General features: G+C 40.3%; 1 protein-coding gene and 1 long non-coding RNA gene across 2 annotated transcripts; both read right to left on the reverse strand.

Moving 5' to 3' along the window:
- Nucleotides 1-32298: 32298 nt before the first annotated feature.
- LOC149197779 (uncharacterized) lies at nt 32299-33030 on the reverse strand. The gene is made up of 2 exons (XR_016254787.1): nt 32890-33030; nt 32299-32717 (listed from the first exon to the last, which is right to left on the reverse strand). It is a non-coding gene; the product is annotated as an uncharacterized LOC149197779 (long non-coding RNA).
- A 16-nt stretch (nt 33031-33046) lies between these two features.
- On the reverse strand, nt 33047-34486 carry LOC149197780 (malate dehydrogenase, mitochondrial-like). Its single transcript, XM_089405966.1, has 3 exons — nt 34270-34486; nt 33898-34025; nt 33047-33239 (listed from the first exon to the last, which is right to left on the reverse strand). The coding sequence occupies exons 1-3, from the start codon at nt 34342-34344 to the stop codon at nt 33236-33238; spliced, it is 207 nt and encodes a 68-aa protein (XP_089262092.1). The 5' UTR covers nt 34345-34486; the 3' UTR covers nt 33047-33235.
- Nucleotides 34487-72089: the final 37603 nt, after the last annotated feature.

The following is a 72089-nucleotide window of genomic DNA, read 5'->3' on the forward strand; positions in this document are numbered from 1 at the left end:
GTTTAAGGTTTATTTAATGGCTCCTTCTAGATATAATTTTAGGCCTTCCTGAGACCCCTTTGAGGATCATTGTTGATAACTTATGAGGCCCTTATAAGGACAATACTTGGAAGTGATTTTGAGACTATTCTCTATAATTAAAGGGAACAACTAGAAGCAACAATTGAATGAATTCTTGAGGGCTACATATGCTTCAATTTGTGGGCACAAATAGGCTGATAAAGTTCAATTAACAACATATGCATTTGAGGTATATTTTGACAAAGGTTAAGGGATGATCAGGGCATTTCCAAGGTTAGAAATTTTGGCAAGATATGAAGCAAGTTAGTGACAAAAAAGGTACAAATCATATCAACAAATTGAGGTATGTGATAAATTTTGTAAATTTTTTAGTTCATGATTAATGTTGTTGAGGAAGAGTTGAATAGAAGACCTAAAGAAGTATACACAAAGTAGTACAGGAGTTTGGGAGAGTTTGGCACACCATTACCTGTCTAGGGCATCCATACTGCTATTAGGTTTTGGAAATACAATGATCTTGTTACCATATTGTATTGGTTACTATATGTTATTAGTATAGTATCTCAGAAACTTGCACCAGACTATTCCATGCTGCTAGGGTTTACATGTTTGAGTAGAAGTAGTTACATCTTTTGAGCAGTTAAAATATTGTTGATATGTTAGGGCTTGTCAGTTAGAAGTATTTGTATAATTGCTGCTAACATATGTTAGGAAAAGTCAGTGATTCAAACAGTTGTATGTTGTTATGTGTTGATCAAGAGATTCATTGTCTTGTTGATTGAATGCTTCTTGATAAGCTTTTCCATTGAAGATATAGTAGATCTGGTTGTTGTGAGAGCTTGACATGCTGCTAGGGTTTTATGAGCAACAACTGCTAGGGTTATCATGTAAATGCTGATGCCATTAGGCTCATGACAATGGAATGTGGAGAAGATTTCTTTAGCTTAGGATTGCATTGCGGAAAGGCAATATATTAGGCACATGACAAGCCCATGGTACATCAAACTGGGCATGTGGGCAAGAGAAAGCAATTACTTGGTTTGGATTCATTAGGAAGGGAAGTGTAAGAAGCACCATCTTCTTGATAACAACCGTGACAACATTAGCATTGCCAATAATATTAGGTCAATTATTGTGATAGCAAGAATCAATTACTAGACAAAAGCAAAGGAAGTGGAATACAATGAGTTCTTGATCTATGCTACTCGAGTTTGTCATCAAATATGCATGATGAGTGATAATAAATCTATTCATTGAGCAAAGAGTATTGAGTACTTTTGATGGTTCAACCAAGGTTTGATTTTTGATGAGGTTTTTTTGTTGACAACCGTGTTTTAGTATTGCATATTGAGAGAGTCAACATATTGTTTTAAAATTATATTGAGCACAAGGGTATCTAGTTTGAAAATTGTGAAACATGGTCCGCTATGGTGAATTGAAGGTCAGAGCCTTCAGGGAAAGTGGTGGATTGCTGAGTAGGGTGGCAGGGTGGTGCAAGGAAGATAGTGGAGTCTCGTATAGAGTGGAGGCTAATAACACTTCAGGGTGGCATTGAATAGTATGGTGCAAGTCTAGGCATGTGGTGAACGCGTACTAGTGCTTGCAAACGATGCCAAAGACGAACACCGAGAAGCAACCTTGAAAGAAAACTGAACATCACAATCTTCGGAGTAAAGGGGCTCCCCCCACACTTGGGGAGATGCAAGAAAAGATCACACTGCTGATAAGGAAGACTGATCCACCGGCCACCCCAAAGTAGAAAAAAAGCAAGTACAGGAAGATAGCGGTGGAAAAAAGCACATCCATGAGCAACAAGCTGCAAAACACTCCGTCGGACAATACTGCCACTAGTTTTACCCCGGACACCTTAGTGAGTCTACCACCTCTGGATTACAATATTGTTGATGAAATGAAGAAAACTCGGGAAAACATCAGTTTTTTTCGAGTTGGCTAAGATCCAGATTCAGCAAGATATACTGCTACACACATTGGGATAGACAACGACAGATAGCGCAACCTCTACTAGCAAGGGAGCAAGCACACCTCCCGGATCACTTTCCACTATGTTCAATACACTCCAAATGGAAGAAGCAAGCTCAGTTTGCCCTCCATTCCTGCTTTCATTTGATGTTTTTAACTAGAATGTTCACAACTGCTTGGTTGATTCTGGCGCGATAGCCAACGTCATGCCACTCTCCATTGCTAAGAAGATCAACGCACAATGGAGCAAAACATCCGCGAGAATCATCCAACTTGATCGAACATCGGTACCAGCCATTGGTGAACTATGAGACATGATCATCCGACTATCTCGTGACGGTCGAGTCCACCAATTCATCAACATAGTGGTTATGGACATATCAGAGGCATATGGTCTATTACTCAGCAGAGACTGGTCCAGTAAGTTAGATGGATATTTTTCCACAGATTTGTGTCACATGTGTCTTCCGTACAAGGGCAACTGTAACCAAATCTGGGTAGAATCCGAGAGGAACATGAAATATAATGTCACTCCCCTCAATGGCGAGAATGAATCGTTGGACTTCGTGGAACTCATGTTCGACAACTACCTCCTTGAGACAACATTAGGGTGTTATCCTGCACAGCCAGCTCCAACCCCACCAAACGCGCAGTTGGGACTCCTTCCTTGCCCAACTGATGGTAATGAAACTTGTACATCACATTATACTAATAGTAGTAGTAGTATTGTCACTTCAAGCGGTTCGTGTACATATGAGCTGTGGACCATGTACTTTGATGGATCAAAGACACAGGACGGCTCAAGAGCCGGGTGTGTTCTGATCGACCCTTGCAACATGAAGCATATGGTATCAATTCGTTTGGAGTTTGAGTGCATGAACAATGTAGCAAAATATGAAGCACTCGTGTTGGGCTTGCAGAAAGCCATTAGCCTCAACGTGGTCATACTCAAAGTGGTAAGTGATTCAGAGATAGTGGTACGGTAGGTATGTAACACCATTCACTATTTATCACACATATCAAAAGTTACCAACAAGAGGTATGGCGACTAATCTCAAACTTCCAAGCATTTAATATAATTGCTATACCACGTATGCTTAATGCAGCTTCCAATCCACTGGAAAATGTAGCCTCAAGAATGCCACCAATTAGGGACAGATTTACTATTGAAAATTTGTACAAACCATCTATCCTGGACAACATAAATAACTTACGCGTGTTTAATGATGATCAACAAATACTGCATTTCATGGCCAACACTGACGTCTTCAAAGATGTAGCGATAGATGATGACGAGCACGAGCGCTCTCTACAAGCGAAAGCTAGTAACATGAAAGGCCACATTATCACAAAAGGTGTGGCATCATTGGAAAAGCTATATGAATTGCAAGAACGGTTCCAGGGGCCAAGGAACAACAAGACCCATAGTTCCACCATGAGGCATGAACTGATAAACCTGGGAATAGAACAAGATCCGAAGTTTGTCAATCTTGGTACATGTTGTACACAGCAAGAGCGGTAAGCCTTTATCCGCTTGTTCAAACAGTACCGAGATGTGTTCATGTGGACATATGATGATCTGAAAACTTATGACACACGAATCATCCAACATATCATCCCAATTAAAGAAGGGGTCAAGCCATATCAATAGAAGCTGAGGAAAGTACATCTGTTGCTTCAACCCTTCATACATAAAGAGCTTACTAAGCTATTGGATGCATGGACCATATACAAAGTTAGACATTCCACATGGGTCTCCAACCTTGTTCTTGTATGAAAGAAGTCCGAGGAAATCTACTTGTGTGTCGATTTCCAGAACGTGAACCATGCCTTAGACAAAGACAATTACCCCATGCTGTCCATGGACCATATTTTGAAAACAATATCTGGGGCACATATGTTCTCTTTCCTTGATGGTTTCTCAGGATACAATGATGTTCTGGTAGCAGAACTTGACAGAGTCAAAATTACTTTCTGTACCAAGTGGGGTATGTTCGCTTATAGAAGAATGTCGTTTGGGCTTGTAAACGCGAGCGCTACATTTCAACGCTATAGATATCGCCTTTTGCGGACTCATTGGACAGAGTGTGTTGGTATACCTCGATGATGTGACTGTGTTCTCAAGAAGACGAGAAGACCACATACACCATCTGAAGAAAATATTTGAGCGATGTCGGAGATATGGGATTTCCTTGAATCCCAAAAAGAGCATATTCACAGTGTCAGAGGGGAACCTCCTCGAACACATTGTTTCCAAGAGTGGGATCAAGGTGGATCCAGACTGGGCTGAAGCCATTACACAGATTCCTCACCCAGTCAACAAGAAAGCCATGCAATCCTTCTTGGGCAAGATAAACTTCCTCTAGAAGTTCATCTCGGATTATGTGCCGATAGTTAAGCCCATGTAGGACATAATCAAGAAAGATATAGTTTACATCTGGGGTAAGAAGGAAATGTGTCCATTCGCCTAGATCAACCAAGCCATTGTAAAGGCACTTGCACTCTACAACCCAGATTTCAAGAAAGATTTCCTGCTATACACCTTTGCTTCCGATAACTCACTAGCTACAATACTCACTCAGAAGGACGAAGCTAATGATGAATGTCCCATCTCCTTCATGAGTGCAAGCATGCAAGGACCAAATCTCAACTACCCCGCTATTGACAAGAAAGCTTATGTAGTTTACAAGGCGGTGAAACACTTCAGGCCCTACTTGCTGAAGAACCACTGTATAGTCTTCATCCCCCACCCAACATTCCACACATTGCTTGTACAACAATAATTGGGTGAACGACGTGCGAAATGGATGACAAGATTGCAAGAATATGATCTTGAAATCAAGCCAGTGCACACGATCAAAGGACATGGGCTATGCAGACTTGCAGCTGAAGCAATGCACGCTCTGGAGAATGAAGAAGAGCTCGCCGATTGAGAGCAAGAGATTGAGATGTATGACATAAGCCGAGAAACACCCACTGAAGACATGACATCTTGGTACGTAGATGTGCACTAGTACCTTGAGCACAACACGATACCCTCTCACTTTTCTATCAGATAGAAGAGGGCATTGTGCTTTAAAGCCTTAGCATATTAGTCGGTGCACGGAATGCTGTACAGAAAACACAGTAATGGATTTTTTCTCAGGTGCCTGGAGGGACATGAATTAGAGAAGGTACTTCAAGATCTACATGACGGACCCGCCAGGGGTCACTTTGCAGGAAATACCACTGCACACAAGGTTATGTGAGTCAGTTTTTACTTGCCAACATTAGTGACCTAACCATTCCAACAGTGGGAATTGGACATCATTGGGGAAATTTTCCCTCATTCGTAAAAAAAACACCACTATATCTTAACAACGACTAACTAATTCACGTAGTGGACAGAATCAGTTCCGCTCAAACAAGTGAACGACCAGGAGGTCATCAACTTCCTCTAGCAGAACATCATCTCATGCTTCGGTGTTCTGATATCGCTTGTTTTGATAAAGGAACTTATTTTTCATCTTTGAAACTCTATGACTTTGCATTGCATAGTGGTTTTGTGCTAAAGAATTCATCTAACTACTATCTGCAAGGAAATGGTCTAGCAAAATCCACGAATAAAAACCTCATCCGTATAATCAAGAAGACTGTTTTCTTTGAGCAACATAACTGGCATACCACCCTGATGAGTGCATTATGGGCTGACCAAGTAACACCCAAGCCCTCTTTGAGCACCTCACCATACTTCCTAGTTAATGGTAAAGAAGCCATCCTTTCGCCAAATATCTACTTGCCTGCACTTTAGGTTTCCCAAGAATCCCAAGGCAAGCCTTGCCAGGTAGTTCAGCGTAGGATGGATGCTCCCCATAAGTTTTAGGAAGAAAGGATGAAAGAAAAATAAAAATTCACACTCCACCAGAACCGTATCAAGATATGGTTCGATAAGAAGTCTGTAGGGAAAGCTAACTTCGATGTGGGTGACTTAGTTCTGAAATGGGATAAGCCCCATGAAGACAAAGGAAAACATACGAAGTTCCAGTCCCTGTGGATTGGCCCGTACACAGTCCACGAGAAGCTTGGCCCACACACGTATTGTTTGCGATCACTTGACGGGAGGATTGAAAACCTTCTTGTCAATGACCAAGATCTCAAGCATTATTTTCAGTAGGTTGGGCTGTGCCCGTGCCATGTACATAGTCTGCTTGCTGCTTGTTGTTTTCATCTTGTTTGCTTTGCTTATTATCTTTGTTTTGCTTTGTTTGATTCTGATTACTATTTTTGTTCATGTTTGTTTTGTTTGTTTGATATATTACTATTTTTGTTTACGGAAATAAGTGCTGCCAACTACTACGTTTTGGTTTCTGAATAGAGTATGTGGCTGCAATTTGAAGAAACTTGTGACACTATAGCACTTGGCCAGTCTTGTGTCTGTCTTCTCTGTGCTTGGTTGTAACCTTTAGCTGATGAAGTCTTGACAAAAAATACGAACCATATGCAAGGGAAGTTTTGGTCCAACCATGAACTTGTGTCCACATTAGGAAGCCCCATGCCTGTACTCAACCTTCTGTTCTGTGTGTTCAATCTGATCCAACTAGTAGAAACAGAGAAGGGAAAAATCTAAATGAGAAAATCTATGTCATAGGTCTTACATGCTTCTCCGAAGGAACAACCAATTCTACTCCCAATAATTTGGGATCCCTCTTCCGCCCCAAAAATAAATTAGTTCCTATGCACAGTCCTCTTGAAAAAGACAAAGGCAAAATAAGGGAAAGGCTTCCTAAGTAGAGAGGTGAAGCATGCAACTCCACTGGGGTACTGACCAGGCTCGCTGGCAGTGGAGAAATGTGTGTGTTCCTGCGTGACTCCGCTGGGGTACTGTCTAGGCTTGCTAGCAGCAGAGCAACACCAGAGATGAAAACTTATACTCTAAAAATCTTCAACTTGAAAGCTAAGCTACCCTTCCCGAATTCAAAACATTGAGATCAAGCTAAACTTTTGATTGTGTTTGATTGAGTTGGAAAATGGTAAACCATGTATGTCCATGGGGTAAGTGGGGAAGCTGAAGTAAGCCACACAACGATTCAATACTCCCAAAAAGACCAAGGCCCTGTGCTATCAATGAACCGAAATAGAGAAGCTGGAGTTCTACTAGTGTGTCGCCAAGTGTTATAGCGGCTACAACCACCCTCCAAAATTTTGTCGTGCACCAATTTCGGAGCCTCCCTTGAGAGTTTCACTTGATGACTACACACACTCAGGTTCACTCCGTGAGCTCATGTGAGTCTTTACATCTGCCTTGCTTGTTCATTTCATTCAAGTTTCTGCATGCTGGTGTCTAAGTCATGCTTGCGACCATGTTCTGGTTATGCTCAAAGTCTTCGCTTCGTATGTGCTTGTTGTGTTCTTTATGAAAGCATTTGTTGCACTCACACATGGAGTCACATTCACTGTTGCGCAAGTGTCGTATCGATCAATGAATGGTCCATCACGAGTGTTGCGCTTGTCACTTGCACCATCGGTCAATCATGTTGAACATGTATGTCTGGATGGTTTGATTCGTTTCGTTGTCAAGTCATGTGAGTTTGTGTTTGTATGATCACTTATGTATCTTTTGGTCATTCACACACTTAATCATTTTTGCTGAAGTTTTGATGACCAAACTCCCCTTCGATAGCTAAACCATCACCCCGCCATCGACTCGATCAACTGTCAACCAGAATAGCGCAGAAGCACTAGGATAGTCTTTTCAAGATGCGCTACCTGCAAGCAATTCAATAAAATCTCATGCTGGCCACCCCGACAGTCATACCTGACAGTCACCCTGGGGCTGAATCCCCTAAAAAAGTTGCGTAGAGGCTACTGACCTTACTCGCTCAGCTGACTGAGGAAATTGCACAGACAGGCCAGACAGACACCAAGTGATCATCCCTATCTCACTCAGAAAATTGCGCAGTTTTCCTAGTCAGTAACTCATACAGTCGACCAACTGCTCATTTAAGAAATTGTGCAATTTTCATGAGCAGGCCTTCTGCTGTCCAGTAGTTCGCTTAGCTCAGAAATTGCGCAGAGATGATCAACATGCCGACCTTCCAACCTCATTGCAGTTTCCATAGCCAACAACTCCTAGTAGCAGACTGCCATTTCCCTCCAGGAATTGCGTAGTTTCTGCTGCCAGTGACCAGGTAGCCAACTGCCAGTTCCCTCTGGGAATTGCGCAGTTTTGGTTGCTAGTGTCCCGGGAAGTTCCTCCCAAAAATTGCGCAATCCCTGCCTGCTGACTCTCCTTATAACCTGACTGGTTCCTCCAGAAAATTTCACAAATTTGGCCTTCCAGCCCCTACTGCCTGCTTGTTCTGAAAACTGCTTAGATCCAACCTTCCTTGCCTTCCTATAGCCCGGACTGTCCCTCCAAAAATTTGGGCAATTTTGCCTTCCAGCTGAGCCAGACCTCGCTCACTGTCGACTTAGATTTTCCATCTCCATCACTCAGTGACTCTTGTGCAATTTTCATCAGTAGTGTTTAGAGCCATCATCCTGCTTCACAACCCTACTACCTCTCTCGGTCACCTGCATCCGAAATGATCATGTGTCATGGTAGACTAAGAGGCTTTGGATTTGATGTCGTCTCGTCATGAGTGACTGCAGGTACAGGTACACCAACAAACATGGCAAGACGACAAATCAAATGAACGAAGGGAGCACATGCAAAAGGACAAGTTCACCAACATACGAATGAACGATGCATGCGAATAGATGTGCTCACCAACGGACGAACGAACGAACATGCACCTTCGCGAACAGATGAGCTTGTTAAGCCTTCCAACATGCAAGCAAGGAGCAACATGCCAAAGCTTCATCAAGTGAACCAAAGACCATTGAAGACTCCGCACACTTCGCCATGCAGAGGTGAAGCTATGATACACCATGAAGACATCCATCACCAAGCAGCACTATAGCTCGACATGCATTCCAGCAGCAGCACAAATGTACTAGCACTGTCATGTCGCCCATATCTCTAGTATGAGCTATGTTATCAATCAATGTGATGTAACATGGAAGTCCAAGAGACCCACTTGTTGAACATAGAGTCATGTAAGTCGAAAAGTCGTGGAAGTCAAATGATCATGAGGGTATTTGAATAGCCACAAGGGTCAGTTTCAACTGATCCAGGTGGCTCTAGAGACACATAGGACAAAGACAGCTTGTACATGCTTGAAAATCAAAGTGCTCAGAATGACTTCAACCCAGGACCAGAGCATAGATCTCATTGTCCTGATCGCGGAGGTGAAAACGGTTCGTCAATCGGAGCTCGTATGAGGGAGAACGAGCCAGTCAAAGTTTTGGTCAAAGTTGGGTTGTGGGTCAGGTTTAAGTGTCCTACAATTTGACTGACCCCGAGGCATGAAACCTAGCTCCTGAAATCGGTCAAAATTGCAGCCTCGTTAATTTTCCCAATAACCCTTATTTTCTAAAGTTTTGAAAATCCCCTCTATGTTTAATAAAAACTAAAAAAAAATGTATAAGTGAGGTGGCAAGCCACCACCCCCACCACCCCAAACCACATTACAAAAAAAAAATTGTTATTAAGATTGGGCCGACAGGCCATGACCCCTGTCAGCCCACCCAACCACACCATTAACAAATACAAGGTTTAATTATGGGTCTGCGGCCATGACCCCGGTAGACCCTCCAACCAAACCTCACCCATATTAAACATAATACACGGGGTGGGCACGGGCCACCTCCAGTGGACCTAGCCCACACCCCGAAACCCATTACAAATAGCGTCGATAATTTTGGTAAGGGAGTCGGCGAGGGTCGAACCCGCCCGGCCCACATGGTCGGCCCCATAAATACAACAACCAACCATAAATGCCTGTACCACCACCGAAAAATAATGCACCAAAAAATGAATGCACCTAGTGGGTTTTGTTGTCAATGTGGGAGTTAAGGGGCGGGCCGCCCAATGCGGACCTGACCCCTCCTAAAAGACAAATACATGCAGTTTGTTTCTAATAAAAAAGAGGGGCAGGGTTTGACCACCCCACCCTTCCTCATCAAACTTACCAACTTAACCAATGTACCACAACTACCTGCATTGGTTAATTTGCCAACAAATTTACATAAACCCAGTTTCTTTCAATGCGCCCGGATAGATAGCGGAACCATGATCCTTGCAATTTTCTTGAGGAGGTAATTTTTCTCCATGTCGGAATATAGTCAAGTTTACAGTCGTTTTTCATGGTTTTTCGCAGGGATCGCAATGGCAAGGTTAGATTCACCTTTGGAGTTGCAGATTTCCAGTCCACCCATGGAGCAGAATATTTGAGGAATCTAGGGGGAATCTAAAAGATTCCTTGAGCCCTAGATTCTCAACTTCTTAGAATTCCAAAATTGGACAGTCGATTTTGCACTATTCGACATCACAAATCTGATGGTGCGTTAAGATTTCTCATTCTCTCATTCTATTATTCAGCCACTTTTCTAAGTGGAATGCAGGTGTCAACATACATGTGCAAGCAATCATGCGATTGATGCCGTGGGATCGATGGCCCAAACAGCTTCAACAGTTTGACATCTGCTTATTCAGATGGCCCTTGGTTGTGAGGTATATGCAGTGTTTATCTACTTCTTTTGCTATGCATTGTGCTGCACAGGTCCTTGATTGATGTTTGATGTGGGATCCTATTTCTTACTCATTTTTATGATTCCTGTTTGATGTGATGTGGAATCGCCTGTGTGATGTACTTGTTGTCATGACTCATCATGTTGTGTTTTGAGATCCCTTTGTTGTATGTTGATGGGATACTCATGTGTCACCATGCATGTTTGTTTTGAGATCCCTTTTATGCCATGTTGGTGGGATGCTCATCGTGCATGAGTTTTGTGTCATACTGTTGGCTGGATAAATCGATCTTGCGGACAAGATCGATCTCCCTAGTATCAAAATATATTCTAGCAACAATCAGACAAACAAACCTATCTTTCTCTAGACATATGTGACTTATAAGTAAATACTACAAAGGTGTTAAGATCCTACCTTAGATCTAGTGCTTGTTCGTAGTAGTCATCCTCCAATCATTCGAAAGTGTTACTTTTGAAGACCTGCAATCACAAACAAGAAAACATTAAATAGCACCTGCATTGCAAATATTATAAATCATGTCTATTATGGTGATCAAGGAATCCATAAAATAAACCATGAATTAATAGCTTATTGAGAAAAATAAATATGTTTGTATTAACTTTGAATAGTAGAAAAAATTTACAACCTTTTTAGCCTTGATGTTGAACAAGTTCTTCCTAGGGTCCGAAACAAGAATTTCCTTTACTTTGACAAGTCTTGCACTCTTCCAAATGAGATACATAGAGGTATGTAATCTCTCCTCATAAAAACTCAACTAAAGAAGACTAAGTTCTAGCAGCATTTCACCTCAAAAAATATTAAGCTTCTAACTCCAAGTAACTAGCTCAATGCTTCTTTTTATAGTGCAGAGGAGGAGGTTACTGGTCCACCTATGAAGGGATAGAATCCTCCTTCAAAGGAATAAGCTCCTCACATCAAGGGATTAGCTCCTTAAGGTATGGGTTACATGAACCTTAAAAGAGTGAACTTGCCACCTCAAGATTCCTTCCAGAAGCTTCTAGAAATGACTGAAAGTGAGTTTTTTCAGAGTATACTCACGCCTTTTTAACTTTTATAGGGGTCCGCACCTTTAACACAGAGACAGTGCGGTCAGGTGCGTAGGAGACATGACCATTAGGTGTGGGACCGCAGGTAAGACAAAGAGAAAGTGTGGAACCAGAGTTTTAAAAACTTTTGAGAGATTTTCTCTTATTTTCCAGACTTGATATGAGGAACTGATGTTTTAGACTTGCAGAGGAGGAAAGTATGAGTGGTAATGAACTCACACAGATAGCAGAATGTCAAGGTGACAATTTTTAGTGCAACAGATTGCCCCCTAAAGTGCGAAGTCTGTAATAGATGAAGATAGAGTCTGTCATGTATGAAGAGTGAAGTACTTTATCATTTCAAGGATCATATCGTGGACATCCCAGTCGGAACCTATAAAAACATTCAATGCAAAATATATATATATATATATCTATATATATATATATATATATATATATATATATATATATATATATATATATATATATATATATATATATATATATATATATATATATATATATATATATATATATATATATATATATATAGACATATCATCGCTAAGGTAGGCATTCCCATACTCAAATCAAAACTGACTATAAAACTGACTAAACTGCTCTGATACATGAATGATTTTGTAATACATCAAGAGTATAGACATGTGTAGACACAGTATGGACACAACCATCTGTTTATGAATAGTCCACTGTATAATGAATAACAAAATTCCTCGTAGCCTGGATGACAGAAACTAGATCCAGGGTCTTGATTTCCGCTTCCCGACCTAGTACGATTCTATCCATGTGAATGAATGTGTCGAAGTCGAACATGGTAGAAACCACTTGATTACCAGTGAATGATGTGGACAGTTAACAAGTGTGAGAGAAACCACCAGTAATGTCAATGGCTCTCAAAGTACCCAGTACAATCCATGAAATTTGAATAATGAGCTGAAGTCAAACATGTCATAGAATCATTCTATTGAAGGTCAATGATGCAACCTATCATCGAAAGCGAGAAAGCTACCATTAGAGCATGCAGTTTTCAAGGTACTAACAAATTCTAGATCAACTTCCTAGATAATGAGCTTAAATCGATAGAAAGCGATCCGTCGTAGGCAAGCCCACAACACGAAATCATAGATCAAGTTTTGAAGAAATATATTGGCAAGGACTGACTCAAGGATGGTTAAAATGGATGACAGATATCTCGTAGATGAATGGTTTGTTTGAACTGTTTTCTTGAACACATAATGACATTGCAGATGGCTTGGTGACAATTGACCCAAAGCTAATACCCAGAAATCGGCTGAAGAATTTCAATGTGGTTTGATCAACTGTTGGGCAAAGGATTTTCCCAACCCAGGTGAGCAAAAATTGTCGTGTTCAAGAATGGTTGACGACTTTAAAAAAAAAAAACAAAGTGTAACAAACAGGTTCATTTTTCTCTCTTTTCCCCCACCATTTCTGGTAAGTACCTCTTTATTTTTGACAAACTTGAGGAGGATAACATTTGCTTGTTTATAAGCTCATCCTTCGGATGAGTCCAACTTAGTTTAAAATTCGAACCCTAAGAAGGAGTGGTTCGTTCCTGTTTAAAATTGAACAAGTCCTTTACTGTTAAATTTTAACGAGTCTAGTATAGGAAAAACTCGGTGTTTTTCAATTTTAGGGAGTTAGAAGAAAAACTTAAGAAAACTCTATGGGGGTACTTTTTCGTAAATTAATCCCTCAGGTCCAAAAAAGGATAAAATAATACAGAAGGGATGACATTTCTGTTGGAAATACTGAGAGGGGGGGTGAATCAGTATTTCTTTTTCCCACTATTGTTTTACCAGTTAAAACATATATATTCAGAACACAAGATGAACAACGAGAATAAATGCTTTTATTAATATAAACTATGCAGTAAAATAGATACAATATATAGATTGTCACAAACAGTTGCCAAGCTCCAACTTGGACTTTGGTGAGGCTCCAACCTCCAGAGCACCAACTCTGTTTTGCCAAGACACCAATCTTGGACTTAGGAGCACCAACTCCCAAGGACTTCAATCCTGTTCAGTTCTGAGGCTTCAACCCCAAGGACTCCAATCCTTCTTGCTTCTGAGGCACCGACCCCAAGGACTCCAATCCTGCTTACTTCTGAGGCACCAACCCCAAGGACTCCTATCCTTCTTGCTTTTGAGGCACCAGCCCCAAGGACTCCAATCCTGCTTACTTCTTCTCTCAGAACTCTTTTCTGCTGAGTTTTGTCTATTTACAGCTTCACTGTAGTCTCCAAACTACAGTATCAATGACAACCAGTCTTCTCTTGAAGTAGTCTTCCCAATTCTTCATACTGCCCACACAGAGTGTCCAGTACCCTTCATGACTTCTGATAATGTCTTCACGCAGCTTCAGTCAGTGTACTATTAGCTGAACTAAGCTCTGCATAAAGAACAACTTCTTGTTCAAGCTTATGATCTCAGCTGGCTGCTTCTCCCCTTCGACTATCTGCTGTCTTGTTAGCCCTGCTGCCCTCTTTCTGTTCTGCTGCATCCTCTCGCTGCCTCTGTCTCCTCTAGCTTATTTTCCACAGCGTTCAACAGCCTTCAACAACATTCACTGCTGCTGCTTCTGCTATCTCACACTCTGGTTCTTCACAATACCAACAGCCTCAACAGTCCTCTGTTTTTTCTGCTTTTATGCATTCCCGTGCCTCTGTCCATTCATTTCCTCTTACTCGCTGGCTCTTTGGCTTCCTTTCTCCGCAGGCTCTTCGGCTTCCTCAACGCTCACTTATTCTCTCAGTTACCTCCTCGCTTGCTTGCTTCTTCGGCTTCCCGAACTTCAGTTTCCTCTGTCTATCCAAGCGTTCCAATATTCACAGGACACATACAAGAGGAAGAGAGGCCACATACACAAAGAATACTGATTACAAGTTAAACCTATAACAACGCTCCTTTTATCCATAATTGTTTGACATCCACAGGGCTTTACAATGTTTACGGAGGCTTTCATTCGGAGAGACTATACCATCAGGGCAAGCCCACATGTCACATTACCACCAGCATCATTGGCCCTTCAAACCATGCGTAAGGCAAATATGTAAATACACAGGAAATATGAGTGAAACAGTCGAAACTTATTAAAGAGCCGGACTTCAATTTTAATTCACCCGCATTTAAACTGTATTGGGTCCGCAGCATTCATCGCAATCGGCGCTCGCAACATATCGGCAGTCGCCAATGGCCGATGGCCGATGGACATGATAAGACATTAAGCCAAATCGCAATATAGCATCGGGTCCGCTCTTACAATCGCAATCGGCAGATTTTCATATAACATAGCCAATTCCCCGATACCCGGACGCGATATTATTTTAAATTGTTTTAATAACTCCGTCGGGTCCATACCTCTATCGCAATCGGCGCTTCTGGTCGGACAACCTTCCATGTAGCATTGCGATGGGCGGATGCGATAATAGATTCAACCATAACACAATCCCGCATCGGGTCCACGTACATATCGCAATCGGCTTTTTGTGGTTGACAGCCCCTTATACATCGCGATTACCGCGGATGCGATATAGCATTCAATCAAACTGTGATATGCCATCGGGTCCGCGTATATTATCGCAATCGGAGGCAGGGCCTTTACCGCTCCCGATACATGCTCCCGACGCGATGGACGCGATATTAAATTGCAACGTATTGCAATGGTCCCATGGGTCCGCGCATATTAACTTTGTTTATATGCTCCGCTGTTTTAACTTTGTTTTTATGCTTCTCCGCTTATGTTGCTCCAATAGCTGTTCATGTATATATATATGGGTTTTTCCTCCGATAGCTCCCGATAGTATTATCTATGGATATATGGCTCCTGATAGCTCCCGATAGCTGTGTTTGCTTCCTCTATGGCTCCGCTAGCTGTGTTTGTTGCGTCCCATGGCTCTGTTTGTTCCTCTATTTGGCGCATATATATATATATATATCTATATATATATATATATATATATATATAGATATATATATATATAGATATATATATATATATATATATATATATATATATATATATATATATATATATATATATATATATATATATATATGGCTCCTCTGTTTTCTCCTCTTGGCTCGTCTGCTCCTCTTGGTGGCTCTGTCTCCTCCTCGATAACTCTGTGTGCTCCTCTTCTTTGGCTCTGTTCTACTCGCTTAGTTTGCTCCTGTAGTTCCGCTAATTCTGTTTCCGCATATATATATATATATATGGCTCGTCCTGTAGCTCCTCTTGCAGCTCCTCTAACTCTGTTCGCATATATATATATATATATATATATATATATATATATATATATATATATATATATATATATGTGTGTGGCTCCTCTTGTAGCTCTGTCTGCTCCTCTTGTCTCCATCTGCTCCTCTGGCTTGGTAGTGTCTTCCAAAGACCTCCTTGCATATATGAATGCCTCTCTTGCTACAATATCCTATTATGTGCTTTCATATGCCTCCTTAGGTAGCTTCTCTTTTCTTATGGCTTGGCTATCCTGATGGCCTTGCTCCTGTCTCTTCATGAATCTGCTCTGCATCCCCTTGGCTTCATGTCATCCTTTAGTATCCAGAATATTGCCATTTGACATCAATGACAACCTAGGTCAACAATATCCCCCTTTGTTATTGATGGCAATATTCTTCTTCTCTCCCCCTTTGACATCAATGGCAAAGGAGTGCTTTGGGACTCCCCCTATCAAACTGCTTTTGTTCTTCATGAATGGTAGATCTTCATGGGTCTGTGACTCCCCTTGTCATAGTGCTCTTCTTATTTTACTCAAGATAGAAGGATTGATGTTTTATCATCAATTTGCACATTATTCCCTCTTCATGTCTCTGAACTGCTTTATCATGGCTTCAACAATGCTTAAGGATGCTCTACTTTAATGCTTTCATTTAGATTGCAAAATGGCCATACACCAAGTGTCCAAGTCCAAGCTTTTGTGCTTCAATCCATATCGCTATCTCCACAGGTAACATTGAGAGACCTTCATAGTCTAAATCAAGAGAGACTGCCGCTGAGATTGTCTTTCATGCTGTCTTTCTTCAGATCTGAGTTTATTTGTGTCTCTATGCTTCTTCTTAACTCACTGCCATCCTTTCCTTGTGCTTTTGTACATATCTCAGCTAGTTATTTCCTCTTAGCAGATTTAGATATCCAAGCTGTGACTGTCTTTTAAATACAATTGCTGATCTACATCTTTATGCAATGCTTTAGTTTTGTTATATGTTGCTAACTGCTCTTACTTCAAATTCCATTCCAGATATATCTGCTTGTTTGAAGACTACCTCTATCAGCATCCAGAATTTCTCTGTTCTCACATTAAATTCCCGAGTCAATACATTCAACATTTGTAATATCAGCACCATAATTATTTGCCCTATAACAAAATCATGTTCTTCAATGGAGTATTCCTAAGAAATGATCTTTATCAAGGAATGACTGTTACTATAGTTCAGCAAGGATTTCATAAGGACCCTTTCACTAATAGCTTCAGCAATAATGATCAAGAATCACAGGCTCCCCCTAACTGAATGCATCATCTCTTTTGGCAGAGTCTTCTCATAAAATGCTTAGATTGTCAAAATGTAGGCCAATAACATATGCTGTTGGCTGGAGAACTCAAGGGACTTTCGGACTGTATTTCCTTTCTTCTCCATACTTGTGTAACTTTCTTCTTTTGCATGGTTCTAGCTTGTGTAAGAGCCCATGTTAAGTTACAATCACATGCCATATGACCAATGTTATGACACTTGAAGCATTCTACATTGTTCATGAATAAGAATTCATGATTTCTTCCTGCAAAATTGTTTCTTGGAGGTTGTCGGAGACTATAACATCTATCTTTATGATATGCTTTACAGTCTTTTGCCATGTGACCAAAGTTTGAGCAAGAATAACAATAACCAAAAAATGAACTTTGGTACCTGGGAGATGGAGGTTTCCTTGATATACTTCTGAAGCCTTTCTGCCTTGAGATCCTTTGCTGATAACCATTGCCTCTCGCCTCTTTGACATCATCTACCTTTCTTTTTGGAGCTGGGTTTCTTCTTGGAGCAGGATTTCTTCTATTGTAGCCTTGATTTTTCTCCTTGCCTTTGCTGGGACTGGGAGCATCACCATTTCTTTCTGCCTTCTTCACATCTCTTTTGTTTAAAGCATTTTCATTCTTGTTTGAGGGTTCACCTGCATACCCGAGACCTGATTTATCAGATGGACATCTGTGATAGCTGAGCATGTCATCCAAGGCTTGAGAGCTCTTCAAGATTTTGTTCATCCCTTCAACCTTTTTCCTGAGGAGGACAATCTCTTCTTCCAATCTTTCACACTCACTATTCTTCTTTGCTAGTTGTGCCTCAGTTTCTTCCTTGCTACGAGTAGCTTCAGCTATTGCTATTTTAAGGGAGATGATATTTGACTTCATTTTGAAGATTTCTTCATTCTTTGCTTGACTGCTCTCCATTTCCTTCTCAGCTCCTTGTGCCTGTTTCCTGGCTTCTTGTAATTGAGACTTAAGGGAGGAGACCTCTACCTTGTACTGACCAATCTCTTCTTCAAGTTTGTTCAAGCTCTTGTGCCTTTGTTCAAGTTGGCTTGACAAGATATCTTCTTGCTTCTTTGCTTTATCCAATTGATTTGTCATGGATATGACTTCTTCATGATGCTTCCTTTTGCTTTGATGAAATTCCTTCTTAAGCTTGGCAAGCTCTTCATCCTTTTCTTGTACTTGAAGCTTGATGAGGCCGACTTTCTTTCTTGTTTGATCTTGGTCACCAACTAGAGCTATCTTCTTAAGTGCCTCATTTTCCTTTTTCAAATTGTTAATCTCTTCCATGGCAGTCATAAGTTGAGCGAGGAGTTCTTCTACAAAGTCTTTTTCATTCTCTTCATCTTCTAGGTCTGCTTCAGGCTTGATGTCATCATTCTCATTTTCAACTTCTATGATGGGTTATGGATTTCTTTCTAGATTTCCATCATCTTCTTGACTGATGGTCAATGCTCCTTTTGAGTGAAGATCATGAAGTTTGTCCCATATGCCCTTTGCTGATGAACCTTTTCCTAGATTGTTCTTTACAGAATTAGGGAGCCCATTCAAGATTGCCTTTACTGATTTTGCATTGTACTCCTTGGATTCTCTATCCATCCTGCTATCAGCAATCACTGATTTCCAGACTTCAATGCCTTGAGTCTGTAAGAAATTCCTCATTCTTGCTTCCCATATATTAAAGTTCCCATTGAGCCTTGGAGCCTCATCAAATTGATTGTCTCCTATTTTAGTAGTAGAGGGAGACACATCCTTAGGAGGATTGGAGACTTTCTTCCTTGACCTCGCCATTTGTGTTCTAAATGTCGACCTTTAAGCTGTTAAGCTTTGAATGAAGGTACTGGCTTTGATACCAATTGTTGGAAATACTGAGAGGGGGGGTGAATCAGTATTTCTTTTTCCCACTATTGTTTTACCAGTTAAAACATATATATTCAGAACACAAGATGAACAGCAAGAATAAATGCTTTTATTAATATAAACTATGTAGTAAAATAGATACAATATATAGATTATCACAAACAGTTGCCAAGCTCCAACTTGGACTTTGGTGAGGCTCCAACCTCCAGAGCACCAACTCTGTTTTGCCAAGACACCAATCTTGGACTTAGGAGCACCAACTCCCAAGGACTTCAATCCTGTTCAGTTCTGTGGCTTCAACCCCAAGGACTCCAATCCTTCTTGCTTTTGAGGCACCGACCCCAAGGACTCCAATCCTGCTTACTTCTGAGGCACCAACCCCAAGGACTCCTATCCTTCTTACTTTTGAGGCACCAGCCCCAAGGACTCCAATCCTGCTTACTTCTTCTCTCAGAACTCTTTTCTGCTGAGTTCTGTCTATTTACAGCTTCACTGTAGTCTCCAAACTACAGTATCAATGACAACCAGTCTTCTCTTGAAGTAGTCTTCCCAATTCTTCATACTGCCCACACAGAGTGTCCAGTACCCTTCATGACTTCTGATAATGTCTTCACGCAGCTTTAGTCAGTCTACTGTTAGCTGAACTAAGCTCTGCATAAAGAACAACTTCTTGTTCAAGCTTATGATCTCAGCTGGCTGCTTCTCCCCTTCGACTATCTGCTGTCTTGTTAGCCCTGCTGCCCTCTTTCTGTTCTGCTGCATCCTCTCGCTGCCTCTGTCTCCTCTAGCTTATTTTCCACAGCGTTCAACAGCCTTCAACAACATTCACTGCTGCTGCTTCTGCTATCTCACACTCTGGTTCTTCGCAATACCAACAGCCTCAACAGTCCTCTGTTTTTGCTGCTTTTATGCATTCCCGTGCCTCTGTCCATTCATTTCCTCTTACTCGCTGGCTCTTTGGCTTCCTTTCTCCGCAGGCTCTTCGGCTTCCTCAACGCTCGCTTATTCTCTCAGTTACCTCCTCGCTTGCTTGCTTCTTCGGCTTCCCGAACTTCAGTTTCCTCTGTCTATCCAAGCGTTCCAATATTCACAGGACACATACAAGAGGAAGAGAGGCCACATACAAGAGGAAGAGAGGCCACATACATAGAGAATACTTATTACAAGTTAAACCTGTAACAACGCTCCTTTTATCCATAATTATTTGACATACACAGGGCTTTACAATGTTTACAGAGGCTTTCATTCGGAGAGACTATACCATCAGGGCGAGCCCACATGTCACATTACCACCGGCATCGTTGGCCCTTCAAACCACGCGTAAGGAAAATATGTAAATACACAGGAAATATGAGTGAAACAGTCGAAACTTATTAAAGAGCTGGACTTCAATTTTAATTCACCCGCATTTAAACTGTATCGGGTCCGCAGCATTCATCGCAATCGACGCTTGCAACATATCGGCAGTCGCCAATGGCCGATGGCTGATGGACGCGATAAGACATTAAGCCAAATCGCAATATAGCATCGGGTCCGCTCTTACAATCGCAATCGGCAGATTTGCATATAACATAGCCAATTCCCCGATACCCGGACGCGATATTATTTTAAATTGTTTTAATAACTCCGTCGGGTCCATACCTCTATCGTAATCGGTGCTTCTGGTCGGACAACCTTCCATGTAGCATTGCGATGGGTGGATGTGATAATAGATTCAACCATAACACAATCCCGCATCGGGTCCGCGTACATATCGCAATTGGTTTTTTGTGGTTGACAGCCCCTTATACATCACGATTACCACGGATTCGATATAGCATTCAATCAAACTGTGATATGCCATCAGGTCCGCGTATATTATTGCAATCGGAGGCATGGCCTTTACCGCTCCCGATACATGCTCCCGACGCGACGGATGCGATATTAAATTGCAACGTATTGCAATGGTCCCATGGGTCCGCGCATATTAACTTTGTTTATATGCTCCGCTGTTTTAACTTTGTTTTTATGCTTCTCCACTTATGTTGCTCCAATAGCTGTTCATGTATATATATATGGGTTTTTCCTTCGATAGCTCCCGATAGTATTATCTGTGGATATATGGCTCCTGATAGCTCCCGATAGCTGTGTTTGCTTCCTCTATGGCTCCGCCAGCTGTGTTTGTTGCGTCCCATGGCTCTGTTTGTTCCTCTATTTGGCGCATATATATATATATATATATATATATATATATATATATATATATATATATATATATATATGGCTCCTCCGTTTTCTCCTCTTGGCTCCGTCTGCTCCTCTTGGTGGCTCTGTCTCCTCCTCGATAACTCTGTGTGCTCCTCTTCTTTGGCTCTGTTCTACTCGCTTAGTTTGCTCCTGTAGTTCCGCTAATTCTGTTTCCGCATATATATATATATATATATATATATATATATATATATATATATATATATGGCTCGTCCTGTAGCTCCTCTTGCAGCTCCTCTAACTCTGTTCGCATATATATATTATATATATATGTGTGTGTGGCTCCTCTTGTAGCTCTGTCTGCTCCTCTTGTCTCCATCTGCTCCTCTGGCTTGGTAGTGTCTTCCAAAGACCTCCTTGCATATATGAATGCCTTTCTTGCTCCAATATCCTGTTATGTGCTTTCATATGCCTCCTTAGGTAGCTCCTCTTTGCTTATGGCTTGGCTATCCTGATGGCCTTGCTCCTGTCTCTTCATGAATCTGCTCTGCATCCCCTTGGCTTCATGTCATCCTTTAGTATCCAGAATATTGCCATTTGACATCAATGACAACCTAGGTCAACAATTTCCAATACTTTAACGAGCTGGAAAAGACAAGCGCTCAAAAATCTTTTCATATTTAACGAGTCTGAAAAGGGTTTAAAGAGGACTCTATTGATCGTAATTAGTCAACGTATACCTTTTCGTAAATAGTCCATTTCAGTCTGTAAAAGGGGTAAACTTATACTGAATGGACAATTATTCATTTATTTTAATGAGTTCGAACAATCAAGTGCTCGATAATATTTTCAATTTTCGAGAGTCTGAAAAGAGCTTAAAGAGGACTCCAATGTTTCGCTTTTTCGTAAATTTTTGAAAGAGTCCGAAAAAGTGATAAAAGTATGCTCTTTGTTGAAAAATGATCAATTTTCCTGAAAAATCCAATATTCTGCACAAAAACTCAAAACATTACACATACTTGTTTAAGATAAATAAAAATGTTTTAAAAATTTACCTTTTTAAAGTGAAAAATAAATAAATTAAAAATTCATTTATTCGAAAAAACTTATAAAAAGGGCTTTTCTAACTTCATTTTTACCATTTGAGTTCAAAGTGAGAAGTGAGAGCTTTTGGGTAAAAAAGTTCCTGTGAAGATTCTGGAAAATCCGTCCATTGGAATCAAAAACCGTCAGCTCCAGGTAATCCACGTCCTCCTTAACTTGCATTTCATCCATTTACATTTCGTTTTTAGGCTTTAAATTTGATTTTTAAAGGAAAATTAGGTTTAAAAAATCGCTCGCGGGGGTCCGCAGGTGCAACACACGGGCCCTGCGGACCCCAACTTTTTTCTATAAAGAAAAAGGTCATGGGTCCACACCTATTGCTCACAACCCATGCGGACCTACGCACTGTTTGTAAGCAGCGGGTGCGGACCTCGCGGAATGAATTTTAAAACTTAAATTTCTCCAAATTTTCCCAAATTTTTTCGAACAAGATTGTTCTAATATGTCTTTTTATGCATTGTAGGACATTCATAATGCTTATTTGGCAAGAATGCGAGCACGAGGATGTAGACTATGCTGCAATGAATTATATGCCCACATTGGAGGCATTGAGAGCATGTGGATTGTATAAGTTCTGGGCCATACAGGGCATGAGGGCCCAAGTAGACCTCTTGACATGGCTGGTAGACAGATGGAACACACAGGACTAGTGCTTTGTGATTGGTGGCCACCGGCTCGAAATCGAGCTGGAGGACATATACTTTTTGACTGGTTTGTCCAAGAGGGGCGAACAATTATCTCTTTTCAGGACTAGGCTAGGTGGCCAGTCTGTCGCTAGTCTTCGATTGGAGTTTTGTGATGATCAAGCAGACCCCAAGGATAAACGGATTGATATTAAAACTATCAGCCGTCCTGAGCTTAAAGTTATTGCATTCACTGTTACCAGACTATGCGGGAGTGCAGCATTGCATGTGGCTACTAGATCCTAGATGCAGATGGCTGTAGACTGTTTTCGAGGCACCATATACAACTAGTGCGAGGCTGTGTTGGCAAATGTGAAAGGCCAACTAACCAGAGCAAAGAATGGAAACCTGAAAAACTTTGGATATGGATTTATCGTAGTCACCTTTGCTCTAGAGAGGATCCCCATGTTAGCCCCGCAACATATTCCTGTTGATGCTGGTCTTCCTCGAGAGCCTAGAATGGTTCGTTGGGTTGCTTTGATGGCCCATCACTCTGAGGGCACAGAGGTTGTTCGATTTCTGCCTGAATATTTTCGTTGGTTGAACAACCAAATTTTTGTGATTCAAGATTTTCCATATGCCGGGATGGATTACCGCGGCGACCCAGACATGATTCTTCCACCAGGAGAGCAATGGGATGATTCAGGTAAAAACCATTTTCAACACTTTCTAAGTTTTATTTTTTTTATATTTTAAATCGTCCAAAACTGACAATCAAAAGTTTAAATGCAGATGTGGGTCCACGACGACCAGCTGCTCTCCAGCCTTACGAGAGGAGACACCCAGTTGCAGTAGCACCAGCCCCACAGGGCCAATCAGCAGAGATCCTAACCGACTTGGAGCATCATCTAGAGCACTTGACACTAGATATTCCAGAGACTGATATAGATGATATTCCACTTAGGTTATAGAGATATGTGATTGGGGTCCCAGGACCTTTTAGGAGGTTCCTATGTAGGGTGGCCCGAGCAGTAGTTTCTTATTGTGATCATCACCAGGGATAGGATGATCGATTTTGTAGACTCACGACATTTTTGTCTTTTTGTATTATCATTTTTGCCGATCATAAGGTGTTTTTCAACCTATGATTGAAGACGATGTATATTTTGAAACACACTTATATGCTATGATATATCATTATTATCGGCTATCTCGTGTAACATGTTATCGAATGTTATTAAATTTACTATTTTGATTATTGCAAATGTCTATTTATCATACTAGAAGCAACTGCATCTGCTAATGTATTTAAATGTCTTGGAATATGCTGATATTCAATGTAATCAAATTCACGTTCCAAGAGACGAAATTTCAAAAATAACCTTAATAACACTGGATTTCTAATGGCATAAACCCTGTTAAGCTGTAATACAACGAGTTCAGAATCCAACCTAACAATCAAACTTCGAATCCCAAATGAGATGGATTCAGATAATAACTCAATCACTGCACTATACTCTACAATGTTTTTCGTTGTTTGACCGAGGCTTATCCCATGCATAGATACTAACTCATCAAAGGGTGAATAGATAACCCAGGCTGCGGAAGAAATGTTCCGTGTACTACGACAAGCACCATCAGCAAAACCAATGTATGTTTGAAGAGACGTCGACATCTGCAATATCAAGAGTAAAATCAAGATAAGCAGGAATAATGATAAGAGCACTCTCTAAACTAGGCACACTTTTCTAATCTAAAACACACCTGTTGCAAAGAAACTAATCTAACAAAAAATCTTCACACAGAATTTAAGCATAATATCTCTTCAGATAAAGTTCATTTCTGGGTTTATTTAAAGAGACACCGTCAAAATCTATCAATTCATAAGCCCCTTTTGTTAGCTTTCACTTAACAATGTAAGGACCATGCCACATAGGTACAAATTTTCCAGCCCCTAGCTTATCATTCGCTTGATCATATACTAAAACTAGGTCTCCTTCTGAAAAATTATGAGGTGTAACATTTCTGTCGTACTAAGCTTTCATTCATTTCACATGAGTCTCATTTGCTATTGGAGCAGTCCATCGATTCTCATCTAGCTGAGCTAAGTACAAAAAACATTTCTCTTCTTCAGAAGTAGCTAGGAGTAATTCTATGGCTAATTGTAATGACGAAATTTTACATTCAATAGGTAACACTGCTTCCAAACCATAGACCACTTGAAAAGGAGTGAAACCAGTTGATGTTTTCACTGAGGTTTGATATGCCCAAAGTGCTGAAAATAGCATGGTATGCTAATTTGACTTATGAATACCAATGATTCGCTTGATCATAGTGACTAAAACTTTATTGATAACTTCAAACAGACCATTAGCCTGCGGGTAATACGGAGTAGAACTATCGTGGTGCAGGCCAAGTTGATCTGTCAGTTCAGTCATCATGATATTTCGAAAGTGACTTCCATGATTAGTAATAATAGCTTGAAGAACACCAAATCTAGCAATTATATGATTGAATATGAAAGTTGCAGCAGTCTTGCCGTCTACTGAAAATGTAGGCATTGCCTCGGCCCACTTAGTAAAATAATCTACCACTAGGATAATATACGCATGCCCCCCAGCCGAGTGAGGGTTTTATGTAATAAAGTCAATACCCCACTTTGCGAAAGGAATGACAACAATTATAGGGTGAAGAGGAGCGGGGGGAGCACGCATTTTACGATCAAAGATTTGACAATTGTGGCATTTCTGGATTTCATAGATACAATCTTTGAATAAGGATGGCTAGAAATAACCAGCGCGCAATATCTTTTGGGCTGTGGCATACCCATACATATGACCGCCACATGCTCCAGAATGACAATCATTCAGAACCCTTTTAGCTTCTTCATGAGTTAAACAACGTTAGAAAATAGAATCCGCTCCACGACGATAAAGTGTATCACCAATAACATTGTATTGTTGGGATTGGAAACGTATTTTCCATCGCTGAGATTGTGAGATTTCAGGCCGAAAAGATTGAGTTTGGAGATAAACAATAATATATCCATACCAAGGATCAAGAGTACTGATAAGAAACAAGGATTCATCCGCAATGGGCTGTTCCGCCACAGTTTCAGTATCAGTACACGGGAAATCACACATCAGTTCCGCAAAAACCAAAGATTTCTTTGCCTTGGATTTTTCAAATTCCAAGTCAAATTCCTACAGGATAACTATCCATTTGGAATATTGATCCGAATCGGATCCATGAACGACTGTCATAGAACCATGACTATATCGGGACGAAACAAATCCTTGAAGAATCGAAAACAGCAAATCGAAAACACCCTGAACCAGTGGCCATGGCAGCTGGCGCGGAACAACGAGGACCTCGGTCAAAGCGCGTTGACTGAGGCCCATGGAGACTGTGCAGGAGGTCAAAATAGGCCTTAGGAGCCCTAGATCGGGAAAAGGAGCTGATTTTCGATGCGCATTAGCACTAACGCGCATCGCTGGGCAAACAAGGCCGAAAAGGAGGAGCCTTAAGCACTCGATCACGTTGGGAGCTAGAGGACCGTGGGTGGAAAAATGAAAAGCGCCATTGTACGAAGGTGGGACCCACAACCTGGAAACTGGCGGTTTGATCGGGGCGCCCTTGAACGGTAAGCGATTTTGGAGAAAACGGAGCGAGCACCCTCAACGATTGATGCGTGGCAGCGGAGGTGAGAGAAAAACCGTCGCGATCGCAAGTTATCGATCGAGCAAGTCAACCGCACTCAGCGTGCGAATGACGTTGGATCTGGAGGAGCCCAGATCGGACGACTGAGATTGCGTCCGATAGATAGAGCGGAATTAACAGGGGATTAAGCCGCGATTTAAGAGGATTTGGAATCCGTTGACCGCCACAGTAGAGAAAGCAACGAATTGACGAGCGGGCTGGTGCAGTTCCGATGGGGACGCGTGGTTGCTTCTCGAGCATTCATGCTGACGCCGAACAGGGAATTCCAAGCACACAGGCGGCAGGCAAATTGACGTAGGCGGGAGAGGAACCGAACAGACATGGAGGTTGAATGGCTAAAGCCATGAACAGAGACAGTTGAACGGGCACCAAGAGGGAGAGCGAAGAGTCCAAGAGACCAAGAGAGACAGTGAACAATGAACCCTGAGAGGAGGACTGAGCACAGAGAGCAGTAAAGCCAAGCAGAGGAGACAGAGGGCCGATCTGACCACAGGCAGCATCGAGCACCAGAGAGCTTGAGGAATCAAGCCTTCCCATAGAGGAATCTGTCCGGATTGAGCATCACAGTTGGCTCTTTCCACTGTAGACCGAGGGTCACAGAGCTGGTAGGAAGAAAAAGAGTCTGTGTACTCCAAGTGGCTTGGGGAATCCAAGAACCACCCTGCCAAGCAAAATCTGCTTTAGGAGAACTCATATTGAGTCCCTGTATTGTAATTTCTCTACTCAAAGACATAATAAAACAAGGCCACCACTGAAGCTGGACCAGAGACGTAGCCCTGGAGAATAGGGTGAACTCCTTATTAAAAAGTGTTTGTGTCTTTGTGTTGCTTACTGTATTTCTCTGCTGTCTTTCTATTTATTTTCTGTGTATTGGCAATCTGATCGATCCGTTGTTTCAATAACACAGAACACACACCAGCACATGGGTCTGTAATACCTTTTTGTTTAATAAATCTTCACTGAGGTCACTCATAGGGTGATTATCAGATCAAGTGGTATCAGAGCTCTAGGCTGTAAGGTTGGACAAGCTTGTGTTGGTTTAGCTGTGAATGATCACTAGATCAAAGCTCAAATTAGGAGAAGGAGAGTTGGTGGAAACTAATCCTAAAATTGTGAGAGTCTATTCTCGAAAGACAATGTCAAAAGAAGGTTCTATAGGGCCAAACCCTCAATTCATAGAAAGTTTCCTAGCTATAAAGTCCATGGTGGAAGAAATGTATAGGGACTTTAGAAAGCATAAGGGTGAAGATTCATCAGGCTCTAAGCAAGATAAAGAAGAAGATGAGTCTCATTCCCATGACCACTCCAAAGGAAAGGGGAAAGAGGAAAACTTCCCTATACCTCCTAGTAGCCCTGTGCATAATAAGAAAGCATCTTTGATTAAGTTAGATGTTAAATTTGATTTGCCTATATACGATGGAGAGTTGAATGCTGAAAAGTTGGACAATTGGATAAGACAAATTGATGTGTATTGCAGAGTACAAAATATAGACTCAGACAAGAGCAAGATTCAGCTGGCAAGCCTTCGCCTAGGAGGCACTACCTTGGTTTGGTGGGAAGGCAGAACCCAAGCTGATATGAGGAAGCAAGGTAAGACCATCTCTGTATGGAGTGACTTTGTTACTGCAATCAAAAAGCAATTCTATCCATTGGCCTACATGCAACAAGCCATGATGAGTTGGCAAACTCTTCGGCAGTTGAAAGGGCAAAGTGTACAAGGGTATACTCAAGAGTTCCGAAGAGAGCATTGATGTTGGGTATCTCATTAGACTCACCAGAAACTCTTTTGAAGTACATTGGGGGTCTACACAGCTACATGAGGCATACCATCCTCATGTTTAATCCCACTAGTATAGATGAGGTATCTGTACAAGCTACTCATCTAGAAGCTAGAGGAAGGAATGGAAATCCAGAAGTTGGGGGACCATCCCAACCCACTCTAAGCAAGAGCAAGGAGAAAAGAAAGTAGAAGTGGAAAGAAAGGAAGGCTAAGACTGCACAGAAAGGCAAAGCCTCATGCACTCACTGTAAAAAGGAGGGGCATGATGATGAGCACTGTTGGATTCTGCATCCAGAGCTGAGACCTAAGAAGTTCGAGGGCAAGAAGAAGAAGACTGCTGTAGCTATTCAGAAAGATTTAGGGTCAGACTCGGGAGATGAAACAATCATTGCAACCACAGGTATAAAAGGTAAGAATTCTGAAGCATCTACTAGTAATTCTGCTCAATCTGTTATTGATGAAGAACATGAGAGAAAAAGGCGTGAGCTTTTCCATATTCGAGTTGTTTCCAAATATCAAAAGATTGATACTTTGTTTGATAGTGGCTCACAAGTAAATCTGATTTCTGAAGCAATTGTAAAGAAATTGGGATTAGCAACTACACCTCATAAGAAACCATACCCATTAGGATGGTTGAATGATAAAGCACAACTACAAGTGACGAGACAGTGCAGACTCAAGTTTTCTTTTAGGTCAGCATTTGTAGATTAGGTTGAGTTAGATGTAATTCCTTTGGATATATGTGGAATTGTTTTAGGAAGTCCTTACTTGTATGATAGAAAGGCTATTTTCTATAGAGCCGAGAACAAGTATCTACTTGTTAAAGATGGAATCAAATACTTTGTCAGAGCTCATAAGCTCAGGAATAATTATACTCTCATAAACTTAGGACATATGAAAAGAATGATAAATTCATGCAAACAATTCTTACTAATGGTTGTAAAGGAAAAGAAAACTGATAAAACCAATATTTGAGGGCTATAATTTTGATCAGCAAGCTAATATAGAAAAGATTGTTTCAGAGTATGATGTCTTGTTTCAAGAACCTCAAGGTCTTCCACCCAAAAAGGGAATAGTACATGATATTATTTTGCAGCAAGATGTTCCTTTGCCTAACATTGGGATGTACAGGTTATCTACTTTAGAGAATGCTGAAATCAAGAAGCAGGTGTAGGAGTTGCTTGAGAAAGGATTCATCAGGCCTAGCACATCACCATGTGGGTCACCAATCATTCTGGTGAGAAAGAAAGATGGCTCGTGGAGAATGTGCATTGACTACCGAGCATAGAATAAAATAACGATAAAAAATCATTATCCCCTTCCTTGCATAGATGATATTTTAGATCAATTGAAGGAAGCTGTTTATTTTACCAAGCTGGATTTGCACAATGGATACCATCAGGTCAGAGTTGCAGAGCAAGATGCATGGAAGACTGCTTTCAAAACAAAGCAGGGATTGTATGAATGGTTGGTTATGCCTTTTGGCTTGACCAATGCCCCTGCTACTTTCATGAGATTAATGAATGATGTACTCAGACCTTTTCTTGATGATTTTGTTATTATGTATCTGGATGTCATTCTGATTTTTAGTAAAACGTGGGAAGAACATTTAAAGCATGTTAAGCAGACATTAGATGTTTTGAAAAGAGAAAAACTTCATGTTAAACTCTCCAAATGTGAATTTGGCAAAACCTCTCTAAATTATTTGGGTAATATAGTAGGGGCAGGTGAATTGAAAATAGATCCCTCTAAAGTGGCAGTCATTGTAAACTGGCCTAAACCCAAGTCTACTATAGAAGTGAGAAGCTTCTTAGGAGCAGCACAGTATTGGAGGAAGTTCATTTCAAATTTTTCCTCAATTGCAGCTCCCTTACATGCTTTGACAGGATTGAACAAGGTGTTTCAGTGGGGAGGTAAACAGCAGAAAGCCTTCGACACCTTGAAAGAAAAAATTGGTACAACACCCATACTAGCACTGCCAGATCTACAAACACTACAACAAAAACAGCAATTTGCGCCAGATTTAGCGCCAGATTTTAGTGCATTTTTTTTGTAATTGTGATGAGCAACCTGGCGCTAAATCTGGCTCTATTGTACAATTTTTAAAGCGTCCTTTTTTGCACCTGATTTTGCATCCTTTTTCACGCTAGATTTTGCATCATTTTTTACACCAAACTATGCATCATTTTTTGCGTCAAATTTTGAACCAAGATTTGCATCTTATTTTATGACAGGTTTTGCTTCTAGTTTTGTGTCATTTTTTGCATCTATTTTTCATTCTCTTTTGCTTCCTATTTTGTGTCATTCTTTGCTTCCATTTTTGCACCATCATTTGCATCAAGTTTACACTGTATTTTGAATCCAATTTAATGTCTTTTTATGCATCCATTTTGTGTCAGTTTTTGCATCTAGTCTTACGCCAGGTTTTGTATCTAGTCTTACACTAGTTTTTGCTTCTATTTTTGCACCAGCTTTGGTGCCTATCTTTGCACCATGTGTTGAATTTGATTTAGCACCAAATTTTGCATCCATTTTTGTGCCCATTTTTGCATCTTTTTTTGGACCATTTTTTACATCCACATTTACGTTTGATTTGTCTCCATTTTTCCCATCTCATTTTGCACCATATTTTGCGTCATTTCTTTCATCCAATTTTGCATCATTTTTAACACCATCTCTTGCATCTAATGTTACATCATTTTGAGCATCGAAATTTGCATTTATATTTGCATCTTATGTTGAGTCATGTGTTGTGTCCACCTTTGCATCTTATTTTGTGTCTAATGGTACATTCAATTTAGAGCCATTTTTTACGTCTACTTTTGTATTTGTTTTTGCACCAAGTTTTGCATCCAATTTTAAGCTATTTTATGCCCCTTTTTGCACCATTTTTTTGTGTCTACTTGTGTCCAATGTTGCACCATTATTTACACCGACTTTTTCATCCAATTTTGCATTTTTTTGGTGTCTAGTTTTACATCGTTTTCACCATCCAAATTTGCATCTTTTTTTGCCTCATCTTGTGTCCACATTTGCATATAATTTTGTGTCTAAGTTCGAGCCTAAATTTGCATGTGATTAGGAATCATTTTTTACATCCAATATGGCATCCTTGGTTTCACCTTTTTTCAGCCCCATTTTGCATCTTGTTTTATGTCTTTTCTTACATCTTTTTTTTTTTCCTTTTTTGCACCCAAGTTTGCATCCCAAATTTACACCATTATTTGCATCATCATTTGGCATATTAATTTGTAACGTTTTTTGTTTCTTTTTAACGCTCAACTTTGCATCTTATTTTACATCTAGTTGTTGTCTTTTTTTGCATCTAATTTGGTTCCCATTTATGTGTCCTTGTTTTTGCCCAATTTGATATCCTTTTGTATGCCATGTTTTGTTCCCTTCTTTGTGTCAACTATTGCACAATTTTTCACTTCTAATTTAAAACACTTTGTATGTTAATTGTTTGCATTTTGTATTAATTCCTAGTTTAACATCCAATTTTACTTTCAATTTTGCATCCATGGTTACATCCGCATTTGACTTCTTATATAGAGTATATTTTTCTTTACATATATGACCCCCTTTATAGATTCATAGTGAAATATATGATAGTTTCTAAATATCATTAAAGCAGATATCACAATTCAAAATCATTTGTAAAGAAATTTAAGAGAAATTGACAACATCCATCCAAAAAAATAACAATGTGTCATTAACAATTTTCAAAACATGTATAAAATAGCAACATAATACTAATAAAATCAGTATTATTTTTAATCAAAACAACTAAAATTCAAATATGATTAACAAATCAAAATATTTCATGAATATCGTTATTCTACGATAAATTAACAACATACATAAATCAAACTCATCGTATGATTACAAAATCAAAATGTCTCATTGATATAGGGTAAATTCACAACAGCCATCTAAACATAACAATGTCATTCTACACAATAATTTCTTCATAAAAAACAATGCATGTGCATGCCTAGCTACCACCACCAAGACCATCCTCATGATCATCTTGACCATCCTCATTACTATGATCCACATCATCACCAACACCGCAACTATCATCATCATCTCCTCCTTCACCACCATCATCCTCATCCTCATCCTCATCATCTCCTAATATATGTTGAACATAATTTGGATCATCGTCTTGGCAATCATTACCTATATCATTCTGACAAAAAAAATCAATATTACATGTTAGTATTAATTACATAACACAACGCATGTTTTTGTTATACAATGTTAACCATAAAATGAGGTAAGATATAATATCTAATAGTACTAAAAAATAAAATGAAAATATGTTTTAAAAGTATATTGGAAATCCAACTAAGATTACATACCATAGAGTCCATCCAAACAACAAATTCAACCCATCTCTTTTGCTGCAGCACCTCCTTTTCCAAATGATTTGGAGGTCTTCAGGGTAAAAATATATATCCCATGGTTTATATTTGGCCTTAAAAAACAGTAGAATTTTTTTTTTTTGAGAACACAGGAGCAAGATGAAAAAGGAATTGCATGTCTAAACATTTTGAAGTCTCAAAAAGCATTCATCAACATAGAGAAGACTACAACACTACTCTTCACTTCCAAGTTTTCAACTAATGGATTTAACTGACCAGCAATGTTTTTTGCATGAACCATGCTCAAATGCTCAAGATGAGGTAATGAATGGATGTTATGCGCCTATCTGTGAATTGCAACCACAGGCATACATGTAAGTGCAAATTTGTAAATCTCATACCCAGATTTACCCATCATCAAGCACACAACTTTTGCGGGATCCATTTGACATATCTTATGTTTAAGAAGGAATAACATCCTTGAAGAGACTCATGGCTTTTCTTAGGGAAGGATCTTTGCATGCAGAATCTAGATTAACTCTGAACATTTCAATCAAACTAAGGTAAATGAAAGGCAACAATCCATCGGTCAAACCTCACAGGTTAAAAGCACCCGCTGAGTTTCACACAAATGAGAAAGCCTAAGGGAAAAGATTTGAGACATGCATGCTACATGATTTCATGTAGGATAAGTACCTAAGCTTAAGGCAAAAGATTTGAGACATGCAAATGTATGAAGTACAAGATTCAGATAAAGAGAAAGAAGCTCCTTCATGCCATATTCTCACTGACAGTGAATCTCAGATTAGGTACTTATCAAGCATGAAATCATGTTGCATGCCAAGCATGAAATCATGAAGCACACACCATGATAATATTATCTGACTCCAACTACTGCATCAAGATGAAAAATTCAGCACTCTAGACAGTCACATAAGAATAAAAAAACATTCAAAAGATATGAATGCATATTAGCCACTATAGAGGACCAAAACATAAACTTACGCCATAGACAGTGTGGCTGAACCTTTCCCTGCTTTTGCTTCAACAACTTCAGTTCCTCCATCCTGTGTGCGCTTTGTCAAGGCTTTAATGTCCTCCTCAGACAATACAGAGTTTGGCTTTGGTGTTGCCTAAATTTTTTTATCAAAACAAAAAAGTGTATGTTCCCTTTTTAACTGTATTGAAGGGTAGGTAATTATGATCTCATTTTATCTTTGATAAATTAATTTTCTAATATCCAAGAGTAAAGAAAAAACTCAAGATGAGGATCCAACAAAGTCATATACATGTGAAAAAAGTGGAAGAATTGTAACACCCGCATGTCCACAAGAGTAAAGAAAAAACTCAAGATGAGGATCCAACAAAGTCATATACATGTGAAAAAAGTGGAAGAATTGTAACACCCGCATGTCCACCTACAACAGGAACATCAACTTCTGCAGACAGCATAGGATGACATCAACAACAAACATAAAACTGAGAATTGTATCTAATGTTAAAAAAAGCATGATGTTGGTAAGATCCTGCAGCATATCATGTATTGGGTCTAGCCCAGATGGTTGTGTGCAAAGACTGTTATCCTTCCCACCCGGGTTCAATTCCCATATTCAGCTGTCCTGCATAGAACTGGATGTGATAATTTGATTTCCTCCTCTCCTTGCAATTTTGCTAGGATAATTAAGGCAAATTATTAACCCCAACCTTTGTTGCCCCGTGATGTTTGAAGCTGGAAAAAAATGAAGCTTCAAACCTCTTATGCTATACATTTGATCTGTATTCCTCAGTTAGCTTCTGTCATGCTGTACACTTGATCTGTATTCCTCAGTCAGCTTCTGTCATGGTGATCATGTCCCAAGTCCATCATGTCACTGCATTCCTATGAAGTGAATTTGGACATGGATGAAGACCCATCTTATAGATCTTGATGACAAATGAAAAACAAACAAACACAACAAAATTCAAGTGTAGGGAAGCCTTCATATCCCAAGTCCATCATGTCACTGCATTCCTATGAAGTGAATTTGGACATGGATGAAGACCCATCTTATAGATCTTGATGACAAATGAAAAACAAACAAACACAACAAAATTCAAGTGTAGGGAAGCCTTCATATGGAGAGACTGGCCAGACTACATGACAATTAGTCAGCCCTGAAAGTCTAAACCCTAATGCTTGAAATTTCCTTCATCTGAAAAAATACGTTCCTTTCATCAATTCATGCTCTTTCAAGAAGCATTTCATGTGCAGTAGGTAATGGGTATTATCTTAATTCTGGATCAAGGAGCCTACAGAAGATCCATAATTAGTGAGCTCAGGCCATACTCCTCCATTCCAATATGCAGAATCACTAGCTGCCTCAAACAAGGGCTCTGATGGAACTGGCCATTCTCGAGTTATATTCAAACGATTGTCTTTGACCTTCCACCTTGACACAAGAAGCGAGGCTTGTGACCACCACTTTTAGGTTAAGATCATTCCTGGAGCTATTACTGTTTTCCAGTTAAGAGAAAGGGGTTATACCTACCTGTACAGGATCACTACCCTCAGCTAGCTTCTACTGCTCAATTGCTCTCCACTAATTGGCCTCAGAATACCTGTTGGTATTGCCATTAATGATCCCTTCCTGCAGAGATAGAGAATACGGAGACAAATCATCACAATTAGTGGAATTCAGCATTGGTAACGGTACTTCTGAGATTTGTGTGGGGAGACTTTCAAAGAAGCTGGCATCTATATCTCTGACTGCTCTAGTTAGGGCTTCTGTTCTATTAGGGTTAGTATTAAAATTGAGGCATGTAAAAGTGGGTTTAAAAGAGTTGAGGGCGTTCAGTGAGGAAAGCCAGTTGAGAGGGGATAGGTTGCAGCTACGGGGATCAAAGAATGTCCTTAGAAACTCAGAATCATTGCCATATAGAGCTCTCTGATCTGCCAGCCTTGTGGCAAGAGAAAGACTGTGGATGCCATCATGAGTAGTAGCACTTCCTGCAGGAAGCCCATAGAACATAGAATTTGCATTTTGAGAACGCCCTAGGGGAGCTGAACCGTTTATGTTTAACTCATTAACAGATGTGGAAGCTTCGTTCATTTGAGCACAAGCGTGATCTATTGTTCTATTGGCACGTTTGTTCTTCCGGCACCCACCACCAACAGGAACGTTGTGCAGAGTGCCTCCTCTAGTCCAATATCTCTTGCATGTCTTGCAGAAATGGCGAGGCTGGGACAAGCTGTAGTTGTTGTAGTAGCAAAAATTGGTGTTGGCTGAATCACAACGAGGGAATTTGAGTGGTTGATCTGGCGGTGGTGGCTGCTTCAATCCACTTTGTTCCATCATTGGCCGAGAACAAGCCGGCAGCATTTCCTCCAGAGGCTTTAGGGTTCTCTTGTGCATGAGACTCTGCACAAAGAATCAAAGGAAATATTGCGTCAAATACAAGCATCAATATCTCAGCTACAACTCAAATTTCTAATTATGCCAAAATAAATGAAAGTTTCAGAGTTTATGCTTTTGTGATTCTAATTCATTTGAATTTTATCTCTCTAATAAATCTATTTTTTATTTGTCAACCTTGAAAACTGTGTAACAATAATCTCTATGTGAGGTATCCTAAAGATAAAACTCAATTAAACTTTCCAACCTTGAAAACTTTATCACAATAAATCTCTATGTGATGTATCCTGAAGATAAAACTCAAATAAACAAAAACAATCAATGAAAAGGATCTTGATCTTGGATTCTGACAGACTGATACATCTCCAACACAAGCCAAAACATTTGACCTCCTCCATGGAATAAGAATGCTAGTAGAAGAAGCTGTGATTCAGATGAAATTCTAAGAATAACTGACAATAAAGCATCATATATTTGTGAAATTCACCCTGAGCTGCATCTAAACATGAATCAAGACTAAATTTCCAAGGCTTAAAGTAATGATTCATTACAAAAGTGTACGTGAGATGCTTGTAAAGCTACAAAATATGCATATAATATACTCAGAAACCCTAGACAGGATGGGATGAATTCGGACCTACATACCATCGCCTTTGCTGCAACCCTAACCCTAAGAAAACCAAGAAAGAGGAGGAGGGCAGAAACAAGAGTCTGAGCCTAATCGCAATGCAATTATGCTATTGTTATACCTGTGGCTAGTCAGAATCCATGCAGACTTGGATGGAGCTGAGAACCATTTCAGCTCTAAAGCTAACTTAGAATCCAACACTTTGAAAACCACTACAGTTTGAAAAACCGATATGCAAGCGAACACACACCAGTCCTGCACTGTTGCAACAAGTTGCAGACCCAGATGGAAGCATCTAATAAACATATCCTGCAGTAACATGGAACAGTTAGAATCCAAAAGAATTAATACCATGAAACAAATAGATAGGAAATACTTATAATGAATTTACTATTAGATATTCCTATATATTGCAGTATGTATTAGCCCCACTAATTGTTTCCCTTTCTTAATGTAACCTTTCACCACTATGGTCACTATAATATCAAATACAATATGTGTCTCTTAACCAATGGGTGTCAGATAAAAAGCAGCAGCTGCTCCTAAAATCCCTAAGCTGTTCTTTACCAAAGGCTCCCAATCCGAAGTTCTCCCCACAATTGGAAGGATCCCAAACGAAGGAAATAACAATAGCCACAGAGGAGAAAGAAGAACAGCACAACCCACTGCCATGAACCCTCGCATATTTACAAAGAATATCATCATGATACCAACTGATTATCAAAAGAAAACTGTTAAACTTGGGAAACAGTTTCACCTGACCTTAGCAATAACTTTGTCTTGACTCACAAACTCCAGACAAAAGTGAGTTAGCATATTCAGCTGTCCTGCATAGAACTGGATGTGATAATTTGATTTCCTCCTCTCCTTGCAATTTTGCTAGGATAATTAAGGCAAATTATTAACCCCAACCTTTGTTGCCCCGTGATGTTTGAAGCTGGAAAAAAATGAAGCTTCAAACCTCTTATGCTGTACATTTGATCTATATTCCTCAGTCAGCTTCTATCATGGTGATCATGTCCCAAGTCCATCATGTCACTGCATTCCTATGAAGTGAATTTGGACATTGATGAAGACCCATCTTATAGATCTTTATGACAAATGAAAAACAAATAAACAAACACAACAAAATTCAAGTGTAGGGAAGCCTTCATCTGGAGAGACTGGCCAGACTACATGACAATTAGTCAGCCCTGGAAGTCTAAACCCTAATGATTGACATTTCCTTCATCTGAAAAAATACGTTCCTTTCATCAATTCATGCTCTTTCAAGAAGCATTTCATGTGCATCAGCTAATGGGTATTATCTTAATTCTAGATCAAGGAGCCTACAGAAGATCCATAATTAGTGAGCTCAGGCCATACTCCTCCATTCCAATATGCAGTATCACTAGCTGCCTCAAACAAGGGCTCTAATGGAACTCGCCATTCTGGAGTTATATTCAAACGATTGTCTTGACCTTCCACCTTGACACAAGAAGGGAGGCTTGTGACCACTCTTAGGTTAAGATCATTCCTGGAGCTATTAGTGTTTTCCAGTTCAGAGAAAGGGGTTATACCTACCTGTACAGGATCACTACCCTCAGCTAGCTTCTGCTGCTCAATTGCTCTCCACTGATTGGCCTCAGAATACCTGTTGGTATTGCCATTATTGATCCCTTCCTACAGAGATAGAGAATACGGAGACAAATCATCACAATTAGTCGAATTCAGCACTGGTAATGGTACTTCTGAGATTTGTGTGGGGAGACTTTCAAAGAAGCTGGAATCTATATCTCTGACTCCTCTAGTCAGGGCTTCTGTTCTATTAGGGTTAGAATTAAAATTGAGACATGGAAAAGTGGGTTTAAAAGAGTTGAGGGCGTTCAGTGAGGAAAGCCCATTGAGAGGGGGGGGGATAGGTTGCAGCTACGGGGATCAAAGAATGTCCTTAGAAACTTAGAATCATTGCCATATAGAGCTCTCTGATCTGCCAGCCTTGTGGCAAGAGAAAGACTGTGGATGCCATCATGAGTAGTAGCACTTCCTGCAGGAAGCCCATAGAACATAGAATTTGCAATTTGAGAATGGCCTAGGGGAGCTGAACCGTTTATGTTTAACTCATTAACAGATGTGGAAGCTTTGTCCATTTGAGCACAAGCGTGATCTATTGTTCTCTGAGCACGCTTGTTCTTCCGGCACCCACCACCAACAGGAACGTTGCGCAGAGTCCCTCCTCTAGTCCAATATCTCTTGCATGTCTTGCAGAAAAGAATTAATACCATGAAACAAATGGATAGGCTATGGGAGCCTGAGATGAGATTACCCAAAGAAACAGAAATTAAATGTAAAATCCACACACCTTGATTTTCTTATTGGAGTCTCAGGCTTCAATAACATTAGTATTAAATAACAAACTGTTGGCTTGTAGTGTTTTATAAAGACACTGTTGAATTAAGATTTCGAGCTTTTTCTGATCTTGAGTAGATTTTAGAGGATGTTTCCTTCATTACCAATACAAGTTTGGATCCATCCCATAACATAGCTAAATTAACCTGAATGGATTTTTCTCCAATATTGTTTTTTCCAGGCCATTACGTTCCTTAGTTAGCTCAAGTCATCTACAGACACAACAAGGACCTTGAAAATCCAGCCATTAATCTGAAAGGATATATGGTAAGACCCTATACTGTCATTATGAATGTATGGGCATTAAAATATAACGAGCAACACTTGAAATGGACGACAGATGGCAATAAATCATTTGTTCTAAATAGGATCATATAGAATGCATTGTTCGTATACCAGGAAGTGAGAGGAGAGGATTCATTATATCCATGGCTAGCCCATGTAGGAAGCCATAAAGAAGACACCCGATTCTCCTTCTCACGGTCTCATCTCTTGGTACATTACTTACGAACAAACGAACAGTTTTCTTCGCACAATAGTAACATTAGCTGCTAGATGGATAGTTGATATAATTGGCAATATTTGGAGCTTCATATATAATTCACCAAGGCTGCCCCAAGATGAAAGCTCCAATGCCATTTGTTGGAGCTCTATATATGATTCACAAACAGCCCCCAATGCTCCAATTGATGTACTCCCAATTAGCTGGATGTTCCCTAAATGATGAACGACCAATGAGCTGGAGATCTGACAGAAATATCCGTCTCACCAACAAGTTTGCTATCTCAACATGCTCATTGTCTATCTCATTAACGCCAATCCCTTTCAAGTGAGAGATTGCACATAAAGCTTGCAAAACAACTGTTTTCAAACATCTAAAATTTTGTCTGTTCATCTTTAGGAGTCAAATTTTTTTATGTCATACATCAATGTACAGTTACTGATAAAAAAATGATGGTGTTCTACAACCTGAGTGGTTTCCTTTTTCCTTTTTCAAGGAAAAGTATTGCAAATCCTCTATTTGACAAAAAGGAACAGATATCATTTAAAAAAAATATGTAGTACAACCTAAATAAAAAAGAATGGAAATCACATTCTTCAAGGGTATGTAGTAAATACAAATAGATACTCTTTTAGGTATTCAAAAATATCCACTTTACAAAGAAATTCTCAATCCTGTTGTTGTTTTTTTCTTTTTCTTTTAACTCAGTCCACCCCTGGCAAGGGATTTATAGCTACCATCTGTAAGTCGGCTTCCAAAAGCTCACTTTTCACCAAAATTGCCTGATTCTTGTCTGAGTCAAAGCTTTTTAATTCATAAACTTTTTTCAGCTTCCAAAGGCTCAATTTTCACCAAAATTGCCTGCTCCTTGTCAGAGTCAAAACTCTTTGATTCATAATCTCTCTTTACTCATCTTCATAAAGTGTCCTTGTGAAATGTCTTTTATATGGTAATATTAGATGTTCTTATACTGTTGTGGTTACTCTCCGATGCCCTGTCATTACGTTTCGGTGGTTGTTCCCTCTGATCGGGTGTACATTGACTGACAGAGTATGAGTGTTTTATGTGATTGAAGGTGGGCTTGTAATTGAAAATGGAGAGGAAAGAGAATGACTTAAAAGAGATAACGCAGCAGGAACTGAGTGGCATTTTAACTGGGGGTGGAGAAAGACTCAGAATGCTCTTGATGGTTGCTTGCTGAGGCTTGAGCTTGAGTTGCCATGAGATACTGGAGATGGGTCTAATCACGAAAGACCGAATGCACTAAAAATTCTGCTGCGCAATTGCACTCCACTGATTGGCCTCAGAATACCTGTTGGTATTGCCATTATTGATCCCTTCCTGCAGAGATAGAGAATACGGAGACAAATCATCACAATTAGTGGAATTCAGCACTGGTAACGGTACTTCTGAGATTTGTGTGGGGAGACTTTCAAAGAAGCTGGCATCTATATCTCTGACTGCTCTAGTTAGGGCTTCTGTTCTATTAGGGTTAGAATTAAAATTGAGACATGTAAAAGTGGGTTTAAAAGATTTGAGGGCGTTCAGTGAGGAAAGCCCATTAAAAGGGGATAGGTTGCAGCTACGGGGATCAAAGAATGTCCTTAGAAACTCAGAATCATTGCCATATAGAGCTCTCTGATCTACCATCATTGTGGCAAGAGAAATACTGTGGATGCCATCATGAGTAGTAGCACTTTCTGCAGGAAGCCCATAGAACATAGAATTTGCAATTTGAGAATGCCCTAGGGGAGCTGAACCGTTTATGTTTAACTCATTAACAGATGTGGAAGCTTCGTTCATTTGAGCACAAGCGTGATCTATTGTTCTCTTGGAAGTAGTAAACACAAGAATGACATACCTATAAGCTATAGGGGAAGGCCTCATTGCCATACATTCAGAAAATTCATGAGTCTAGAGTAACCACATCCTGAAATAAAAAACAATATAATGCCTGCAATAAAAGGTTTATTTTACACAAATAAAAACGAAATTTATTCTCTGCGGAATGTAACTAAAACCAGAATAACAGAATAACAGGGCTGCTGAGCACAGAGAATGTCAGAGTTGGGAACTTTACAGCGAATTACAGTCACTACAGAGCATGGTGGATATGTGAAGGAGACCCATTAATCGATGCAGTCCTGCATGAGAATAACTGACAATAAAGCATCATATATTTGTGAAATTCACCCTGAGCTGCATCTAAACATGAATCAAGACTAAATTTCCAAGGCTTAAAGTAATGATTCATTACAAAAGTGTACGTGAGATGCTTGTAAAGCTCAGAAACCCCAGACGGGATGGGATGAATTCAGACCTACATACCATACCATCGCCTTTGCTGCAACCCTAACCCTAAGAAAACCAAGAAAGAGGAGGAGGGCAGAAACAAGAGTCTGAGCACACGATATGCAGGCGAACACACACCAGTCCTGCACTGTTGCGCCAAGTTGCAAACCCAGATGGAAGCATCTAATAAACAGATCCTGCAGCAAACCGTTTCTGCAACGAATGGGTATTTCAGCATCAGGAATTTCAGCCCAGAAATTTGTCCTAAGTATCTAGGACTAACCATTCCTATTGCAAGGAGGTGACCAACCTTGAAAACCATCGAAATCATAGAGATGAAGGTGAGAAGCGCCAATGTAGTTAGAAAGAGCCGAGGCTCATGCCATGAACCAAAGTGTAGTGAATACCTGGAAAAACATTGAACAGGAAATAAAATTTGGGAAGGCTACCTTGCCATCTGAAGCGATTTAAGTAAAATAAAAAAACACTGGTCCACGATGGCTCCGGTGGAATCCTGAGCATGGGAGGCATGCAGGGAGGGAGGAGTAGGAGAGGGGGGTTGACTCGATCTGCCCCTATGTTCTGCCTCTGTGGAGATGGTGGTGCAACATCGAACCATGACTGAGTGAGAGGTAGGGGCGGCAGAAAGTCGATTGAAAGGAGGAACAAGTCGATGGTGGGTAAAAATAAACTAGATAGAGGTTAACCTTTCTAACTGAAAGTGGGGGGGGGGGGGTTAAAATTGTGAGGAGGCTCAGGTGAGGAAACCTGCAACAAAAATAAATCCAAGCATGGGGACAGAGAGACAAGATCCGAAATTCCAAATCGGAGCAAGAAGAGAGGTTGTGGAAAAGAACCAATCTTGAAGTGAGTTGCAAGGGGAGTAAAGGAGAAGACCAAACTTGATTGATAGAGATCCTTGTAAAGGAGAGGCATGGATGATAACCGAAAGTGGAGATCCTAAGGGGTTGATTGCAAGTGAAAACGTCGGGGATTACATGGTGCTTGCAAGCTAGAGTCATTGATAGAGTGTTGCAGGACCCCATGACCATATGCCCTATTTTAAAGGCTTCGAGAATTGGCTGTATTTTTCTCTTAATGATCCAACATGATATGCTTTGCTTCTTTAAATGACAGTGGTGTACTCACCTACACAAAACCATGAATGTGTGCTCGATTCGAAGAGTGTGAGATCTACGAAATGATAGTAGCCCACCTCCTTTCGTACAAATGCCTCTAATACCATAAATATCATCCTCTACTGAGAATTGTGATGGTGGTGGCAGATATGCCATGCAGGTCGCTAGGTGTGGGCATCTTGCCTCCCTCTCATATGATTACTACAGATCATGGTCAATCAGGAAAATTAATGTTGTGCACCCACCTTAGGGAACTTTGTCTTGTTAAACAATGTCCTGACATTCATGCTTGCATTGAGCAACAAAAATTTGTTCCCATAGAGATTCCATGACCCCTAAAGTGAAGTTGAGCCCTTCATTGGCAAGCATGTTTACCAACTTGTTGTCGTTTCTTAGTATGTGTTGGAAAGCGAGTGCATTGAAGTTTAGGAGTTGTTTTGTGATATTCTCTAGACTAGCCAAAAGTCTCCAACTCCCTTAGCTCGAGTAGCCCCGCCTACCACCATCTATTTGATCTCTGCAAAGAAATGTAGTAAGATCATTTCACAGACTAGGAAATTTGTTTTCCTTATGATTCACCCTCAGGACAAGAAGAAGATTGTGGCCACAAATTCCAAACATGGCTCCTCCGCACAGTAGTAGCAGATGGACAAGGTCATGGAGGAGTACAAGGACATTTTCACCTCACCTGCGGGGGTACCTCTCCATTGTTAGGTCAATCACTCCATCGATTTGACCCCAAGCGCGTCATTCCCAATGGATCAATATATCGACGTTGTGTTCTGGAGAAGAATGAGATCAAGAGGCAAATTCAGGAGTTGTTGCAGAAAGGGCACATTAGGAAAAGATCATCACCCTGTGGGAGTCTGATTGTATTGGTACATAAGAAGGATGGGACCTGGAGACTCTATATTGACTATCAGGTGCCAAACAAAATCATTGTCTATAATAGGTACCCAATCCCATTGGATTGATGACCTTTTGGACCAGCTCAAGGGGGCCAAATATTCCAGCAATATTAACTTGAAGTTTGGTTAATTCTGATGTGTGGAAGACTGCCTTCAAATCCAAGGAGGGACTTTTCGAATGGTTGGTCATGCCTTTCAAGTTGACGAATGTTACTGCAACCTTCATGAAGTTGATGGATGACATCTTGTGACCCTTCACCAATGCATTTGTGGTGGTGTATTTAGATGACATCTTAATCTTCAACCAAAGTTGGGAATGAACAAGAGGTTAGTCATGATGATAATACATGGAATGAATACTTTGATACAATTGTTATACTTTGTGGGTGTTATAAATAAGTTCAGTTATAAATTAATGGACGATATAAGTACATCATATAGTCTAATCTCTAACCTTGGAAAAAATAATGCATGTATCAATTATTTTAGGTTGGCAATGGAATCAGAACAAATGAGGAGTTTAATCATTTTGATAGACCAATAAAAATACCTGCATATGGACGTGGCCTATGCCGTACAATTAAATCACGCAAAAAGAAATGGGTGGAAGAGGATATGACAATGGAGTTTGTAAATGAAATAGAAAATCAACACAATGAACAAGAGGTTGGTCATGATGACACTACATGCATAGATGAATAATTTGAGACAATTGTTGTTTTTGGATGTTCCTAAGGTAGAAAATCTAAGAATATGAAATTAATGTGGCTTGTTTTTAAAATAATGTGTTCAAAAATAATATTTTTAATTTATTGTATACATGTATAATGTTGTTTTGTTGAGTAATTTATTGCGTATATCTTTGAAATGGATCCATGTTCTATACAGTAATTGCTATCTAACATTAAATAATGGTTGCATTTAATTATAGGTAAACGATGTTGATGATACACCTATTAATGATCAAGATCCAAATAGACCATTAAGAATTCAACGAGATGATCCAGTTCATCCTTTAAACCATACTAGGAGAAGAAGAGAAGCATTGAAGAGAGCACTACCACGTGAAAAATTTGAGGAATTGATGAAATTAGCATACATTGATGACATGCCATCCACTACTCAGAGTAGAGATGTCGATGGAAATGTAATGCATGAAGAATGATAGTAATACGTATCCAGAAGATGGTATTGAAACTAGTAATTGTTCACGAATCCATAAGATTGTAAGGTCATTCTCATTATCATAATCATTGTCATCATCATCACCATCATCCTTGTCATTGTTATTGCCATCATTACATTATCATCATAATCACCATTCATGCCATCATCATCATCATTATGGACATTGTTTGCAATTTTTCATAATTGTAGATGTTGTAAGAAATATCATCAACCCAAAAAATGTGATCAGTGCTAGAAAAGGGTTGTTTAGGACACATTGATATATGTAAGAGAAATAACAACTCTATTTTTGACAGATGATCGATGATGATCATCATCACCACCATTATCATCGTCATTGTCATTTTTATCATCCCCATCATCATCATTAATGTAATTTCTATCGACATTGTTGTAATCATGCATCATCATCATTCATGCCATTATTGTTTTTGATGATGACCTAGATGAAAATGATGATCATGACACCAAATATAATGCTTATGATTATGACAATGACAACATCTAAAATTGGGAAGATTCGCCAACATCATTAGCATCGTCATCATCATAATCATTGCCATCATCATCATTGTCATTGTAACCACTATCGTCTTTATCATCATAATCACAATTCATGTCATCGCCATCATCTTCATTTTCATCATTGTTAATATTATTGACATTGTCATCAATTGTTCATAATTGTCAATGCCATAAGGAATATCATCAATGCAGAAAATATGATGAGTGTTGGAAAAGGGATGCAAAAGCGAACATAGAAATGGGGGCAACAATAGAAGTAAAATTGGATGAAAAGTGGATACAACATAAGTATATGCACAACAACATGAAAAACCTGACACAAAAGTGGATGCAAAAGTAGATGCAATTGTCAATGCAAACTTGGATGCAACCATGAAGGCAAAAGTGGAAGCAAACATGGGTCCAATGGTAGGTGTAAAACTTGGCACAAATTGTGGTGAAACAAATGTGGATGCAACAACGGAAACAAAAGTATATGCAAAAATGGATGAAACAAAAGTGGATGCAATAGGGGATGCAAATGTGGAAGCAAATGTGGTTGCAATGGTAGGCGTAAGATATGGTGCAACAAAAGTGGATGTAACAATAGACAAAAAATATGCAAAATAAGATGCAAAAATGGATGTAAAAGTGGAAGCAAACATTGATGCAACAGGCAAAACAAAATTGGATGCAAAAAATGGATATAATGTAAGTAGATGCAAAAGTAGATACAAAACGAGATGCAAAACCCAATGCATAAACCTGACATAAAAGTGGATGCAAAAATAGATGCAATATTTGATGCAAAAGAGGATGTGAACATGGATGCAAAATTGGAAGCAAACGTGGATACAACAGTGAGTGCAAAACATGGTGCAAATTGTGGCATAACAAAAGTGGATGTAATGATAGATGCAAAAAAAGAATCAAAGTATGATGCAAATGAAGATGTAAAAAGGGATGCAAAAAGTGAAATTTAAAATGGGTGCAACAGTGGATGCAAAATTGTGTGCAAAAGTGGATGCAATAGAAGTCGATGCAAAAGTAGATGCAAAACGAGACACAAAACCCGATGCAAATCCCGGTCCAAAATTGGATACAAAAAGGGATGCAAAAATAGATGTAGTAGTTGATGAAAACCTAGACGCAAATGAGGATGCAAACGTGGATGCAAAATTATAATCAAAAGTGGGTGCAAAAGGAGGTGCCAAACTAGGCGCTAATTGTGGCACAAAAATATTAGATGCAATAGTGGGTACAATAATAGATGCAAAAGAGGATGAAAATATGGATTCCAAACAAGAGGGAAAAGTGGATGCAACAAAAGTAGATGCAAAATTTGATGCAAAACTAGACACAAAACTCGATGTAAAACTTGGCGCAAAAGGGATGCACAAATGGATGCAAAAATGGATGCAAAAAATGATTTAAAAAAGGATGCAAAAAAGGATGCAAAAGTCGATGCAAAAGTTGATGCAAGTGTAGGTGCAAAAAGTGGATGCAAATGAGGATGCAAAAGTATGTCAAACAAAATTAGGTGCCAAACTTGATGAAAAACCTGGAACAAAACCTGGTGTAAAGGATGACACAAAACTTGGCATAAAATTTGGTGCAAAACGTGGTGCAAAACCTATTGCAATACCTGGTGCTAAACTTGGTGTAAGATTTGGTGCAAAACTTGATGCAAATTTTGTGTCAAGTTTTGCACCATATTTGATAAATGGATGCAAATAGCACCAAAAATGGGCTCTAGATGCAAAAAAAGAAGTAAAAAGGGACGCTAATCGCTGGTTTTGTTGTAGTGAAAGACCATTTGAGATCCAAACTGATGCCAGTGACTATGCCATGGGAGCAGTGTTGACACAACACGGTAAACCCATATGTTATCATTCTGAGACTTTTAATCCTGCAGTAGTTAACTATCCTACCTATGATAAAGAATTGTATGCATTAGTTCAGAGTGTGAAAAAGTGGAAACATTACTTAATGGGCAAAGAAACAGTAATACATACTGATCATCAGCCACTTCAATATCTACACTCCCAAACTAAGTTGCAACAATCAAGACATTACAGATGGATGGGTTTTCTACAACAGTTTCATTTAGTCATCAGATATAAAAAGGGCATACATAACAAGGTTGCAGACATGTTATCTAGACCCATTATAAATGCATCTACCATACTTAAGCATAATTTTGTGCTACATGAAAGCTACATAGAATAGTATGCTCAGGATATGGACTTTAAAGATGTATATGCAACTTTGAGTCAAGGCAAAAGATTAGAAGAATTGGACTATCATGTGAAGGACCGACTCTTATATCATTGTGGGAAACTCTACATTCCACAAACTGAGAGAGAAAAGATAATTAGGGAAGCACACACTTCTCTGATATCAGGTCACTTTGGGGTAAGTAAAATAGTTGCACAGCTGCAAAGGTTCTGCTATTGGCCAAGAATGAGTGAGACAGTTTCTAGATATGTAAAGGGGTGTGCTATGTGTGCTAAAAGCAAGCCCAACAATAGAAAACTAGGCTTGTACACTCCATTGCCAGTTCCTTCTCACCCTTGGGAAAGCATTTCCATGGATTTTGTTGGAGGACTGCCTAAATCTAGGAAAGGTCATGATTATCTATATGTTGTTGTGGATAGGTTCAGCAAAATGTGTATTTTGATACCCTGTAGTAAACAGATTACAGCTGAAAAAACTGCAAAATTATTCTTTGAACATGTATGGGTTCATTTTGGATTACCCGCTTCCATTATATCTGATCGAGACACTCGATTTGTGGGAAAGTTTTGGTCCAGTCTGTGGGAGCTAATGGACACCAAATTAAAGAAAATCACAGCTTTTCATCCACAAACAAATGGCCAGACAGAAGTAGTTAACAGGACAGTGATCCAGTTACTGAGAGGATATTGCAGCAAACACCCTAAGCTTTGGGATGAACACTTGTGTTATGTGCAACATGCTTACAATAGAGCCAAACACTCTTCTACCCAGAGATCTCCTTTTGAGACCTGCTTTGGTTTCATACCAAGGTCTCCCTTGGATTTTGTCTTTGGTAAAGATACCATGGTTGATGGACACAATGATGTGGACAAAGCAACTAGGTTCATTGAACAGATCCAGGAGATCCACCAGGCAGTATAGGAATAGCTGGAAAAGAGCCAGGCCAAGTACAAGGCTAGGCATGATAAGCATCGGATGGAGCATAGTTTTCAAGTTGGAGACCAAGTCTGGCTGTATATCAGCAAGGACAGGATGCAAGGTGAAGGTAAGAAGCTAAAACCTATCAGGTATGGACCCTTTAGGATACTTGAGAAGATTGGTGAAAATGCTTTTCGCCTTGATCTGCCAACTTACATGCACATCTACTCAGTCGTGAATGCAGATTTCTTGAGGTTGTTTGAACCTTCAACGATTGAGGACCCTGAAGAGGAGAGTCAATTGCCTTCTGTTGATGACCTACTACCTGAATATCTTAATGAGTTGCAGGAAGATATAGTACTGGACAGGAAGGTAAGGACGACGCGCAGTGGACAGGTGGAATACCTCAAAATTGGGCTTAAAGGTTCAAAGCCGAGCAGTGCGAAGTGGATTGAGATTGGACAAGTGAGACAATAGTTTCCTCACTCAGTCGATGCTTGAAGAAAACCAACTTTTTGTGGTCCAAAATCTTTTCAGTTGGGAGGCCGTGATCCGAATAAGATCCATGAACGACTGTCATAGAACCATGACTATATCGGGACGAAACAAGTCCTTGAAGAATCCAAAACAGCAAATCGAAAACACCCTGAACCAGTGGCCATGGCAGCCGACGCGGAACGACGAGGACCTCGGTCAAAGCGTGCTGACCGAGGCCCATGGAAACTGCGCAGGAGGTCAAAATAGCCCTTGGGAGCCTCGGATCAGGAAAAGGAGTTGATTTTCGATGCGTGTTAAAACAGGGCTGAAAAGAAGGAGCCTTAAGCACTCGGTCACGTTGGGAGCCAGAGGACCATGGGCGGAAAAACGAAAAGCGCCATCGTACGAAGGTGGGACCCACAACTTGGAAATCAGTGGTTTGATCGGGGCGCCCTTGAACGGTAAGCGGTTTTGGAGAAAACGGAGTGAGCACCCTCAGCAATCGACGCGTGGCAGCGGAGGTGAGAGAAAAACCGTCGCGATCACGCGTTATCGATCTAGCAAGTCAACCATGCTCGGCGTGCGAATGACGTTGGATTTGGAGGAGCCCAGATCGGATGGCTGAGATTGCGTCCGATAGACAGAGCAGAATTGACAGGGGATTAAGACGCGATTTAAGAGGATTTGGAATCCGTTGACCGCCACGGTGGAGAAAGCAATGAATCGACGAGCGGGCTGGCGCAATTCCGATGGGGATGCGTGGCTTCTTCTCGAGCATTCATGCTGATGCTGAACAGGGAATTCCAAGCACACAGGCGGCAGGCGAATCGACGTAGGTAGGAGAGGAACCAAACATACATGGAGGTTGAATGGCTAAAGCCATGAACAAAGACAGTTGAACGGGGACCAAGAGGGAGAGCAAAGAGTCCAAGAGACCAAGAGAGACAGTGAATAGTGAACCCTGAGAGGAGGACTGAGCACAGAGAGCAGTAAAGCCAAGTAGAGGAGACAGAGGGCCGAGCTGACCACAGGCAGCATCGAGCACCAGAGAGCTTGAGGAATCAAGCCTTCCCATAGAGGAATATGTCTGGATTGAGCATCACAGTTGGCTCTTTCCACTGTAGACCGAGGGTCACAGAGCTGGTAGGAAGAACAAGAGTCTGTGTACTCCAAGTGGCTTGGGGAATCCAAGAACCACCCTGCCAAGCAAAATCTGCTTTAGGAGAACTCATATTGAGTCCCTGTATTGTAATTTCTCTGCTCAAAGACATAATAAAACAAGGCCACCACTGAAGCTGGACTGGAGACGTAGCCCTAGAGAATAGGGTGAACTCCTTATTAAAAAGTGTTTGTGTCTTTGTGTTGCTTAATGTATTTCTCTGCTGTCTTTCCATTTATTTCTGTGTATTGGCAATCTGATCGATCTGTTTTTTCAATAACCCAGAACACACACCAGCACATGGGTCTGTAATACCTTTTTGTTTAATAAATCTTCACTGAGGTCACTCATAGGGTGATTATCAGATCAAATACTTGCCCCCTAGCAATTGTTTAGTCAAGATATACATCATAGGGTTATAGTCAGAAATTACCGTGGTTTTGCGTAATAAGATGTAGTGACGAAATCTTTGGACAACTTGGACAGCTGCCAAGGCCAATTTCTCCACATGTGAATATTTAAGCTCAGTCGGATGCAGAGTTCGACTAAGATAGTAAATCACATGTTCATTTTTGAATTCATCTTCCTGAACTAAAACCATGCCAATGGTGGAATGAGAAGCGGCGAGATACAAAAAGTAATCTTGGTTGTAATTGGGAGGATGCAGTAACGACGCATGGGTTAATGCGTGTTTAAGTGCATCAAAAGATTTATTAGCGATCTCATCCCAAAAGAATGGAATATTCTGTTTTAACAACCTGGTAAAACCTTTCGTTATCTCGGCGTAGTTAGGAATGAAACGACGTAAAAAGTTTGCTTTCCCTTGCAAACTTTGGAGTTGGCGAAGAGTCGAAGGAGGAGGTAGATTGACGATAGCTTCAACCTTCGAGGGGTCGACATGAATGCCAGCCTTTGACACGACAAATCCCAGTAAGCGACCCGTTTCTACATAGAAAACACATTTGTGTGGATTCAGCCAAATTTGATAATGCCTACATCTCATAAAGATAGCTCATAAATGAGTGAGATGATCAGCTCTATGCGATGAATGGGCAGGTAAATCATCGAGATAAGGCTGCACAATGTGCTTGATGTCATGAAATGCATAAGACATAGCCCTTTGAAAAGTTTCTCCAGCGTTCTTCAATCCAAAGGGTAATTTGCAATAAGAAAATGTCCCCCATGGACAAATGAAAGCTGTTTTAGGTTGATCAGTAGGGAGTATGTTGATTTGATTGTAACTGAAAAAACCATCCATAAAGGAGAAAATTTCACTACCAGCACAATCATCAATAATTTGATCGATATAGGGGGTTGGATAATTGTCTTTAGGACAAGCTCGATTAATATCCCTATAGTCGATACATACTCTTATCGTTCCTTGTTTTTTGTTGACAGGAACAATATTTGATACCCAATTGGTAAAAGGAATTGGATAAATGAAACCTGCGCAAAGTAATTTCTCAACTTCGGCTTTGATAGCAACAACTTTTTAAGGAATTTAGACTTCTGTGATCCATAACATTGTTTAGTAATCTTCGACAAAATCACATAATCAATCTTTTGTCGACGCGTTTCGAACCAACCAGTGTGGTTCATCGTCAGGACAAGTTGAAGAACTGATCTGGCTTAGCTTGATTAAATAGAGTGTGCAGAGACTCCAACGGCTATATTGCAACGGCTAATTTTGACCTGATGATCAAAGTCAAACTAATAATTCTATTATTAATATAATAATACTAGTTAATTGGATAATATAATAAATTTAAAATATAAGGGTCATTATATCTATATAATTAATAAAAACTTATATTTTTTATTATTCTTAAATTATTTAATTACAAATAAATAGTGTTAATATTACTATTAATCTAAGAATTTAGTTACAATGGTAATGTTTATATTATAATGGTCATTGTGGTAAATTAATAATGGTAAACAAATTATAAAGGTCCTATATTTATTATTATAAATAAATAGTATTAAATTATTATTGTTCTTAGACCAAAGAAATATAAAATAAATTTTAGTTACAATAGGTAAAAGTTTAAACCCAATAAATCATTTTAATTTAATATTAAATGTAAAGGCCCATTCGAAAATAAATTAGTAAGTACTATACAATAATCTATATATATATATATATATATTTTTTTTATTTTTTTTTGTTTTTTTTTGTTTTTTTCCTTCTTACTAATTTATAGTTCTAATATTATTAAAAACAACAAATAAATGGTATTTTAGTTAAATCATTAATATTCCTAGAATATAGTTACCTAGGGTAAATGCCATAATTATGTTTATTAATCATAGTATACCCATTAACTCAATGTCATATATTACTAATAATTTCTTGTCATTAATTTAATAATTTGTATTCATTAATTAATCAATAATTAATTATTAAAACTAACTAGGTTATTAGTTAATAATCTTATTACTTATAAAGATTAAAAAGGGGGGCCTTTTGCGATATACGAAAATCAGTTAAAGGTAAAAATCACTGAAAAAATCTATTCTAATTCTAAAATACCCCCTGGAATAGGTTAATACAATAATTAGCCCGAAATTACTTAATAACATATTAATACCCCAAGCACCTCATAATAACCTGACAAACAGGCCAAAATCAGAACTTGAGGAGAGGGAAGACAGAAACCCTAAGACTTAACACAGGGGGAAGGAGGAGGCTAGGAAGACAAGGCTGGGACCCAGCAACTGCTGATCTTCCAGCCATCATCCCTATTAAGATTGTTCGGCCTTTTCTCAATCTCTAGGGCCTCTCTAAATTTGCGATGGTGAAACTGCGCAACTTTGGCAATGACTTGAGCATCTTCTATACAGACATGATGCATAGTCTTTCTTGCATGCTCAGCGAGGGCTGAGGACTTGGTCCTACCATGCCTTAGGTCAGCAGAATGCTCGCTAATCCGCTGATTGATAGAGCGACCAGTCTCACCAATATAAGGGGTTCCACAGGAACAGGGAATGACATAGACGCCCTTCATGTCCTTAGGGTCGATAGGGTCTTTCACAGACCTGAGGGAGCTACGGATAGTGCGGAGAGGTCTAAAAGTAGCGGGCACATCATACCTCCTCAGAACCCTCGCAATCCTATCTGTGGTCCCTTGGATGTACGGAAGGTTCACACCCAAGATATGGTCTTTGGGAACCTTTCGGATTGAAGGCTCCTTCTTGGCCCTGCGGAAGGCTTTTTGACCTAGGAGCCTATTATAACCATTCTTCTCAAAGACATCAAGGAGATGAGCCTTCTCCGCTGCCAGGCTTTCCTCATCCGAAATTCTCACAGCACGTGTGGCAAGCGTGCTAAGGACCCCTAACTTCTGAGCGGGGAAATGATGCGAAGACGCATGTAAGTACTGTTCGGTGTGCGTCTTCTTTCTAAACACCTGATGAGAAAAGGAACCATCCACCTTCTTAGAGATGAGAACATCTAAGAACGGAAGACAACCATTATCCTCTTTTTCCATCGTGAATTTAATGGCGGTGGACTGGTTATTGAGGTGACTGAAGAAACGATCTAGCTCGATATGACCATGAGACCAGACAACACCAGTGATTATGTGATTTTGCCGAAGATTACTAAGCAACAACTTTTCTCGGATGTATCTGACGTAAGCGTTGTCAGACAGGTTTAGCATCCGGGTATGTTTTAATTTCATGGAAAACAATTGATGGATCGATTCTTGGAATTTCTTCATATGACCAAGCAAAAACTTCATGGAATTCTTGAAATAGGGCTTTATAAGTTTGGATTTCATCATCCATATAGGAAGCACCTATATGAATGTTTTCAATAATTCCTGGCTTAACTGAATTGTCAATAGGAACCGTTCGAGAGATATTTTCCAAATTTAACTCAGAATCATAATGTTGCAATGGATTCTATGGTTCTTTGACATAGTTAGTAGTAAAAATAGAAGAAAAATTGTTTTAAAAATGATCAAGCTCAGGTAAAAATGAAGATCAGTGATGAAGATCTTCCCAAGGTAAATCATCAACAGACAAAAGTTCACGAATCTGCTCATCAGTATGAACAAGATCAGAAAGTGTTGTTGGAGCTGAGGTTGATATCGAAAGTGATTCTCCATGGACCACATTCATTGGATCAGTTTCGGTTGAATAGGAATCAGAAAATGACTATACAGCCTGATATGCAATTTCAAAGGGACTTAAAGGCATCATGCCATCAAATGAATCCACCTCAGAATCGGAAGGTACGATCCAAGGATCATCAAAAGTAACAGTATTCGATGAAATCATATGAATATTTGTAATAGAAGGTGATACGTTAGGAGGAGGGAAGGAAAAAGTTCCCAGTAAACCAGAATCTTTAATCAAACCTATGCCAACATCCTTGTAAGGGATAGTCGTTTTACTGATGTGCTGAATACTATCTGTAGAGGCTGGGTCGGATGAGAAATAAGTCAGCTGGTCTATCGTAACGATCTTTTTGTTATGAGGAAACTTGATAAGCCGAAAAACCGATGAAACAATAGCAGTCATAGCATAAGACCAACTGCGACCTAGGAGAAGGTTGTAATCTAGAGGGGCATCAACCACTTCCACATCTAGATTTACGGTTTTTCCTTCGACCCCTATAGGTAAATCCTGCAAAATACCAAAAGGATGGAACCCTCGGCCATCAAAAACCTTTAGAATTGTTGGAGACTGATTGAGTGTGGGAGAACCGAGAAATTTCCAACACTGGATCGACATGATACATGTAAAAACCCCTTCATCAATCACAGTCCGAAAGCAAGGTCTGTTTTTGGCTAAAACTGGAATCTGGAAAGCCATTTGATGAGGTAGGCGAGGTGTACTATTCTCTAAATCAAAGATTATTAGGTTCAAATCCTGAATATTGACAGCTCCTATAGCAGACAATAGTAATTTACGTTGTGCCGAGCACGATTGCAGCACTTCCAAAGACGACATTGCTGAAGGGGAAATAGCTAAGTCTTCAACAATGTTGTAATTCTGAGCAGCTCTCGCATGTGGATTGAAAGCTGATTTACGAAGTACACCTTTAGCAGGTGGTTTGATTACTAAGTCAGGGTTGGGTTTCTTGATCTATAGTGGATCAGAACTAGGAGGAGGTGTAGTTGATGTGTTTGAATTAGAAGATTCTGCTTCTTTACCACCAACAGGATTTTTACTACCATAATCTTGCGATCGCGTCGCAATCCTAACATGAGACATCATCATAATGGGTTCCTCTGAGGCATTCGAAGAAGAACCAATCATCTTACTATCTTGAGTAGGAAAAGGATCCTTCAAGACAACAGGCATTTGAGAACCTTTAACGAATTTCGAAACCTCTGCTTGATGTGGGCTTTCTTTGGTAAAATGATCCTCGTTGCAAATGAAACAAGGACAGTGGGGTTTCCGTTTTTCGTCAGTAGATTCATTTTTATCCATTTTATCTTTTGAATTTTGTTTGTTTTTCTTCTTCCCCTTCTTTTTACTACTGGATTTTGATTTGGTCGTAGATGATTCTACGACATGGATGTCGGCAGAAATTTCAGTGGAAGAATCTCCTTTCGGGGAATCAGGTAAAGTTATTATAGGAGAAGAATTCTTTGAAGATTTATTCTTACTTTTAGTACTAACTGAACCAATCATACCATCAGCGGCATGAGACCCTGAAGGAGCTACAATTATTTGATCGTGTTTTGGAAGATCAAGGATTTTTTCATGTAAAGTACCTGACTGCATATAGACGAGGTCAAGGTACTGAGCCTGAGCAATGACTTGCTCTTCAGTGACAACTCCTCCCTTAGCTACATCTTCAGTGATTTTGGGTAACAATGATTTAATGAACCATTCCGCTAAAATTTGATCCGGAATGAAAACTTTCACTAAACGCCTTCTACGTCGCCATTCATGAATATGATCAGAAATATATGTGGATGTGGATTGTTTCAGTGAAGTTAACAGTTCCGTGCCATTGTCGTATCTGACAGGAAACTGAAAATGAGTTAAGAAAGCAGTGGCTAACTGATTGAAATTATTAAAAGAGCCTCGTGGTAACTCAATGTACCATTTGGCGGCAAGACCAATAAGAGTTCGTTGAAAAAGACACAATCGAATTGAATCATCAATGATTGAATTAGATGCACACCAGAGGTGATAAGTCATAACGTGATTTGACGGATCCTCTCTTGACTTACCCTCGAATTTTGGGATATCACTAGGAAACTTACTAGGCATTGGCGGCCAATACGGAAGATAGTAAATCGGATTGTTCGTAAGGCGCGACAAATCAGGTAAATCCAAAGTTGCAATAAATGGTAACTGACGGTTAGGGTTGCGAAAACCTTGAGTAATGAAGCCAGTTCCAGGAGGAAGACATCCAAGATAACCTGGAATTGGATTTGCATTAGGAATGTTATAACCTCATGGAAAACCAGGATTAACTAGACCAAGCTGGGGTTGTTGAGGCTGTTGATAAGTATAGCCAAGATATGGTTGATACTGATAAACTGGGTTTTGTACAATAGGACCAAATTGATACTGTTCCTGGTACGGTTGATAGATGAATTGTGGTTGACTTGTGACAATCGTACTTGTACCAGCTTGTCCTGCAGGCATCTGGACCGAAGTCTGAACTGTAGGTCCTGACTGTGGCACATAGACTTGAGGAATTTGCACTGATGCAGGGTAGTAGAAACCGGAGCTACAGATACTCCAGAAACAGGTGTTGTAGGTTGAACAGAAGTTGTAGTAGTTGCAGCAGTTTGAGGCAGAGTACGAGGTGTGCTAGGCCCAGGCTGTTGAACTAAACCAGGTGCAAGGATTTGAACAGTAGGCTGGACAGGTTGCTGGGTTGGACTAGAAACCAAAGGCTGTCCAGGTTGATTAAGTAACTGTACATTAGGTTGCATAGTCTGTTGAGTTTGAGACGGATTCCACACCATGTTCATTCCAGAGTATGGACCCATAAAAGGTTGTGCATATGGAGGACCATAACCTAGTTGAACGTAGGGCTGATAATTAAGCGATACATTTCCAGCTCCTTGTAAAAATGATTGACCAGAAGGTGGTTGGAAACCTTGAGTTGGGTACTGACCTTGAGGTTGATAACCCTGAGGCACGTACTGAATCTGGGGTTGACCTTGGGGTATGTACTGACTCTGGGGTTGACCTTGGGGTATGTATTGTCTTGAAGGTTGAAAACCTTGAGGTAGCCCTCCAGGTGGTAACTGACTACCTTGAGGTTGCCCCCCAAGCGGTAACTGACTACCTTGGGGTTGTCCCCCAGGTGGTAACTGACTACCTTGAGGTTGAGGATTTGGAATACTACCAGACATCATAAGGATTTGTTCTGCGTTTAACGTTTGAGTTCCATTACTACCAGATGATAACTCTTGTTCAGTCGGTCGAGGAGTTGCTCTTGAAAAAGTACCAGAGAGTGACTGGTACCCCGAAGGAACAGAAGGACCGCCGGATAAAAATGTTTCCAATGATTGGGAAAACATAGATGATTGTCTTGACATGATCGATGAAGGATAATAACCTCTTGGTGTAGGATGAAAAGGAATTCGAGGTGGTGAAAACTAAGACCCGGGTTTTCTAAAAAATTTGTCAATGATAAATACCAAGCATCACTCCTAAAAGGACTGTAGAATATTGATTCATGCTCCCTAAGATTTAAAGTCTGTTGGTTTTTGGGAAGAGTTACGTCTTCGTCTGGACTACCAAGTTCTTCAATAGAAATGAGGCCAGAAGGAAGATTTTGAGTAATGATATTTCTTACCCTAGGTGAACCAGGATCACTAGAAGTTGGAGTAACAAATCCTAAAGATGGTTCCAAAACAACAGGTTTAGTGTTAGGCTCAGAAATTTCATGTTCTTCAGCTAATTCACTAGAAGGAGAAATACTACCAGTAACTTTGGAAAATGAAATTGGCTCTTGAATATACTCTGTTGTTTGTATTTGATAATTAGGATGAACAATTAAAGATTACTCTCTAGCTTTTGGTGATCCAACTCTACTGTCACTAGGTGATACGAGAGCTCGCAGACCTTCAAGTTGGCTTGGTGTATACTCAGGAGGTTTCCCCTGAAGTCTACAAGATTGTCTCGGTAATTCGGCCACGATTAAATATTAATTAATCACATGCAAACAAAGAAAATTTCAATAAAAACACCTAAAGTCTCTGAAGAAACACACAGTTTAATCACACGCCTAAAAAATCTAAGAGTTCAAACAACACACGAACAATAACTTCCCGTACTAAAAACACTAGTTGGTGATGAAATCCAACTTAGTAGAAGTTTAATATAGAAAGGGTGGTTGGAACAGTTACCCCGACAACCTGCTTAATGAAACAGACTGGCACAAGTTTCTTCACAAAACCATCTCGAGTGAAGAGAACCCCCTAGAGATTCCAAGTGAGTCTAGTCGATGTCTACTCCAGGTATAGTGAGATATTTCCTTCACTGTCACCTTAGGAAATAATCTTAAGTTTATGGACACTAAGGTTACCAACAACAAAAAAAACAACTGGGGGAGCAGTCTACGATTCAATCTACGTGCAAGGGCAGAGTAACAAAGCTCAATCCCCTTGAAGGCTCCTTGACATGGTCAATCCGAGGTTTACCAACAAGTGACCCCAGGCTCCTCGACAATAGTTAATCCGAGGTTTACCGTTTATAATACGCGTAGATCTTCTATCTTTCCCAATGAAACAGAATTGATTGTCTCAAAGGTTCGAACATGATCTCGTGATTGACTCCTTTAAGAGAAGCTTCCCAGAATGTATCAATTACAATTGGATTTATTTCCTACCGCAAGATGTATCTACTTGTTTTTTTTAACTATCTTGGAGAGTTAATTACTCCCTAATCCAAGATACTAGCCTAAGCTATATTGGTGATAAGAGCCCTAGAAATAGAAAAGATTACTAGATCAATTTTAATTAAGCGTTGCTTTTATGGGTTGTTCTTTAAGTAGATAGGTATGGAAATGAAACTTTTATGGTGTGAAGACTCGACTCCAAACACACTAAAAAATGCACCTAAAATGATAATCAATTCATTTTTCTTTCAATGAAATTCTAGCTAAAAGAAAGAGTTCGGGAATGAAATTATTTAAGAAACAATTCTTTCTTTCAACATGGAAATGGAAAGAAAATCTTTTTGTTTTTTAAATAAGAACTCAAAACGAGACAAATAATTAATGCTCACAATAAATCCCTTTCCCTTTTTCAAAACTCGAAACTACAAAAAAAAAAAACAATTTTCTTCAAAAGAGATCTACAAGTTCTAGAAAAACACTCAAAACTACAAAAACTAATTTTGAGATCTAAAAACTTTAAAAATCTAATTGAATAAAAGCTTCAATTCTTTTTTGAGGACGTTTTACTTAGTTGTTCAGTAAACTAAGGATTCATTTGCACAGAATAACAAACCAATCAAAAACATCCAGATATGTTTTCTTTTGTAAAAATGAAATTCATAACTTATAACAAAGTTTGTTCAAAGATTTGCAATGAGAAAACTAAATCTATTTCTCACAAAGGATAGATTTCACAACCAAGTCAAACTCATCAAGAAGACAGAAAGACACCAAGGTGATCTAAGGTTTCTCAAGCTTTTGGTCTTTGAGTCACTACAGAGACAAAGTGAAAACCACTCCAAGCATGCAAAACTTCTAGAAAATCATTCAAAACAAAAAAACTATCGGAACTCACTCACAAGATATTTTTGACAGGAAAAATAAAGATCTCGGTAGACACTAAAAATTCTAAATCAAACCTAAACTTAACTGGAAGAAGATATCATAGGTTTTTAAAAAAAATTTAACAGGGTCCGCAGGCTCCAAAAGCAACAGGTGCGGTCCCGCACTGTTTACTAAAGGAAAATGCGGAGATGCCCGCACTGTCTGTAAAGAGAAAGTGCGGTCCCTAGAAAACTTAAAAATAAATAAATAAATACTTCCAGATTTTAAAAGCTACCCAAGCCAGTATACATCAATAAAAAACCAGAAAAGAAACAATTTTCTCAAGTCAAAACAAAGGAAAACCAAAAATCAAATACCATTCCCCAGCGGAGTTGCCAATTTGTTGGCCGGATAAATCGATCTTGCGGACAAGACCGATCTCCCTAGTATCAAGATAGTCTAGCAACAAACAGACAAACAAACCTATCTTTCTCTAGACATATGCGATCTATAAGTAAATACTACAAATGTGTTAAGATTCTACCTTAGATCCAGTGCTTGTTCGTAGTAGTCATCCTCCAATCGTTCGAAAGCGTTACCTTTGAAGACCTACAATCACAAGCAAGCAAACATTAAATAGCACCTGCATAGCAAATATTATAGATCATGTCCATTATGGTGATCAAGGAATCCATAAAATAAACCATGAATTAACAGCTTATTGAGAAAAACAAATATATTTGTATTAACTTTGAATAGTGGAAAAACTTTACAACCTTTTTAGCCTTGATGTTGAACAAGTTCTTCCTGGGGTCCGAAACAGGAATTTCCTTTACTTTGACAAGTCTTTCACTCTTCCAAATGAGATACATAGAGGTATGTAATCTCTCCTCATAAAACCTCAACTAAAGAAGACTAAGTTCGAGCAACATTTTACCTCAAAAAATATTAAGCTTCTAACTCCAAGTAACCAGCTCAATGCTTCTTTTTATAGTGCAGAGGAGGAGGTTATTGGTCCACCTATGAAGGGATAGAATCTTCCTTCAAAGGAATAAGCTCCTCACATCAAGGGATTAGCTCCTTAAGGTATGGGTTACATGAACCTTAAAAGAGCGAACTTGCCACCTCAAGATTCCTTCCAGAAGCTTCTAGAAATGACTGAAAGTGAGTTTTTTCAGAGTATACTCACGCTTTTTAAAATTTTATAGGGGTCCACACCTTTAACACAGAGACAGTGCGGTCAGGTGCGTAGGAGACATGACCATTAGGTGCGGGACCGCATGTAAGACAAAGAGAAAGTGTGGACCCAGAGTTTTAAAAACTTTTGAGAGCTTTTCTCTTATTTTCTAGACTTGATATGAGGAACTGATGTTTTAGACTTGTAGAGGAGGAAAGTATGAGTGGTAATGAACTCACATAGATAGCAGAATGTCAAGGTGACAATTTTTAGTGCAACACATACTGATAGGAGTCTTTTGACTAAGAGTTCCTGTAGTGGAACATCTCTTAGAGCCACTCCTGCGTGAGGGCATTTTCCTTGTATGATCACGACATCATCTCTTGTGTACATCATCACTATTGACAACACTTAATGCAGCGGCCTACACCATCTTGACACCGGGGCCCGGAGATGTAGTCCCTCCTGGACGAACTCCGTTATCAACGTCTTATGTTTTCATGTGCTGATGATTGCCATGTTCCTATTCTTTACAACATGCAGATGTATTCATTTATGTTCTTTTAAAAATTCAATTTAACACATCACGAAACTAAAAGGTCTTGGAAGGGTCCTTTGTCACACCCGGACCTGGATCATCAACCATGGCTATAAATACCCCCATATTGTACATGCAAGGGAATTTTTCATCTCAGCTCCTCCCACATCGACAAGAGAGTCTATAATATTTTCTTTGAGGAGTAAGTAGTGGCTCCAACGCCCCGCACTCGGGGTTAGTGATGTATGGTGTAATGATGTGTCTTGGAACTTTCACTTAATTCAGAAGCCTGTTAACAGGCCAACATATTTTCACACATGTATTTTAATTGTTGTAAGACTAAACTTTAACACTTGTGATGCATGTTGCTTTAACTTGTGTTCTACATATGAACTATTTCACTTGTTGTAATACATAATCTATTAATGGAAATGTGTTGTATATGCTGTTAACGCTGTCTCGCTCATGTAGACTACTCTCCCGGACACCAGACATACCTTTCACATAAAAACAATTCCCTCATATATAGTGAGGGGTTGCCTTCTAGGGCAAAAAACCTTAAATTAAACATAACTTCTATTGTCAGATCTCCGCCTAATGAATGGCCCAGATTGACTAGAAATTACTATACTTTTACAAGGCAATTTTACATCTATTCTTAGCTTCGGGGGCGCTGCCCTCAAAACCCCCCGCTAGGGGGGGGCTCCCCAAAGGTCGCAGCCGCCCCCCCTGGACCCCCCCGCAGTGAATATTTTATGGCGCCCCATTTCGAACTGGGGTCCAATGTGGCAATACCTTTGAATACAAAAGATAATCAGGCTCCACACCCAATATATGCTGTTAACGTTGTCTCGCTCGTGTAGACTACTCTCCCGGACACCAGACATACCTTTCACAAAAAATTGTTGTAACAATCATTGCACTTGTTCGGAATCATCCATTGAATGTTGTACATGTTATCTTACCTTGTGTGTTGTGACTACCACATCCGCGTGGACTGCTCCTTTGGAAGCTGTGCATGTTTTATTGTGTTGTGTGTTCCTAGCCGATGTGGGACTTCATCCTGACCAACTTGGGACTCACTCCGAACCTCTCCCTCTATAGTGAAAGAACCATTGACACAAGTGACAGTTACACTCACCAGGCATGCAAACCTCACTTCTCGAAGACAAAGAAGACCACTCTCTTGTGTTGACAAGCAAAAGTTGAGGCAAATCCTTAAGACAATGGCAACCAGGTCATCATACTAGATGGGACTTCCACACTAAATGGTGTGAGGTCTAATTGGGACTTCATACCGGGGTGATCCCCTGAATGTTAGTGGGTCCAACACCATCAACATTTTTGGCGCTAGAAGGAGGGCGACCAATTGTATATGGATGAATATCCCCTCACACTCATTCATCAACCATCTGGTTAAGGCAGAAACTCGCACTCCCTCTCACCTACACATGACTTTGCAGTTGGTTACTCCTCACCTCCCAGCATTGAACACGAAACTTCACATCAACACCTTCGCTTCATCTCTCCCATCACTAGCCAGTTCGCGAAAGTAGTCAGACTGAGCCTAGACAAACATCATCTTCCATGTGCATCTAGGAAGCCAAGAGCCACTCCCACATGAGTTTTTGTATCATCAGTAGAAGAAACAGTCCTTGCCACACATGAAGGTCTAGAAGAAGCTATTGAAGATGGAGAGGAACCTTCGATCTTCCGGTAAGGCGAACAAGACACTCTTATGATCTTGGGATTGAACTCCAGTATAGGAGGCAGAGGGGAAGGCAGCGGAGGAGGTGGAGGTGGAGATGAACCAACAGACTCTGAGCCGGAACCATTAGACTCTGAAAGAGAGGAAGAGGACGAAGAAGAAGAAGAGATGGCTGACCCAAATCTTGAATGGATGACTCAGGGACCATTGGCTCTCCCGACCGTTCTGCACAAGATGCCGAGGTGAGCAGAGAGAATGAACATCAAGTTTGACCCTGATAGCACGGTGAAGGTGGAAGACCACTTAGACAACTTCTACCTACAGCTGCAGACCCTTGAGGTACGTTATGATGATGTAGCATGTAGATTGTTCCCATGTACCTTGGATGGTCGCGCAACTGCTTGGTATCACAGCCTTCCACCGAACTCTATATAAAACTGGGTTGCATTCAAATGCATGTTCCTTGAGAAGTTCACTGATGACAAGAACCCAACCATGCTACTCAAAGAGTTGGGAAGCCTCAAGATGGAGGGAAAATAGAAAGTGAAAGATTTCAATTAGATCTTTACGCGTATATTGAACAAGTTCGCAGCAGACACTAAACCTCATGACTCTGTCACCACTGATTACTACATGTCCGCACTGCCAACCAGCATTACACAGTTCGTTAAGCGAGCTGTGAAACCAACACTGTTGGAAAACTGTGAAGAGGCTATCGCTATTGAGAAAGACCTGCGCATAGTTGGAGTCATCAAGGATGATGAATCGGCAAAGGACTCCAAGGATGCGAGCAGGAAGTCCCAAGCAATGACGAGCAAGGGTAGAGATAAGGAAGCAACCGATATTGAGTCCCTCATTCGTCTTGTCAAGAGATTGACCACTAAAATGTCCGAACTCAAACAACATAAAATAGACACATTTGCGAGTAGTCACCCGCCTAGGCAGAGACAGGCAAGAAGCTCATCAAGCACCAACTAGTTCGTTTCAAAAATTGTGCAGAAGCTTGTGTTCTAGCTCGAATAGTGTGTAGATCCAAAATTATTTTCTTTCCATGAAGAACATCATCCCGAGAACTCTTGTTCAGGCTAGAAGCAAGTTACAAATGTTTTCTACAGTTGTACACTCAATGTGGGAAGCAATATGTAGTGGCAACTGGAAGACACTGACAATGGCGAAGTGGTTGCACTTGATGAGCCATCAAGCTCTGGGCATGTGGTGAACGTGTATTAGTGCTCGCAAACGATGTCAAAGACAAACATCGAGAAGTAGCCCCAAAAGAAAACTTACCATCACAATCTTAGGAGTAAAGGGGCTCACCCCACACTTGGGGAAATGAAAGAAAAGATCAGATTGCTAGTAAGGAAGACCGATCCACTGGCCACCCCAAAGCAAAAAACACAAAGCAAGTCCAGGAAGACAACGATGGAAAAAGCACATCCATGAGCAGCAAGATACAAAACACTTTGCCGAACAACACGAACACTTGTTTTACCCCGGACACCTCGATGAATCTACCACCTCTGGATTACAACATTTTTTTGACATGAAGAAAACTCGGGAAAACATCATTTTGTTCGAGTTGGCTAAGATCCAGAGTCATCAAGATATCCTTCTACGTGCATTGGGACAGATAACGACAAAAAACACAACCTCTATTGGCAAGGGAGCAAGCACACCTCCCAGATCACTTTCCACTATGCTCAATACACTCCAGATGGAAGAAGAAAGCTCAGGTTGCCCTCCATTTCTGCTTTCATTCGAATTTTTTAACTACAATGTTCACAATTGCTTGGTTGATTATGGTGCGATAGCCAACGTCATGCCACTCTCCATTGCTAAGAAGATCAACACACAATGGAGTGAAACATCTGTGAGAATCATCCAACTTGATCGAACATCAGTACCAGTCATTGGTGAACTACAAGACGTGATCATCTGACTATCTCATGTCGGTTCAGTCCACCAATGCATCAACATAGTGGTTGTGGTCATCTTGGAGGCATATGGTCTATTACTCAGCAGATACTGGTCCAACAAGTTAGATGGATATTTTGCCACAGACTGGTCTCACATGTGGCTTCTGTACAAGGAAAAGTGCAACCAAATCTGGGAAGAATCAGAGAGGTACATGAAATATAATGTCACTCCCCTCAATGGCGAGAATGAACCGTTGGCCTTTGCGGAACTCATGTTTGACAATTGCCTCCTTAAGACAACATTGGGGTGTTATCCTGCACGGCCAACACCAACCCCACAAAACGCACAGTTGGGACTCCTTCCTTTCCCAACTGATGGTAATGAAACTTGTACAACACATTGTACCAATAGTAGCAGTAGTAGCAATAGTACTAGCACTTCAAGCGGTTCATGTACAAATGATTTGTGGACCATGCACTTTGATGGATCAAAGACATAGGATGGCTCAGGAGCCGGGTGTGTTCTGATCGATCCTTGCAACAGGAAGCATCTGGTATCAAGTCCTTTGGAGTTTGAGTGCACGGACAATGTAGCAGAATATGAAGCACTCATATTGGGTTTGCAGAAAGCCATTAGCCTCAACGTTCTCATACACAAATTGGTAGGTGATTTAAAGATAGTGGTATGAAAGGTACGTAACACCATTCACTTTTTATCACAACATCTCAAAATTTACCAACAAGAGGTATGGCGACTAATCTAAAAATTCTAAGCATTTAATATCATTGATGTACCACGTACGCGTAATGCAGTTGCCAAGGCATTGGCAAATGCAATCTCGAGAATGTCACCATTAGGGATAGATTTATTATTGAATTTTTTTACAAACCATCTATCCCGGACAACATAGCTAACTTACACGTGTTAAATGATGATCAACAGATACTACATTTCATGGCCAACACTGACGTCTTCAAAATGCAACATAGATGATGATGAGCACAAGCACTCTCTGCAAGCGGAAGCTAGTAACATGAAAGGCCACATTATCAAAAAGGGTGTGGAATCATTGGAAACTCTATATGAATTGCAAGAACGATTCCAGGGGCCAAGGAACAACAAGACCCACAGTTCCACCATGAGGCATGAACTGATAAACCTGGGAACAGAACATGATCCGAAGTTTGTCAATCTCGGTACATGTTGTACACAGCAAGAGTGGCAAGCCTTTATTTTCTTGTTCAAACAATACCGAGATGTGTTAACATCGACATATGATGATCTGAAAACTTATGACACACGGATCATCCGACATATCATCCCAATTAAAGAAGGGGTCAAGCCATATCAATAGAAGCTGAGGAAAGTACATCCATCGCTTGAACCCCTCATATCGAAAGAGCTTACTAATCTATTGGATGCACAGATCATATACAAAGTTCGACATTCCACACGGGTCTCCAACCTTGTTCCTTTACGAAAGAAGTCTGGGGAAATCCGCTTGTGTGTCGATTTCCAGAACGTAAATCATGACTTAGACAAATAAAACTACCCCTTGCCATCCATGGACCATATTTTGCAAACAATATCTGGGGCACAAATGTTTTCTCTCCTTGACGGTTTCTCAGGATACAATAATGTTTTGGCAGTAGAACCTGCCAGACTCAAAACTACTTTCCGTACCAAGTGGGGTATGTTTGCTTATAGACGAATTCCGTTTGGGCTTGTAAACATAGGCGCAACATTTCAACATGCTATGGATATCACCTTTTGCAAACTCAATGGATAGAGCGTGGTGGTATACCTCGATGATGTGACAATGTTCTCAAGAAGATGAGAATACCACATACGCTATCTGAAGAAAATCTTTGAGCGATGCCATAGATACGGGATTTCCTTGAATCCCAAAAAGAGCGTATTCGAAGTGTCGGAGGGGAACCTCCTCAGACACATTGTTGCCAAGAGTGGGATCAAGGTGGATCTTGACCGGGTTCAAGCCATTACACAGATTCCTCACCTAGTCAACAAGAAAGCCATGCAATCCTTCTTAGGCAAGATAAAATTCCTTCGTAAGTTCATCTCGGATTATGCACAGATAGTTAAGCCCATGCATGACATGATCAAGAAAGATGTAGTTTACAGCTGGGGTAAGAAGGAAAAATGTGCATTTGCTCAGATCAAGAAAGCCATTGCAGAAGCACCTACGCTCTACAACCCAGATTTCAAGAAATATTTCTTGCTATACACCTTTGCTTCTAATAATTCACTAACTACAGTACTCACTCAGAAGGACGAAGCTAATGATGAACGTCCCATATCCTTCATGAGTGCAAGCATGAAGGGACCATATCTCAACTACCCCGCCATTGACAAGCAAGCTTATGCAATTTACAAGGTGGTGAAACACTTCAGGCCCTACTTGCTGAAGAACCACTACATATTCTTTGTCCCCCACCCAGCAGTCTGCACATTTCTTGTACAACAAGAACTAGGTGAATGACGTGCGAATTGGATGACAGGCTTGCAATAATATGATCTTGAAAGCAAGCCAGTGCACAGGATCAAAGGACATGGGCTCTGCATACTTGTAGCTGAAGCAGTGCACGCTCCGGAGAATGAAAAAGAGCTCGCCAGTTGGGAGCAGGAGATTGAGATGTATGACATAAGGAAAGCAACACCCATTGAAGACGAGACCTCTTGGTACGCAGATGTGCACCAGTACCTTAAGCACGACACCATACGCTCTCACATTTCTATCAGACAGAAGAGGGAACTGCGCCTGAAAGCCTTAGCATATCAGTCGGTGCATGGAGTGCTTTACAGAAAGCACTGTAATGGAGTTTTGCTCAGGTGCCTGGAGGCACATGAATCTAAGAAGGTACTTCAAGATCTACATGACGGATCGACCGGGGTCATTGTGCAGGAAATACCACTACACACAAGGTTATGTGAGCCGATTTTTACTAGCCCACATTATTCAAGGATGCACATGCCTATGCCCACAATTTCCCGGTCTGTCAGTGATGCACTGACAAAACATGAAGATCAGCAGCCCCACTGTACCCTGTTGCAGTGACTGAACCATTCCAATAGTGGGGCCTAGACATCATTGGGGAAATTTTTTCTCATTCATCAAAATAACATCGCTATATCTTAACAACAACTGACTACTTTACGCAGTGGACAGAAGCAGTTCCGCTCAAACAAGTGAACGACCATGAGGTCATCAGCTTCCTCCAACAGAGCATCATCTCACGCTTCGGCATTATGGTATCAATTATTTTTGATAATGCAACTTATTTTTCATCTTTGAAACTCTATGACTTTGCATTACATAGTGGTATTGTGCTAAAGCATTCATCTAACTACTACCTGCAAGGAAACGGTCTAGTAGAATTCATGAATAAAAACCTCATCCGTATAATCAAGAAGACTGTTTTCTCTGAGCAACATAACTGGCATACGGCCCTGACGAATGCATTATGGGCTGACTGTGTAACACCCAAGCCCTCTTTGAACACCTCACCATACTTCTTGGTTTATGTTAAAGAAGCCATCCTTCTGCCAAATATCTACTTTCCTGCACTTTAGGTTTCCCAAGAATCCCAAGGAAAGCCTTTCCAGCTAGCTTTAGGAAGAAAGGATGAAAGCAAAAGAAAAATTCACACTCCACCGGAACTATATCAAGAGATGGTTCGATAAGAAGTCTGCAGGGAAAGCTAGCTTCGATGTGGGTGACTTAGTTATGAAATGGGATAAGCCTCATGAAGACAAAGGCAAACATACGAAGTTCCATTCCCTGTGGATTGGCCCTTACACAGTCCATAAGAAGCTTGGCCCACACACGTATCGTTTGCTATCACTTGACGAAGGATTGAAAACCTTCCTGTCAATGGCCAAGATCTCAAGCATTATTTTCAGTAGGTTGGGCTACGCCCATGCCATGTACATAGTTTGCTTGCTGCTTGTTGTTTTCATCTTATTTTCTTTGCTTTGTTTTTCTTTGTTTGATTCTGCTTACTATTTTTTTTCACGTTCGTTTTGTTTGTTTGATATATTACTATTTTTATTTTCGGAAATAAGTGCTGCCAACTACTACATTCTGGTTTCTGAATAGAGTATGTGGCTGAAATTTGAAGAAAGTTGTGACACTATAACACTTGGCCAGTCTTGTGTTCGTCTTCTTTGTGCTTGGTTGTAACCTTCGACTGGTGAAGTCTTGATGGAAAATATGAACCATCTGCAAGGGAACTTTTGGTCCAACCATGAACCTGTGTCCACACTAGGAAGCTTCGTGCCTGTACTCAACCTTTTTCTTTGTGTGTTCAAGCTCATCCAATTAGTAGAAACGGAGAAGGGGAAAATCTAAACAAGCAAACCTATGTCAGAGGTCTTACGTGCTTCTTTGAAGGAACAACCTCTTTTGCTCTCAATAAGTTGGGATCCCTCTTCTGCCCCAAAAATAAATAAGTTCCTATGAAAAGTCCTCTTGAAAAATACAAAGGTGAAACAAGAGACAGGCTTCTTGCGTAGAGAGGCGAAGCATGCAAATCCACCAGGGTACTGACCAGGATTGCTGGCAGTGGAGCAATGTGTGTGTTCCTACATGACTCTGCCAGGGTACTGTCCAGGGCTGCTGGCAGCAGAGCAACACGAGAGATGAAAAATTATACTTTGAAAATATTCAACTTGCAAGATAAGCTACCTTTCCTGAATTCAAAACACTGAGATCAAGCTAAACTTTTGATTGTGTTTGACTGAGTTGGCAAAGGGTAAACCAGGTATGTGCATGGGATAAGTGGGGAATTTGAAGTAACCCGCACAACGATTCAATACTCCCTGAAAGACCAAGGCCTTGTGCTAGCATTGTATCGAAACAGAGAAGTTAGAGTTCTACTGGTGTGTCGCTGAGTGTTGTAGTGGCTACAAGCACCCTCCAAAATTTTGGCCTACACCAATTTCAGAGCCTCCCTTGAGAGTTTCACTTGATGACTCCACACACTCGAGTTCACTGCATGAGCTTGTGTGAATCTTTGCATCCACCTTTATTATTCATTTCATTCAAGTTTCTTCATGCTGGTGTCTAAGTCATGCTTGTGACCATGTTCTAGTTATGCTCAAAGTCTTCGCTTCGTATGTGCTTGTTGTGTTCACTACGAAAGCCTCTGTTCCACTCACACACTAATTCACATTCCCTATCACGCAAGCGTCATCTCGATTAATGAACTGTCCATCACGAGTGTCGTGCTTGTCACTTGCACCGTCGGTCAATCATGTTGAACATGTATGTCTGGATGGTTTGAGTCATTTCATCATCAAGTCATGTGAGTGTGTGTTTGTATGATCACCTATGCATCTTTCGATCGTTCACACACTTAGTCATTTTTGTTGAAGTTATGATGACAAGACTCCCCTCTGATAGCCGAACCATCACCTCACCATCGACTCGATTGACTGTCAACTAGAACAACGCAGAAGCACCAAGCTAGTCTTTTCAAGCTGTGCTGCCCGCAAGCAATTCAATGAACTCTCATGCTGGCCACCCAGACAGTTGGACCCAATAGTCACCTCGAGGCTGACTCCCCTAAAAAATTGCGCAGATGCTACTGCCTTACTTGCTCAGCTGACTGAGGAAATTGTGCAGACAGGCCAGACAAACTCCAAGTGCCCGTCCCTGTCTCCCTCAGAAAATTGCACTGTTTTCCCAGTCAGCCATCTTGATAGTCGACTGACTGCTCATCTCAGAAATTACATAGTTTTCATGAGTAGGCCTTCTGCTGCCCAACAATTCGCTCAACTTAGAAATTGTGCAGAGATGATTAGCAAGTCGGCCTCTCAGCCTCAGTGAAGTTTACTCTGCCAGTAGCTCCTAGCAGTAAACTTCCAGCTCCCTTCAGGAGTTGTGCAGTTTCTATTGCCAGTGACCAGGCATACAATTGCCAGTTTCCTCTGGGAATTGCGTAGTTTTGGCTGCCAGTTTCCCAGGCAGTTCCTCCCAAAAACTACACAATCCATGCCTATTGACCCTCCTTACAGCCCGACCTATTCCTCCAGAAAATTTCGCAAATTTTTCCTTCCAGCCCCTACTGCCCGCTCGTTTCGGAAACTAGACAGATCTTGCCTACCTTGCCTTCTTCCAGCCCGAACTGTCCCTCCCAAAATTTGTGAAAATTTTCCTTCCAGTCGAGCCAGAACTCGCAGGCAGTCACTATCGACTTGAATTGTCCATCTTCAGCACTCAGTGACTCTTGCACAGTTTTCATCAGCAGTGCCCGAAGCCATTATCCCACTTCACAACCCTGCTGCCTCTTTGAGTCACCTGCATCCGAAATGATCATGTGTCATTGTAGATTAGGAGGTTTTGGATTTGATGTCATCTCATCATGAGTGACTGCACGTACATGTACAGCAAAAAATATGGTAAGACGATAAATGG

Source organism: Pinus tabuliformis, chromosome 2_2 (assembly GCF_031772625.1).
Source record: "Pinus tabuliformis cultivar Carrire ecotype Pingquan chromosome 2_2, CPIR1, whole genome shotgun sequence".
NCBI lineage: Eukaryota > Viridiplantae > Streptophyta > Pinopsida > Pinales > Pinaceae > Pinus > Pinus tabuliformis.

Excerpts from the sequence above, each read along its gene's own strand:
- LOC149197780 (XM_089405966.1), bottom strand. The coding sequence starts at position 34,344 with ATGCTGTCTGCAGAAGTTGATGTTCCTGTTGTAGGTGGACATGCGGGT. Across the intron at positions 34,026-34,269 it reads TTCTTCCACTTTTTTCACAT|GCAACACCAAAGCCAAACTC; the intron begins GTATATGACTTT and ends AAAAAAATTTAG.